This window comes from Benincasa hispida, chromosome 6 (genome assembly GCF_027475165.1).
Source record: "Benincasa hispida cultivar pf3 chromosome 6, pf3_genome.v1.1, whole genome shotgun sequence".
NCBI classification, from domain to species: Eukaryota; Viridiplantae; Streptophyta; class Magnoliopsida; order Cucurbitales; family Cucurbitaceae; genus Benincasa; species Benincasa hispida.
In genome coordinates, this window is record NC_143483.1 from 51,902,197 (window position 1) to 51,974,285 (window position 72,089).

The 72,089-nt window shown below is 31.6% G+C and overlaps 4 protein-coding genes across 10 annotated transcripts; 3 read left to right on the plus strand and 1 right to left on the minus strand.

The window, feature by feature from the left end:
• Window positions 1-10,391: 10,391 nt before the first annotated feature.
• LOC120080436 (uncharacterized) lies at window positions 10,392-12,188 on the plus strand. The gene has a single exon (XM_090314925.1). The coding sequence runs from the start codon at window positions 10,983-10,985 to the stop codon at window positions 11,880-11,882; it is 900 nt and encodes a 299-aa protein (XP_090171051.1). The 5' UTR covers window positions 10,392-10,982; the 3' UTR covers window positions 11,883-12,188.
• Window positions 12,189-18,121: 5,933 nt separating this feature from the next.
• Window positions 18,122-32,892, plus strand: LOC120079837 (Protein prenylyltransferase superfamily protein). The gene is made up of 9 exons (XM_039034263.2): window positions 18,122-18,644; window positions 20,096-20,160; window positions 20,302-20,350; window positions 28,113-28,207; window positions 28,400-28,485; window positions 28,599-28,658; window positions 28,762-28,843; window positions 31,807-31,920; window positions 32,465-32,892. The coding sequence occupies exons 1-9, from the start codon at window positions 18,458-18,460 to the stop codon at window positions 32,633-32,635; spliced, it is 909 nt and encodes a 302-aa protein (XP_038890191.1). The 5' UTR covers window positions 18,122-18,457; the 3' UTR covers window positions 32,636-32,892.
• A 15,336-nt stretch (window positions 32,893-48,228) lies between these two features.
• On the plus strand, window positions 48,229-54,919 carry NEK2 (NIMA-related kinase 2). 7 transcript variants are annotated; one of them, XM_039034684.2, is made up of 15 exons: window positions 48,229-48,792; window positions 49,285-49,396; window positions 49,553-49,619; window positions 50,125-50,190; window positions 50,406-50,452; window positions 50,544-50,589; window positions 50,684-50,764; window positions 51,388-51,430; window positions 51,547-51,596; window positions 51,762-51,843; window positions 51,925-51,974; window positions 52,892-52,965; window positions 53,049-53,100; window positions 53,381-53,794; window positions 53,886-54,919. In XM_039034684.2, the coding sequence occupies exons 2-15, from the start codon at window positions 49,311-49,313 to the stop codon at window positions 54,549-54,551; spliced, it is 1,824 nt and encodes a 607-aa protein (XP_038890612.1). In that variant the 5' UTR covers window positions 48,229-48,792; window positions 49,285-49,310; the 3' UTR covers window positions 54,552-54,919. The 7 variants fall into 7 exon arrangements, with proteins under 7 accessions (XP_038890612.1, XP_038890613.1, XP_038890614.1 ...); XM_039034685.2 differs by having other exon boundaries at window positions 48,314-48,792; window positions 49,311-49,396; XM_039034686.2 differs by having other exon boundaries at window positions 48,326-48,792; window positions 53,889-54,919.
• Window positions 54,920-54,964: 45 nt separating this feature from the next.
• Window positions 54,965-57,399, minus strand: LOC120080123 (protein IQ-DOMAIN 19-like). The gene is made up of 3 exons (XM_039034687.2): window positions 56,884-57,399; window positions 55,788-56,015; window positions 54,965-55,681 (listed from the first exon to the last, which is right to left on the minus strand). The coding sequence occupies exons 1-3, from the start codon at window positions 57,196-57,198 to the stop codon at window positions 55,097-55,099; spliced, it is 1,128 nt and encodes a 375-aa protein (XP_038890615.2). The 5' UTR covers window positions 57,199-57,399; the 3' UTR covers window positions 54,965-55,096.
• Window positions 57,400-72,089: the final 14,690 nt, after the last annotated feature.

The window sequence follows — 72,089 nt, forward strand, 5'->3', positions numbered from 1 at the left end:
AAAATTTAAATAGTCTATCGCTTTTGGAGTTCTTCTTTTTTAGGGACAATTGCAAATATAGATATTAGACCCAAAATATTAGCATATATAACATAATATAAAAAAAATTGCAAATATGACCAAATTTAAATGGTCTATCAGTAATAGACCATATCACTAGTAAGAGTCTATCAATGATAGAAATCTATCGTTGATAGACTTGTCTATATTTGCAATTTTTTTAAAATGATGTTATACACTCGGTTATTATTCCTAAAAATGCTACCAATTGCAATTACTTTTTTTTAATCCATGTTTGAAAGTTTTATCGGGCTATTCCAAATATAATTCAAGCGGTTAAATAATATGCTATCAACTAAGATGTTAAAAATTTGAATTCTATCATCCCATATAGTATTTGAACTACAAAGGATCTTTTTAATAATTCATATGTATATGTATATACGTATGTACTTAAGAAAATGTGCTCACTATTTGATGTTAGAAAAGACACCATGTGAATATATTTACAAAATTTATAAAGAATATGGCGATAAAAATTAAAAATAATAAATCATAACCTAAGATAAAGTAGTGAGTGACTAAATTTAAAAATACAAAAGCACGTGGACTAAAAATGGGATAAAATCCAAAGTAGAGAGACAAATATGATATTTTATCCAAAAAAAAATTATTACCAAATTGGAAAAATCAACCTTAAAGTATGGTGGTAGTTACAATTATACCCTCAAACTTTCAATTATAAAAATGGAGTCCTTAAACTTGTACAAGTGATAAAATTTCACTTTTAAACTTACGTAATTGTAGAAATTATATATAAGTTTGAGAGTTTAAATTTTACCATTTGGGGTCCAATTTTTTAAGTCTTATAAGTTTTAGAGTTCAATTTTAATATTACGTAAATCTAAAGGCTTAAATTTTACCATTGAAAGTTTAAAGGTGTCATTGCAACTAACCCTGTTCTAAGAATTTTATAATTTGTTCAAAAAATTATTAAAATATTTATAGGTGGGCTCCATATTGAAATTTGAAAGAACTCTACTTGTGGAAGCTAAAAGTGTAAAAGGTAGACAAGCAAAAGAAGTTACTAGCAACCACAATGTTTCATATTTAAAGAGATATACCCTTCATATTTCAAACTATTGAAAATCAAATTAGCTTGAGATATAAGCAAAGGTTTATATTGGAAGACATATGACCCAAAAATGTGGGACAGTTAGACAAATAGAACAATTAAAAGGAAAGATATGTACCAAAGATATGGTAGAATTTGAATAAATCATCTATTCAAAACATGAACTATTATCATCTTCAACAAGTCAAGTTTATGTTCTTGAAAATAATAATTCAAATGGATAATATTAGTAAAATGCTAGGTCATGTCATGAGAATGATGATGATTTTATAAGTAACATTGCGTTAGGTTTAAATACCGGAGGTACAAGCCAAGACATCTAAGAAATTAAAATATTTTGATTGAGTTAATTGATTTTATGAGTTTGGTCAACTAGTGTTGGATTATTAGTTGTTTTATTTTAGAGCTTGGAGTTTAGGGTTTATTTTTATATAAGTTAAAATGTATTTAAATGTGATATTGTAGTGTGGCCAGTAGAGCAAATAAGCAACATGATATATTCCTAAAATCTAAATATTAATTGTCTCCCACTCTTAATTATTTTTATAATTGTATTAGGTTTCAACAATAAATAATTGTACATGATCGAACATATATCGATAAGGCAACTCGACAAAATGATAAGTATTTACTAACAGTCGAATATGAGGATCTAAGTTCAAAATGTATCAGCTAACTAGTAAACCATTTGAATTGATCTAAGGACACATTTATTGATTCGTAATGAAAATTGTCGCAATTGTAATATGTTTACATTCATTATCAATTGTAATGAACCTCGGTTGCAAAGAGAATGAGATTCTTTTGTTTGTGTTCGCTATATACCAATGCAATCATAATAAAAAATCTATATGTGATGTTTACTTCCATAGAGAAACGTAATGAGTAGGGTAAGTAATAAAAAGTTAGAAAAAAAAAAAAGAGTGTGGGTCACATGAAATAATCAAAGGTAATAAGATTGATGACCCTTCCTTCTATTACATTTGTTGATTACGGATTTCATAATGGGACCCATATTTCATTAGATTACAAAACAATAGTAGACAACAATAAACGTAATTAAATGTGATCCACTTTTCAAATTACCATTGATAGATTATGTTTACAAGAAAGTAAATATGGCTTAAATATGATAGATGAGTTGTTATGTGATAGGTAGAAACATATTATATATATGATGTACACACGAGTTTATAATGTATTTTCAAAAGAATTATAATTAAATTTTACTATTTTTTATCGCTATTATTTATAGATATTTTAAATTAATTAATAGACATAAATGATAAATACTGAAAGTAAGTATATAGTGAAAAATGAAGATTAAAAGTGTAAATAAAGCAAATTTTAAATTTCAACGATAAAACTGCAAAATTTTGAAACAGTAAAATTAAATTAAAATCATATTCAAAACTTAGGAACTATAAATATAACATTTTAAAGCATGGGAACTAAAAAAATGTATTTTTTTTTTTTCAAAAAAGAAATAAAAAATAAAACAAATTTTAGAACATAATTAGCAAATTCGGCTGTCATATGAAACGTGAAAAGTGGGCTTCTTTTATAAGAGCTGGCCCATCAGGACGAAGTCCACGTAGGCCTTTCGTTAACGCACGCCAACTAATTTCGGACAAACCGCACGTGATCACCACGTCTCTTTAATCTCTTCAATTAACCAACAAATCTCACACTTTTTTTCCATCTCTTTCCCCACTCTCTCTCGTGCGTGTTGCTTTCACTCGCCAATCCTTGGATTCTTAATTATTGGTCAGTGTTACTCACGCGCCTCTGTGTTGGTTTATTTTTTATTTAATTCATTCTCTGTTGCCAGCTGGAAAAGGAATATTTTGAGTCCGTCCCTGAATGTAAAGCCAAAACATTTCTATTTCCGTTTAAATAATTTCCCTTAATTGTTTTTAAATTTTACCCCAAAAAGAACCCTTATTTTTCCAATTTTTTATTTGTTATAACTATTAGTTGCTTCCTTTCTATTTTGATTTTTATAGTTTAAAAAATTGTCCTTTAATCCTTTAAATTTTTAAGAACGGTCTTAAATGAAAATTAAATCTTTATCTTGATCTCTCACCTCCGAATCTTATTCTATTTTGGTTTTTAAACTTTTAAAAACAATTGTTTAATCTCTGAATTTTTTTTAAAAAATATTTATTTTAGTCAATTCTATTGAGATTTTGTTAACTCTCTAATGAAATTGCATTTAGCATGTGTTGAACAAGGTGGAGGTGAACTAAAATGCTAACAACCAATGCGTCAAAATATTGAACAGCGAAAATCTTTAATACAATATGACTTTTGAGTTTTATATAAAATTATTTTACCACTTAATTCAAAATTAAAATCCTATATTTTTTTAGCATAACTAACTTATTTAACAATCTAATAATCTAAAAATACAAGGAATCTCATCATTTTGTTTAAGAATTAACATAATTTTAATTGCAAAGACCAAATTAAGAATTTTTTAAACGTTCGAGTATACGTTTTTAAAAGTTTAAAGACCATAATAAAACAAGTTTAAAGTCGAGGATCAAAATAAGATTTAACAAAGAGAAGTTATATTTAAATTTTTAAAGGAAAGAATCGGTGTTAGTTTTCTCTTCTTGTTGTTTAATATATCTATAATTTTAAATGTAGATGATTCTTTAATATGATTTCTCTTGTATCTTCTATTTTTCAAAATTAATTAGAGGTAAAAAAATAAGTATAAATATTGAAATGCATAGTTTTTTTCAGGAAAAAAAAAAAAAACCAAGAGAATTTTTTTTTCTATTTTTCAGTAAAATATATGTTTGAGACTTGGATACAAAATTCATGGATGAAAGGGTTTAAATCCTATTGCAATTATACTCTTTTATGGATCAAATTTTAGAGATTATATACCTAGAGAAAAAAAGAAAATTTTCGATCAATTTAAACATGATTCAAATAGATCGAAACTATTTGTTTAAAAAAAAATAGTATAAATGTATCCTTATCATCTCAGTTTTAATCATAATTTTTATATATATAATATAAACTTTTTAAAACTAACTCAAATTTAACTCAACTGTTAAAAGTCATATACTCTCAACTAAAAAATCAAATATTTAAATCCTCCACATCCGATGTTCCATCGATTGTTATAATAAAAAAGATTTTTTTTTTTTTTTTTTTTTTAAAAAAAAAAGGACCATTAATTCATTTGCAAGCAATAATTGGTGTTTTAATTTAGCAAAAAAGAAAAGAAAAGAAAAAAGCTCTTTTTATAATTTTATAACTTTTAGTTTACATTGATTTTAAGGTTAATTGTTTGTACTTTTAAAATTTATTATTACCAATTTTTTTCTATTTATAATTTACCTAATGTCTTTACCATTGATTATAACCATCAAATATAACATATCCACACAAGACTACACACTTCAAAAACCATTCAAATTCATGTCTTTTAATCAATAGCCTCTTAAGAGACTCTCATATCATTAATTATAACAAAATTATATATCATATGTTTGACTTTCCACTTCCATATATCGCTTTTTATATTTTGAAATAATTGTTTTCTTAATTATTCAGGAGTAATTATTTTAAATGAAAAAATTGCTGAAAATATTTTTAAATATAGCAAAATTTTATTGTTTATAAGTAATAAACCGCGATAAATCTCTATCACCGAATAATAAACCGCGATAGACTTCTATCCCTTAGTGATAAAAGTCTATCGAATCTATCGTAGTCAAACACTAATAGACAATGTCATTTGCTATATTTGTAAATAGTTTTGCTCATTTTTATATCGTAAATGTGCTCATAACCCATTTTAATTGTTTAATAAATATTGAAAGTGCTTTTGTTAACTCTTGTACTTTCTAAGCATGGTTGAGTGAATAAATACACATTTTAAATTTAAAGATCATTAGTTTAATTTCCTATTTTCTACAATGGTTGAGTTAAAAAAAACCATAATAGACACAAATAGCAGTTTACCACAGTTTATCATAGTTTATTATAAATATACAATGAAAATTTGTTATATATATAAATATTTTTGTTCATTTTCCTATATTTAAAAATAGTCCGTGATTTTTAACTAATCAAAATTGATTTTAAAATTTGAACTTTTACAAACGTCAAAGCTGGTTATAGAAAAATATAAAATAATTTAGAATCTATTTTTTTTTCCAACAATCATTTGAAATGTGCTTTTAGTTGTTAACTAAAAATGATAGATACAAATAGTAGTCTATTGCACTATTACAGATAAACTATGATATTTTATTATTATTTATAAATATTTTCAGCAGTTTTGTCTTTATAAATATATCCTAAAAATCACTTCCAAACAAATTTTCAGAAAAAAAAAAAAAAAAAAGAAATACTTCCAAACATATCTTATTTTCGAAGGATCCAATAATTAAAGATATGAGAACTAAATTAAAATAGGAGAAGTAGAGGATCTTACTGACAAAAGTGGAACATTATAAAAATATGAGGAGTAAATTGAAAATAATAATAAAACACGAGGACTAGAATTGCAATTAAAATATTTTTATTTATTTTAATAATAGAGTGAGCATTGTATTTATTAAGGAATTGATACAATGTAATGTGTTAATGAAACGCATGCATTGTGATTCATATGTTGACCGAATAAATGTGGCTTCGTGCCTTCCAATTACACGCCCCCACTTATTCCCAAAAAAACATGGTCCCTCCTCTCCCTTTCTCTATTTTACGTTTTCCTTTTCTTTTTTTTTTATTATCTTCTTTTTTTAAAATAAATATTTTTTTGCATATATTTATTCTATTTTATCTCCTATTATGATGACTAAATATATATTTTAGTCCTTAACGTTAATCTTATTTATTTTTTTAAAGCTTCTGTTTAGTTTGATTTCTGTTCAATTTTAGTTCAACGTATCTTCAATTATCTAAATTCAGTATATATATAAATATATATAATTAATATAAAAGTTTGTTAGGTGACAACGTATGATTTAATATTTGAGTGGACTAATTAAGTAGGTGCATCCAATTATTTTTTCTTTCATAATAAATCTTAGTTAAATTTAATAAAAAATCAAAATTAAATAATAATAATAATAATTTTCATAAGATATTACCATATTTCAAAATTTTATATAGAAAACGGTAACAATTCTCTTTTGTTGTTGTTGAGTAAATGAACTTAAACTTATGGAGATTTTTTAGAATTATTAATAATTACATTTGGACATTGAAATTTAAAAGATTAAAATTAACTTAAGGTTTGGTAGATATTGTTTTTAGATTTTAGTTTTTGAAAACTAAGCATGTAATTTTTTTATTTTTTTTTTATCTATTTCTTACTAATGTTTTCCAAAACTAAATTATTTTTTTTAAAAAAAAAGTAGTTTATAAAAGTCCGTGTTTGATTTTTAGAATTTGACTAAAAATTTAAACTTTTATATTTAAGAAATATGTAAATTATTATAAGAAATTGAAATAAAATATAATTAATTTTAAAAAATAAAAAATAAATAATGAGATGGTTACCGTAAAAAAAAAAAAAAAAAAAAAAGTTTAACCTCTCGTTGTCAATTGAGGTTAAAAGAACTAGTTGACATCAAAACTTATATGACATAATACTTTTTAAAATTTAAAAGGGAAAGAAAATCAAATAGAATAAAACTCAAAATTTCTACATATTTTCTGGTGGGCAGTTTATAAAGTTTTCACTGTTATGACATCTTATTCTAAAATTTTCTCACTTATTGAGTCTTATAATTTTTTCATAACTCATTGAAACATCGATCATCAATATAAATTTATTTATCGAAAGTTGGTTCGATCATATCAATTTTGCGTCAATCAAAAATCAAATCAAACTAATCAATTTTATAAAAAGAGATTCAAATTGATGACTATTAAAGAACAAAACAAATGCATTGATTTGTTATTTGATTCGATTTATTATTGGTTTGGTTTTCGATTTTTTATATTTTTTCCAAATTTTTATTTTTATTCCTATTTTTGTTCTAAATGACATTTTGCTATTTTCAAATTAAAATTGAGTCTATTTTTTTCCTTTTGTTTTTTTAGATTGAAATTGGATATTTTAATTTTTCTTCCACATTCCTAATTGGTTTTTTTTTCCTAAACAACAATTATATATGCACCATAATAATTAAATTACTAATAGGTATCTAATGTGGAGATTATTTGTAAGGGTATATATATATATGTGCTTGATTCAGTGATCCAGTTTTGCTTGATTTCTTCAATCAAATTCCGATATGAATCATTGTTTTCTTTTAATAACCAATATATCTAATTTTATATTAAAAAATAAACCAAACTAGTGAATCAGTTCTTTTTTTTTTTTTTTTGCACTCCCAAATGAAAAGAGATTAATACGAAACTTTCACCAACAAAAACTAAATTGAAAAACATAACTCTTAGGTCCCGTTTGATAATTCGTTTTTTATTTTTGTTTTTAAAAATTAAACCTATTTTTTTTTCATTTCTTACAATGATTTGCATTTTTTAATACAATGGTTGAATTCTTGACAAAAAACAAAAAAACAAAAAAACAAGTTTTTAAAAACTACTTTTTATAGTTTTCAAATTTTTGTTTGATTTTTCAAACAATTGATAAAAAGTAGATAATTAAAAAAAAAAAACATTTAGAAGAGAAATAATGCCTATAAACTTAATTTAAAAAAAAAAAACAAAAAATAAAAAAAGGGCTCTTAGAGATTAAAATATACAAACTAAGCCTAATAATATTATGTGTTTGAAAATCTTATTTATTTATGTTTATGTCTTTGAAAACTGACTAGTATTCAACCATACAAAAAACAAACGAGTTTAATTTTTTATAAGTAATGTATTAAAAAAAGGCCAAATTCGTTCTCAATCTAAGACGGAAAGAATTTCTAGACACTATTAAACTTAAAAAAGAAAAAGGAAAAAAAAAAAAAAAGGAAAAAGAATTTGGATGAAAATTTGTTCAACTTTGATGAAGAGTGAAGACCTTTAACTTAAAAAATTAAAAAATAATTAAAAAAAAAATTCTTCGGTTTGAGTCTTTATCGACGACATTAGATATTTTTTTGTAGGGTTCATTTTAAGATATTAAATGATGATAAAATAGTTAAAGAGTCTTTATCATAAATTTTCTAGATATTTATGTATACATTAATTTAAGGAACTGATGGAATGATTATATTTTAAGTTAATTTATGCATAAGCACAAATAGTAAAAGCTTGCTATCACGAGCTTAACTTAACGGTTAAACCATTTTTACTTTCTAAAAACGATTGTGTATTAGATTTTTCACCCTATATTTAATAATTTTAAAAAGATAGAAGTAAATAACAATTTGGTTAGCTCGTTAAAATGACTGAATTCAGGGTCAATATCTTATCCAATTGGATATTTTTTTAAAAAAAAAAAAAAAAAAAATCCATTTTTTGGTCAAGAAAAATTTATATTATTTATTTTAATTTCTAAATTTTCATTATTGTTGGATAACAATTTTGGTTGAATTCATAATTATGGTTTTTACGAGAAATACTTAAATTCATAATCAAATTCTAAAACTAAAAATAAAATTTTAAAAGCGGACGACAGACCCACTCACGATCTACTAAAGGGCAAGTAGCTTGATTGGTTTTTTTTTTTTTTTAATTTCAAAATTGGACTAGAAGTCTAACAAATCATAAAAATTTATGGATATAAATTGATAAAATTTGTTCAAATTTGAGGCTTAAATTGTAAACTAATAACTAGTAATTATATCGATTAAATCTCTAAAGGTTGAATCTATTTAAAACCAATTCCAAATCACCTCAACAAAATATTATTCTTTTTCTAAAATCTCATTGAAATAACAATGATATCACTACATAATTATTTTTTAAAACGTTAAGAAAAATAGAGAATAGAAGATAAATGAAAAAAAAAAAAGTCTGATGAATGAAACCTGCTATATTTATTTGATTGTAGCATTTTCCTATAACATTACAATAATCCTTACATTGAAAGAAGTTAATTCATCTTCGTCTCAGAGAATTATGCTTTAATAATTTCGTAACAAAAACCTAATAAAATATCTAAATTGATTAAACAAATTAGTTTTTTAATTCAAACACCTTCCACTTAAAAAGTTAAAATGTCGATTCATTTTCAAAGAATAACTTTATAAAAAACTCGAACGTTGATGAACAAAAGATCAAAAGTTTGAACGTTTACGAATCAAAATAGGATTAAAAAAAATAATTTAATTGTCTTTTTATTAGTTTATAGGATAAGATTTGATAATAGTGGAAGTGATTTTACATAACATAGGATATATAGAAAGAAAGGTAAGGGAATTTGCAACCTTGAACGTCTCTTTCTTTGTGTCTGTCTCAAAGGAAAAAAAGAAAAAGAAAAAGAAAAAGAAAAAAAAAGGGTTTCTTCATATCATGTGGATATGCCAGCTAAAAGGAAGGCTTTAGAGAGAGAGAGAAAAAAAACAATCCATGAGAGAGAAACTCATTTCTTTTACTTTTTTACCCCACAGTGCCAGTAGACTGGTCTCCAATAGACCAACATTTTTTTGACCTCCATTGTAATTATACTCTCTTTTCTTTTCTTTCCTCTTCTTCGGGTCGACATTGACGATTGAGTCTCCCGTTGTCCGAAGGTTTTGTTATTTTCCTACTAGTTTCCTTCTACGAAAGACCTATTTATGCTATGTCGTAAAAATAAAGATTTAAATTAGTAAGACTTCTTTAGATAACTATTTAGTTTTAAATTTTATATTTTTTAAAGTTAAATCTATAAACATCATTTTTTTCATATAATTTTAGTTTTTATAACATAGTGTTTTTAAAAAGATTGAATTAGTTAATTGTATTAGGTCTTAAAATAAACAAAAAAAATATTGACTAAATTGTTATAAAACTGAAAATATATAGATTAAATTGTTAAAAGTATAAAAACTAAATTACTACTTTGATGAAAGTTTCATGACCAAAAATTATTAATGGTTCACACCACTCTAGAAAAGGGACAATTTAGAAAGATTAAGTAAATCATAAAGCACTATAATGGGAAGGGAAAAAAAAACTATTCTGACCAAATTAAGGGACTACATTACAATAGCAATTTAATGTAAAAAGAAAAAAAAAACTATTGATTCAATATTGAGTATTTTCTGGGTGCTAAAGTGAGTGTAAGGTACTATTTACCGTTAAATTTAACCCCTTTGATTTGTACTCAGATTATTCCTTGTTCGTTCACTCCATTTTTTTGGCGCTTTTCCCCTTTTTTCTTCTTCTTTCTCCTTCTTTTTCTTTTGTTGATTTGTCTGAAGAAGAAGGAGGTGTGTTAATGTGTATTAGAGATTGACAGTGAAGCGAGTCTACTTTTTCTTTGTCTGCTTCTCTTCTCTGTCGCTTTTTCTTCATTATTTTTTACATCCCACATTCCGCAATTTTGTCTTTAATTTCAAACGTAACCCCCCAATTTCCCCATTCGTTATCGCTTGTTTGCTTTAAAGCAAAATCCATCCTCTTCAACCTCTAATCTCCGTGGGTTTTTGCTTAGACCCTTTTGAAATCCTTCCATTTCACCATGGCGGACGAACCCCAACTAGCAGATTTTCAAGCTTTTCTCTCAGATGGGGTTTCGTTTTCTTCAGTTTTCTTTCTGATTTGTTCGTTCGGGAGTGGATTTTGAAGCATTTCTGAGATGGGTTTTGTTGTTTGTCTTTGATCATCGCTGATTTAAACCCATTTGCCTTCTCTCTGTCTCACATTCCTCTGTTGCTTCTCTTTCTATTTTCTTAGTCGTTTTAGTTTGAAGCTCCTAACTCGGAAAATGAGGGATTTCCCATCTTGTTTTGGAGAAAATGGTGTACAAGTTGCTGATTTCTCTTCTTCAAATAATGGTAAGACTGCTCAAAACCTTGTCACTTGTGTTTATCAATGTCGATTACGAGGGCGTTCTTGTCTGATTAGTGTTACTTGGAGTAAAAATCTGATGGGTCAAGGGCTAAGTGTTGGCATTGATGATTCTTCAAATCATTGTCTCTGTAAGGTTGATATTAAGCCATGGTTGTTCTCTAAAAGAAGAGGGTCTAAAAGTTTAGAAGCTTATTCTTGTAAAATTGACATTTATTGGGACCTTTCTTCTGCAAAATTTGTATCTGGGCCTGAACCTCTGGAGGGTTATTATGTGGGAATTGTAGTGGATAAGCAAATGGTTCTTCTTCTTGGGGATTTAAGAAAAGAAGCTTTCAAAAAGTCCAATTCCTCCCCTGTGCCTTCTTCTGCTGTCTTCATTTCCAAGAAGGAGCACATTTTTGGGAAGAAGGTATTCTGTTCCAAAGCTCAGTTTTGTGACAATGGTCAGATTCATGATATTGCTATCGAGTGTGATACAAATGGCATCAGCGAACCGTGCCTGATTCTACGAGTCGATTCGAAGATGGTGTTGCAGGTGAAGAGGCTGCAATGGAAGTTCCGAGGGAATCACACCATCTTGGTTGAAGGGCTTGCAGTGGAAGTGTTTTGGGATGTTCATAGTTGGCTGTTTAGTTCATCACCAGGAAATGCTGTTTTTATGTTCAAAACATGTTTGTCTGCTGAAAAGTTGTGGGGAAATCAACCAGTTTGTGATCCTAATGCCTTGTCCTGGTCTTTCTCTCAGAGATTTTCAGACAGCAAATCACAAGGTCTTGGTTTCTCACTGATGTTATATGCCTGGAAGAATGAATAGAGTGGTTTGCAGATTATTCTTTTCTAATTTTTAACAAGAAAAAGAAACTCTTAGCGAGTGAGAGATTTTTATTATCCCTTTCCGCTTCGAATACATTCAATCCGATAAATGATCGTCAATTGTCTCCTCTTCCCTTTTCCCACCTTCTTGAGTAAACTGAGGCATTTGATTATATGAGAGAGGATTTTGTTATAGTTGGTTGTACATTCTTTCATCCAGTGTTTTATGCTTTGTTTGAACTTTATATTATTGTTGTCAAGTACATATCTAATATATGATCACTTATTTTAGCTTCTTGCTATTGAATTTGATCTTCCCAAATCATTACTTCTTAGATTTTCTCGGTCGATATAACCCAAGTCCCCCTTGATCACTCATAAACTTTGTTTCCACAGTTGAAATTTTAGAAAAGGAAAACAACCAGCTTCAACATTCAACTTTCTGTGCTAACATCGTTTGCTTTGCTGCTTTCAACGATTTCTTGGGCTTTTTCTTTTCTTTCTTTTGTTGTAGGAGCTTCTGCTGGCGCAGATAAGCAAGGACTTGCAGTTTGGTTAGTCATGCCAACTGTTGTAATTTATGCTTGCTTGTTCAGTGTGTTTAGGTTCACAACTTTTATAGCCATGGATGACCTCCAGAAATCCATGATTTTGTTGAAAGGTTGTACTTTCTCTGGAAAGTCCATCACCACACAAATCATCACATCGAATACGGTTTTTCGTGGATTGCTCGATGTAACTTTCTATAACTTTAGACTTGATCCTTTTGCCAGTTCTTTGGGTTCTCTTCGTCCACAAGTCTCAGGTAAGGCTTAAATCCATAAGTTAAATGTTCTTTTTGCTGTTTACATTACATTGTTGACGTTATTCTCAAACCTATGGAAGTTGTTTCTAAAAATTGTTTTATGATTTTATAATAGTTCAGTGAGAACTTGTTTTGTAGAAGAGTAGAAGTGTTTTCCTAGTTTCTATAAATATTTTCTTCAATTTTCTTGCGAAGTTGTTCTTTCCTCGAAATCACAAGTATGTTAATAGTTAATAACATTAACATACATTGCAGCCTTCCATGATGAAGCTGCCATCCGTTTCCGCTTGTGACCCATCTTTTCAACTGCCAGCTTGCTGGCATATTTTAAGCTCGTCGATTGAAGTTTCCACATTGTTAAGTACTTGGGCAATTCATCCTTCCTTGTAAGTATTTTACGCATAGTATTATTACTCTTGTGAAGAAATTATGCTCTAACAGCAGTTCAAACTTTTTAAGTTTACCAGCGATCACTTAATATAGTATCGGAGCAAGAACTCTCGGCTTCAAACCTCTAGGACATCGTGATTAGTCCACACATGTAGGAGAGGTTGAAAGATATGCTCATAAGATCTTTGTTTAGTGGTAGTCTAACACATTCTACTGATTCTTTTTCCCTGCACTTTGGTGTTAAGGGGTTTTTTTGGTTGCTACACCAACACGGTTTCACCCAGTTTAGGATAAACAGCTCTAAACTCTATTTTAAAACAACCATTATACTTGTTGAAACCTGCAAGCTCGGGTTTCTCGTTTGATTCGAATGGGGTCGAATGTTCAAGGGTACATTGTATCTATGAGTGGTAATGGAATACCGGATATCTTTAGCTGAACGATTCAAAAACTTGAAGCATTCCATAATTTACAATGTTATTTCTATGTTGTTTCAGGTTTTTGATATATTTGAAATGCCTCGGGATGGTTAGTCGAGATGCACGTAAACTGACCTGAACACTCACGTATATATATTTGAAATGCTCAATTATGTAGTAAATTATTGTTATCATCGTGTTTTTGTTTGCCTTATGGGAATTTGAGTTCAGGATTCAGGCAAAGCAGTGGTGTAACTGTCTGATAGCAACAACTTACTGAGACTTGTTATGGGTTGAAGCAAAAATATTTTTAGAAGAGAGACAATGGAAGCTAAAGTTTGAGTAGAATACATCATATAAAATGGATTAAATAATAAGTTTAGTCCCTGAATTTTAAGGTCGTTGTTTGTGTCTATTTGGTCTCTGAACTTTCAAATGTGTCTAACAAGTTAGAAGGCTTTCAGTTTTGTGTCCACTATGTTTGGGAACCGTCAATTTTATGTCTAATAAGTCTTTAAAAAAATTAAATAAAACTAATTGATCTATTAGATATAAATTTATAATGGAACCCTAGGTTTACGATTTTATATCTAGTGGATCCATGAATTTTATAATTTGGAAGTTCATGATTAAATTTAATTTAACCTAAAAATTTCAATTATAATGAAGGGAAGGAACAAGAAATCTTATTTTACAGTTAGACTAACTTAAATAAATCTCTCTCATATAATATTTATGAGGATGTGTTTATGGTAAAGGAGTTATATATAGAACAATTATTATTTAGATGCGTTTGTAGTGAAAAAAAAAATGGTTATTCAATCTTTAAAGATTGTTTTAGAACTTTTCCATAAATATCAAATAAATGTCTATATCATTAGCATTTATAGTAGCTTTCCAACTCATATTTGTATGGACATATCAACATTTCAATAGGTCAATAAAATTGACATTGACATATGTGTTGGAAAAAACCTCTCATTTCTACTCAAGAAAAAGAAAGGCAATAAAATTGAAAACACAATAATTTATGTGGAAAATTCTCAATTCGGAGTTATGTGAAAAATTCGTATAACCACATCGAACAATTCTCTCTCGATCCCAATTACAATAACACTTTCTCAAAGATTTTATAATAATCACACTCTTTTCCCACTCTCAAACTAAGTAATGCGTAAAAGTGAATTTAACTAGAGTTGATACACTTAAGCTTAGAGTACTTCTAACCAGGACAATTGAAAACCAAAGGCATAGACTCGCTTGAAGCCTATGACTTTCCTAAGTCTTTTCAACGAAGGACAAACCTATGACTTTTCTAAATTTTTTCAATATAGGACAAACTCATCACTTTTTAAAATCTTTTAGATGTTGAACAATGCGCTTCTAATATTTTGTCAAAAATCCAACCAGATGAGAGGAGTTGACATTTCATTATATGATAAAGAAATAATATAAATAAAAAATATCAATAAAATTTCACTAATATGAAAATAATATTAATTACAAGAATTTGTAACTAAATTTCAAAAGGGTGTGATGTGTGTTAATGTAATTTTTTTTTAATGAATTTCTTGAATTTTATAATTTTTTATAGAAATATTCATTTTCTCCCTATCTTTTCTTAAAAAATTGAGATTGTGATCTAAACATTTTTTTTTATCAACATTGACATTTAGAAACTCTCTCGAACCTAAGTCAAGCATGAATGATGTGCTTTTCCCAAGGTGCGTTCATGCTGTAAATCGAATTCATTACAAATTTTATATGGATTCATGCTGTAAAATAAAAATAAAATAAAATAAAGTTTACATAATATACCCTTCAATTTTAGAACATTTTATTTATCTCTAATATATTAAAAGGGGTTATATGAGAAAAATCTTTCTCTCCTTATTTTGCCCTTCAATTTTTGTTAAATGCCCATTATACCTTTTTCATTAATTATTCGTGTTTTTCTCTCTCTCTCTTTTTTTTTTTTTAGATTATTGTTTTCAACAAATTAGCCTCCTACGGCATCACATGAGTGGAAGAGTATAGAGAGAAGCGAAGGAAAATGTTTTGAGCATAGCTCAACTACCATTTATAATTAAAAACAATTTTATTTGTATTCTTTAGAGCTTTTGTTGATATTTTTAACTTTTCTTTTCCAATTTTATACTGTTCAGACAAATATAATAACTAGAAAAAAATTATATCACTTTGTCTTGAGAATATGTAATTTAATTTTAATTTCGCATAATAACTAAATATTTTTTTAAATAAATAATAATCACTTCTTTTCATATCGACTATAGAATTCTCTTAATGTATCCCTTCACATAAAAGCTAAAATTTGAATAAACACATCCCTTACAAATGGTACACAACTTTTCACATACTAATTATATATTTTTAAAGAATAAATACAAGCTTTCCTGTTTTCTTTGGTCCCATCTCCATTTAAGACTGTCATGATATAAAGAATTGCAGAATGATAATTGAAGTTTTCATTATTCGTAAAAAAATATTAGATCGTGTCAAAGTGAAACCTAGATAAATTATTATCCATTAACCATGATATTTAAATTTTGACATGATTTTTATCTTCATATTTAAATTTTGAATTATTATATCCATTAACCATTATGAAGTTTAAATTTTAGTACAACATTGATTATTAGATTTATTTCCAACATTAACGAATATTTAGGTTATTCTCAAATTTAAATTTTGATTTCGTAGGAAATTTAGCTTCGTTTTCTTTATTTTTTAAGGAGACAAATGAGATAAATTAAAATAAGCAAAAATAAAATAAGAATTAGGTCGATAGACAAGGAATGGAAGTGGGTTTGAATGAGGAAAATGGGAGAAGACCGAAGGTGAAAGTAAATGATAAGGTTTAAAAGGGTGTATTATTAACAATGACAATTATTTTGGATTTAGAAATATAGCAGTTGAATTCAATCAAAGAGCGACAACACTTTTTAATTTTCAATTTGCAGGGAATTATATAAAGTGTTATTTTAAAATTTAATGTTGAGCATGTAGTTTTTGTTAGTACTTGAAAGTTTATATTGTTATTATTTCATTAGTTTCAATTAAATCTTGATTAGATTTCTATAGTTTCAACTTATTTAAAATCTTATATATCTTATTTATTTGTTGGAACCAAAATTTTTACATGTATTTAATATGTTTATTCATTATATTAGGAGAATTACCCATAAAAACTATCCCATGAACAACATATCAATTTTGATACTCAAGAGATTCAAAACAAAGGTATTAGTATCATATGTATCTCTAAGCTTGAATTACACAAACATGCCAACAAAACCAATATTCATCAAAGATATTATTCTTGAATTAATTGACGATTTATATTGTTATTCCATCACCTTTTAATTTCATGTAAAAAATTTACAGCTTATACTACTCCCATCAAAAGTATATTGACTCAAAATTTATGTCACCATCAAAATTTACGTCCCAAGTGTTCCAAATATCTTCAAATAGTGCAACTTATATTTATTGCGAATTAATATAAAATAATATATATATATATATATATATATATATAGTTTTGACTATCAACCATTTTATTATTTTTAATCTTTATGTTAGATATTTATTACTTAACTTAATAAAATTTATATTAGTTTGTTATTGAATTTCACTAATAAATATCATATTCTAAAGATCTTTAGACACGTATTTTATCGCTTGTGTACTTAAATTTTGGGAAGACTAATTTTAACTTTTGAGTTTTGAAATTTGTTAAAAAAAACTCTCGAGCTTTGAAATTGATTAAAACTATATTTTAAGTTAAAATAATTATAGAAGATCAAGATTTGGTTTACCATTTATTTCATTTAAAAAATATGGTTTAAAAAAATTATTTATACAATCAATTTTCACAATTCAACCGACCATATCAATTCATGTGAATGATAGTAAACAATGCCACATATACCTTCCAAAATTTTCGCATTAGTCATCTAACCAATTTTCATCTTATTTTAACCAAGACAAAAATATCCGTCAATATGTCAATATATCCGTAAATCGAAGGGTTTGATATCGGTATTAAATATCCATAAAAATCTTCGTCTTTTTATCAATACTTGTTAAAGAAAAAAAAATGCCATTTATATTAGTCCAACATGAACAAAAATGCTAATAACAATATCCATAACTTAGTTTGGAAGTAAACTCAACTTAATTATGAATCTAAATAAATTTTAAAATTGTAATTTACAAAAACATTTGTCGATTATAATATTTTGTCAAGATATTCGTTGATACTATAAAATTGACAAATTGATATCAATATCGACATTAATATTTTAATCTTTGATTTAAAAAAACACTTTACAAGTGTATTTTTTTAAAAATGAATTTGAAAGTTGGAAAAAATTTCAAAATTTCAAAATTAGAAGTATAATTGAAAATTACTTCAAAGTTGAAAGATATTTGGTATAATTTAACTAAAAAGAAAAATGCTTTCAAAATGAACCTATCTCAACCCTAATGATCAAGTACTCATTTCCTCAAAGTTTGAAAATAAAACTTCAAATCTACGTACTTAGATCTCATATTGGAATTAGCTAATCCAATTGGCAAAAGCAAAAGCAAAAGCAACAAAAAGGGTATAATAAAAAGAAATTGAAAAAAAGAACATGAACATGATGAGATGGAAAATCCACCAAATTGAACAAATATACGGACACCCTTTGATGAGACCCACAAAACCAAAATCCAAAAAACCCAAAACCCAAAAGAAAAAATCGAATCCGACCCGTTTTCCAGAAGTGCGATCCAAGTCAAATTCTTCTCTCTTCTCTCTCTCTTCACTCAATCGCCGCTACTAGATCCAAAGAGCCGGCCGGCGACGGAACTGGGCCGAGACCGTGGGTGCTTTAACTCCAATTTCTTTGTAATTCTCAATCCGAATTTCTCGGCCACTCTCTGAATTTCGCGAAGATGGTGAGTAAAGCAGAGGAGGCCGAGTTGAACAGACTCGAAACCCAGGTCGATAATGGTGGTGGAGGAGCTTGGGAGTATCTTTGCCTCGTTAGGAAGCTCAAGGTTCGCCGTTCTCATAAGGTCTTAAACTATGGATTATTGATCTTGAATGATTCCAGAAAGCGATCCGGTCTTGGCCAAGAAGGTGAGTTTTAGTCTGTTTGTTGATTCTTCGATCTGGGTTTGAATGATCTTTTGAAGTTTCGCTTGCTTTGTAATGTTTGGATTTTGGATGAATCAATTTGGTTTGAATCATTGTCAAGTAGATTTGACTTAATTGAGGCCTTTTCATATAATTAAGCTTTGCACTGCCATGCATGCTTTGTTTATTTGAGTTTGAATTCAGTGGTGGAGCTTTTTGCATTATGCACTGTGATTTTGGTTTGGATTTCTGTATCATGATTACTGCTTAATTGCTGATTGTAATATAAAAATTAGCAGGACAAAAGATAGCAACAGCTTTAAAGAAAAGAGCAACTGTAAATTTATGCATTTCTCATTAAATCTTTGGATGAGTAACTGTGTTTTATGGTTGAATAGTTTATTAGAAGAAACCTTATATGTGAGTTTTTCTTCATCATGTTCTTCAAATTTTTGGCTCTCACACCTTATGGCTGATGTACGTGGGGTAGTTGGTCCAGGGAGGAAAATTGTCAGAATTAGCCCCCAAAAGTTTCCATCTTTCACAACTAGTACCCTTTTTGAAAATTTGTTGAATAGTTTTTCTAGATCCATCTCGGCCGAGATCGACTACAGTGATTTCGATAAAAAGTTCATCTTTTCATTCATTTCGAAAGTTTTGGGCTTTTCGATGAAATCTCACTGTTAATCTTGCCTGAGATTCTATATATTTGAGTTTTCTCGGTAAAATCTCCCACATATTAACACCAAGATTCTATATTTCCCAAATCTTTTTTTTTTTTTTTTTTGACAAAATTTGATCTTTCCCAAAATTTAAAAATTAGTGCAATCACCTGAGATCCATCTCGAAAAATTTGGAAATTTAGATCATTGTGGAACCAGAAATTGGGTGAAAGATTTGAAAATTATGTAAGTTTTGGTAAAGATAATCGAAATTGGAGAAAATTTCAAAATATATAAGATTTGGTATAAGATTTGAAAAAATTAGTAGAATGTTGGTATTGATCGTGGGCGAGATTTCACCGAGAAAGTCCAAAAGAATCGATAAGATGAAAAAGTTAATTTTTTATCGAAATCTTGGTGGTTGATCTCGATCGAGATGATCGAAAAAAACTATTTCAACGAATTTTCTAAAAGGGTTCTAGTTCTGAAAAATAGAAACATTTAAAGGTTCTTTATGACAATTTTCCCGTTCAGGGAGCAAATAGAACTTATTTTACATATGCATTTTCACTTATGTATTGTGGAAAAATTATAGAGCTCCAGGAATTATTTTCTTAAAGGTAGGAAAAGACATGAACTTCTTTTGAAACAAAAGTGAGACCACCTTCTCTCTCTTACCCCCCTTTTGTTACTTTCGTATTGTATGGTAGAAGATCTGTTATTAAAGATCTTTCTTTCTCATCGATTCAAAATTTTTGGAAACATGTTCTAATTATATATTGCTTGGTGTAGAATGGACCCTGTACGAACAGGTAGCTATTGCAGCACTGGACTGCCAAGCTATAGATGTTGCGAAGGTGCAATTTACACTTCTTTGGTTACTACTCCAATTGCAGATTGGTTGAGCTCATTTTAGTCTAGTCATTTGATGACTCTTGGTTTTGAGAATTTCTCGCCTTGGACTGATGTAATGCCTTACACTCTGCAATATTTTGTAGGATTGCATAGAGGTTCTTCAGAAGAAATTTCCACAGAGTAAAAGAGTTGGTACGTTAAAAATAAATTATCATTTCTTTCCCACACTTGTATTATTGTATGATTTTGTAATTGAGGTTGACCCTCTATTTGTCTTCATTTCTGATAATTAAACTTCCCATAACATATGAAAATACTATTCAGGTTCGTCTTAAGGCTTCTTCCTCTCTGCAAGCATTTTGTAGATTATTCTATTCAAGATCTTTGTTGGAATTTGAATGCTTTTTGTTAAAAGATAGAAAATAAAGAACACTAGATTTACGTAAAAAACCCTAGAACAGGGAGAAAAACCACAATAGAGAGTCTCTTTTTATTATTTTTAACACACAATGAAAGTTACAATAGAAGTCATATTTATAGGCTCTCGCAAGCCCTAAAATAAAAAAGGAAATAAACCTAGGGTAAAGTAAAATACTAAAATACCCTTGAGGCTATAAACTATCAACAAAACCCCTTATTTCCAACACTCCCCCTCAAGTTGAGGCATAGATGTCAATCAGACCCAACTTACTAACACATGAGTCAAAACTTTGCCTGAGTAACCCTTTGGCGAGAACATCAGCAACTTGTTGACTAGATGGAATAGATGGAATATAGATATTGCCATTGTCCAGTTTCCCTTTTATAAAGTGTCTGTCAATCCCCACATATTTCGTTCTATCATGTTGTATAGGATTATTGGCTATGCTTATAGCCGCTTTATTATCACAATAAAGCTTCATAGGTAGAAACTGTCTTGGTGTAGATCAGACAGAACTTTCTTCAACCAGATTTCTTCATAGATTCTCAAACTCATAGCTTTGTATTTAGCTTCAGCACTGCTTCTAGCAACAACACTTTTCTTCTTACTTCTCCAAGTAACTAGGTTACCCCACACAAAAGTTCAATACCTAGAGGTATACTTTCTGTCAATAACTGATCTTGCCCAATTAGAGTCGGTATAAGCTTCAATGCATTTCCTGTCAATTTTTCTGAACATCAGACCTTTACCTGATGAGCTTTTCAAATATCTCAGAATCCGATTCACAGCTTCCATATGTTTTTTGTTGGGTGCCTGCATAAACTGACTAACATTGACAACATAGGAAATATCTAGTCTAGTGTGAGACAAGTAAATCAGCTTTCCCACTAGACGCTGATACCTCTCTTTATCAACAGGAACTTTGTCAGCAGAATCTCCCAGTTTCACATTGAATTCAATAGGAGTGTCAGCAGGTCTACATCCAGTCATACCTGTTTCTTTTAACAGGTCAAAGGTGTATTTTCGTTGTGAGACAGAGATCCCTTCCCTTGATCTTGCCACCTTCACTCCAAGGGAAAACTCTAGATTCCTTAGATCTTTGATCTTAAACTCATCAGCCATTTTCTTTTTCAATCTAATGTTCTCAGCATCATCATCTCTTGACAAGATAATATCATCAAAACAACAATTTTCCCAGATACTAATCTTTTTGTAAACAACGTGTGATCAGAGTGTCCCTGAGTGAAACCTTGGGACTTAACAAAGGTAGTAAACCTGTCGAACCACACTCTTGGGGATTGTTTAAAAAAGAACCCAGACTGTGTTTAACTTCGCTATAGGGGTGAAAGTCTCAGAATAATCTTTCCCATAAGTTTGAGTAAACCTTTTTGCTACAAGTCTGGCCTTATACTTATCTAGAGTTCCATCTGATTTATACTTCAGAATGAATACCCACTTGCACCCAACTGTTTTATGCCCTTTAGGAAAAGCAACAAGGTCCCACATATTATTCTTTTCAAGAGCTCTCATTTCTTCCACGACTGCAGTCTTCCACTCAGGAATTTCCATTGCTATATGTAAGTTTTTCGATATTGTTACTGTATCAAGGCTGGTAGTGAACGCACTCAGGAATTTCCATTGCTATATGTAAGTTTTTCGATATTGTTACTGTATCAAGGCTGGTAGTGAACGCCCTGAACTCAGAAGACAGATTACTGTAAGACATACAACTATACATGGGGTACTTGGTGCAGGATCTGGTGCCCTTTCTCAATGCCATGGGCATGTCAAGTCAAGGATATCATAATCCTCTGATTTGTCTGATTCCTCATCTTTAATGGGATTTTGATTACATTTTCCAACATGATGAAGAATTTCAGCCTCTCGTGTTTCTGTCGAAGTCTCATCACTACTTGCAACCTTGTTATTCTTTGGAACTAGCATATCATTCCCGTCATTCTCAGCCAAATCAACAATATCATCCTCAACACACAAGTTAGTATTATCAGGGCCAGTAGTACCTTGAGCTTGCATTGGTTCATATTCATGCACCGGAGTCGGCGGAGCAATAGGGGACACCATTTCCTTTCTAAGATTCTTCTTATAGTAGGTTATCCAAGGAACTTGTTTAGTGGGTACGGTGTCATGGACACTCAAGATGGGTTTAGGAAGGAGTTCAGGAAGGTCAATAGGGATTGAAGATGCGGACCAATTAGTCTCTTCACTAGTACTCTCCCCCTAAAGATGACTAACAGGAAAAAAAAGTTTATCCTCAAGGAACGTTACATCCATGGAGATGAAGCATTTTCGGGAAGAAGAGTGGAAGCATTTATAACCTCGTTGGTGGTGAAGGGGATACCTAATGAAGACACATTTCTGAGCACGAGGGATAAACTTAGTTTGGTTTGGGGTATGACTATGGACAAAGGCAGTGCACCTAAAAACTCGAAAAGGAATATCATGAATAAGCCACGTGGTAGGGTATGACTCCTTGAGACATTCAAGAGGGGTTTGGAGTTGGAGGACACATAAAGACATTTGATTAATAAGATGAACTGCAGTCAGAATTGCATCCCCCCCATAAGTAAGATGGAAGTGAAGTAGGCAGCATGAGAGACCGTGCAACCTCAAGAAGGTGACGATTTTCCTTTCAACCACCCTATTCTGTTGAGGTGTATAGGCACACGAGCTTTGGTGGACAATGCCTTTAGAATACAGAAAATCACGAAGAGTATTATTAAAGAACTCACGACCATTATCACTACAAAGAATAGCAATTTTGGTGTTGAACCGAGTCTCAACAATAGTGTAAAATTGTTGAAATACCGATGAAACCTCAAATTTATCAGTGATGAGAAAAACCCATGTAAGACGGGTATGATCATCAATAAAGGTCACAAACCACCGTTTCCCCGAAGAGGTGGTAATACTCGAGGGACCCTAAACATCACTATGAATAAGGGTGAAGGGTTGAGAAGGTTTGTAAGGTTGAGATGGAAAGGTGACCCTATGCTGTTTTGCACGAATGCACACATCACAAGATAGAGAAGAGATATCAACTTTATTGAATAAATGAGGAAATAAATATTTCATATATTTGAAATTTGGATGACCAAGGCGAAAATGCCACAACATACAATCTTTTTCTGAAGTTGAAAAATAAGAAGACAACAAACTAGTCCTATAACAAGACCTAAAGGAAGCATCATCATCAAAGAAATAGAGTCCCCTATTGTGTCGGGCAGCCAATCGTCTTCCCCGAGTTCAAGTCCTAAAAGAAAACATTATCTAGTGAGAAGGCAACATGACAATTCAAATCTCTAGTTATCTTACTAATAGATAGTAAATTGTTAGATATTTTGGGTACATGCAGCACATTCTGTAAAGTTAAACCATCAAAAGGAGAAATATGACCCTTGCCCACAATAGGAGCAAAGGACCCATCTGCGATCCGAATCTTTTCATTACTAGCACTCAAAAGATATGATAGAAAATTATTAGAAGATCCAGTCAAATGATCTGTAGCTCCTGAATCAATTATCCATGGTTTCTTACCATCAATGCTGAGGAGATTTAAGGATTGAGAGGTACCTGATTGAGCAACAGCCCCAAAGGAAGAGACACCAAGGTCATTTTGGCATTTCACCTGAGGTTGTGACTGGGGGGCTCTTGCAGATTCATTCATAAGAGCCCCACTAGGATTGGGCCTGTCATTTGGAGGACGTTTTCTGCCATTCGGTGGTTATCATGTAACTTCCAACACTAATCTTTCATATGCCAGGGTTTCTTGCAATGTTCACACACCGGGGTCTGTTTCCCATTTTGCTTGTCACTATCAGAACCAAATAATTTTGCATTAAAAGAAGCAAAGTCAGTAGCAGATATAGTCGTGATGTTCATAGCACTGGCTCTGTTTTCCTCTAGACGAACCTCAAAGAATACTTCCATAAGAGAAGGTATAGGCCTCCGTCCCAGTATTTGACCTCGTACTGCATCAAACTTGGAGTTCAAACCAGCTAGGAAATCATAGACACGATCGACTTCCTCAATCTTGGAATACTGAATACCTTCACAAGGGCAATCCCAAATAATTTCACGACACAGGTCCATTTCCTGCCAGATTAAGGACAATTTGTTAAAGTATCAAGTGACATCCATCGTCCCCTGTTTGCGTTCGTGAGCATGTTTACGCAGAGTGTAAAGACGAGACACATTCTGCCTCTTAGAATATAATTTCTGAACTGCATCCTAGATATCTCGAGCAGTTGTAGCATACAACAACAATTTCCCTATTTGAGGTTCCATATTATTAATCAACAGTGATCGAAACAGGGAGTCTTCTCCTTTCCAAATGCACTCCTGAGGATCCTTTGGCCTAAGTCTTGGTATCTCACCAGTTAGATACCCAAACTTGTGATGCCCCTCAAGAGTCATTTTAATGGATTGAGACCAGGAGAAATAATTTTGGTCATTCAACTTTTTTTCTGCAATTAACCCTATAGAATTTTCCATAGATCTAGAAAAATAGTTTGCAGTAATTAAAGCAGGGAAAGAGGTTATCAGATTCTTTGAATACATCGGTAGATCGGAAGGAATATCATAATTCACTATACTAGAATTTAAGTTTGTGGAAATGCCTAGGGCTAGCTCAAGAGCAGTGATTTGTTGTTGAAAACTTGCCTGAAGATTTGCCAACTGTTGTTGAGCTATTATCGGAGATAAACCAATCAAACCTTGATGTTCATAACTATGCGGCTCATGATGAGGAAGGCCCGACGACTGCAGATAGGTTGCTTGCGGCTAAAAGGGAAAGGAGCCAGGGATTCTCGGTGTTGCCGTGGCAGGGGATTTACCTCTGTGGTAGGCGGACAACTCACCAATCTTGGCTTCAAGGTGTAGGTTTCAGCTACTGGCAATGAGGCTGGAGGGATAGGCAGCGGTAGCTCCCGATAACAAGGGAGGAGCGCCAACGACATTGTGAAAAAGGGCTGACGCTAGGGTTTCCATCAAAGGGTTGTGCTAGCGCTAGAGTTGGACGGATATCAAGGACTAAAGATACCGATTAACCGCGGCTTGGACAGCAGTATCAGCGGTGGCGGCAGTGGTCAGAGGCCCCATCGGCAGCTGCGGTGGAAGTGGGGCTGGTGCAGAACTAAGATTATCTTGCATCGGGTGGTTTTCATCGATGACGGCTAGGGTTTCGTCACCACGCTCTGATACCATGTTAAAAGATGAAAAATAGAGAACATTAGGTTTACGTGGAAAACCCTAGGACAGGGAGAAAAAACCAAGATATAGAGTCTTTTTTTTATTATTATTATTTTTAACACATAATTAAAGTTACAATAGAAGTCATATTTATAGGCTCTAGCAAGTCCTAAAATAAAAAAGGAAATAAACCTAAGGTAAAGTAAAATACTAAAATACTCTTAGGGCTATAAACTATCAACAAAACCCCTTAATTCTAACACTTTTATATTTTCTGCTTAATTTCTCTTGTATTGTCTCTTGTTTTGTTTGCTCTCTTTTTTGGTTTCATCGTAATTTGAGTATTAGTCTCTTGTCATTATTTAAATAAAAAGTTTTTTTTAAAAAAAAAATTATAATAAATAAACAAATATACAAACCTATGGTGACCCTAATGGTGGAGCGAAGGTGATTGAGCTGCTGAGCCATGGATTGAAAACCACTCGAGTGGCTGGCCAATTCACCTTTGATAAATATGCCACAATGTGGCAACTTCTTTTTTATTACCCAATGTTGTAGGGTCAAGTAAAGTTCTATAGCTTTGCATCAGTGAACTGAGAGAGGTTATGTATTTTTTAGGTTTAAATTCTTAATTGCAGCAAGTTCAATAGGATGACGTATTTGAAATTAAAAAACTTGTAAAAAAGGGAGAAAGGTTGTTCATCTGCGCCCTTAAAACCATGTTAAGGCAATGAATGGAATTCAAGACAATAATGAATTAGGTCCTTATGCTTTTAAGTCTTATCATCTGAAAAAACCACTTTCGCTGGTTATACCTCATACTGGATAATATAATTAAGCTACGGATGTTATATATACCATTTATATATGTGACTTTAAGGGGATGATTTCTCTCTATTCATTTTGTCCTCTTCTATTTTTGAATCATTTATTATAATTGCTGTCTTTTTCAGTTCATTCATGGTTAGATGTATGGCTGATCTATGGTATATGTTATCTTAGTTCTGTGATTCATATTCTAATTTCATGGTTTACCTCCTTGTTATATTTATCATTCCCTTCATCACTCATCATTCCATTTGTACACAAGTTTATTAAATCCAATAATATATAAAGCATGGGCATGAGCTTGTGATAAGAACACAACGTGGTTGTGATGACATGTCATTTTGTAAAGAAATGGGACATATAGACGCATCAAGGCTTGCTTACCAAAATACATATTTTGCAGGGGCTCTTAGGTTGAAAAGTTCCATTTTGAAGCTGGAATAGTAAAATTCATACGCTTGAAGATGTAATGTCTTAGAAGGGTTTATAAAAGAAATTTCAACCCAAATTAGCTTATTTCTAAAATTTTTAATATTTCATGGTGAAAAAAATTGTAAAATTGACATGCTCATTCAAAATCACTGGATTTACTAGACCATCTTGCTTATCATTTAAAGTTCATTAGTGTTTCTAAAATGTTTTGAGTCACATCCATTGTCTTGTTGATTATCACTAGGCTACTGTTAGAAGCTGTTGGAACTTAAAGGCTGGTGTTTTGTCTTTAAAGCTGAATTGAGAAGGAACTAAAGGATGGATTGGTGGATGGATGGGTTTAGTTTAGCGATGGATGTGCTGGAAATTTTCAATTTGAGGCAAGGGAGGGATGTATAGTGGTGGCTTTAGGAGCAACCTGGCTATTTTCATCTAATTTCTTTATTCTACTTCTAGGATCCTGTAGTAGTAGTAGTAGCTTTGGGATCCATCCTTAACTGGGTGTTATGCAAGTCTATTTGAAGGGGAAATGTTCAACTCCTAAGAAGGTATAGGTTTTTCTTTTGGTGTCTAAGTTTGGATGGCATAAATACTTGGTGAAAAAATTCAGAAGAAATCTGACGAGTGATGTGGAACCTTTCCGCAGTCTGGTGTGTCACGCGCAAGAGGAATGGGGAATAAACCAATCACTTATTCTTGTTTTGTTGTATTGGAGTCAAATCATGGGGACCCCTTCGACTATTATCTTTTTCCTGACTGAACTGCTTGTCCTCGTGGAAAATGATTTCACTTAACGTACCATTGTGTTTCCAAATTCCAAGGGAATTTTTTGGTAGACACTCTACAATTGCATTTCATAGGATCTAACTACAATCTGTGGCAGTAATTATATTTGCAACTTTACGAATTCCTGGAACTCAGTATCCAGTCTCAACCGGCTTTTCTCATCATGAATGGAATTTCTGTTGATTAGCATCAGCCACTTGCATATTGTTGAAACGATAAGATTCTGGGTATATGAATATTATAAGCACTTTGATGGATTATGGGGTTGCCTTGTCACAGGGAGGCTAGAGGCTATGTTGCTTGAAGCAAAGGGATTGTGGGCTGAGGCAGAAAAAGCTTACGCTAGTCTTCTAGAAGAAAATCCATGTGACCAAGTAATTATTTTAGCTGTTCTTTGTGAAGTGATATTTATATATTTTTAATTTTTCTATTATATTTTCACGAGCAATTTTGATTTAATGGTGGTATTCTATTATGAGTTTAATCACTTGATATATATGGTAAACTAAACATATAATTATATAAGCCTTTCGGATATTTTATTTTCCTTCCTTACACTTGAACAGATAGTACATAAAAGGAGGGTTGCTCTGGCTAAAGCACAAGGCAATATTGCTGGGGCTATTGAAGGGCTTAACAAATATCTTGAAACGTGAGCAGATTTTTGCATGCCTCTTATTTGAAAAGCTTAAAAAGGTGTCTTTCAGATTTTTTACTACTCTACCAAAGTCATGGCTGGATTTTTTTTTCCTCCCTTTATCATAGATTTATGGCTGATCATGATGCCTGGAGAGAACTGGCTGAACTATATATCTCTCTCCAAATGTGAGTAATTTCCCTTTTCAAGTTCCTTTCTATCAATCAGTACTTGTCCAAATTGTCTTAGAGTTCCTTATTGAGAAGTTTGTATTTTGTATCTGTATCTTAGGTACAAGCAAGCAGTTTTTTGCTATGAGGAGCTTATACTATCTCAGCCCACAGTTCCTCTGTTTCACTTAGCTTATGCAGATGTAAGTGGCTCTTTAACCTTGATGGCTCATATCTTCCATTTCTTTAATTGTAATATTTTTGGGGAGTTTATTGTGGGAAAGCATGTTGGAAGAGCCTATATTTGGGAAAGGTATATAAAGTTTGCAAATACTTTGTTAGAGTTTCATGTTGGAGTTGGCTGCTTGGGTCCGTTGTGAGATCACATGATTGCCAAATTATGCCTTTCTCCTCCTGCCATCTCATTTGTCAAAAGCTGACTTTCTCTAACATCTATGATAACCATGTTATTCTCCTGAGTCATTTCTTCTCCACCATGCTATCTTTAGTTCCTAGGTAGATTTCTTGCTTTGAGGAGTTTTTGCTGCACAATAAAGCATTTTTAGGTAGTACCTCGTTGATTGTTGCAAGATGCTTTTGTTTTCTTGTGCTAATTGATTGTTTTTATAAGAACAACTTTCATTGCAAAAAAGGAAGGAAAGAAAGAAAGAATACATGGACATACAAAAATCAGGCCCACAAAAAAGGGGGACTCCCTGTATAAGAAGGAAATCAACTAATTGATAATCACTTATTAAGATAAGATGCAATAACTAATTGAGCTTTGTTTAAATAATTTTTTTGTCCAGAATTTGAGAGTAACCTGATGGGGAACACGGAATAGTCTCCCCTTATATGGTTTGTAGTGTATTTTTATCGATTTATTTTGCGTTTAATTTTAATAAGCTTTTATTCCGACAAAAGAAAGTACAAAATGAGGGGGGCTAAAAGAAATACCCAATCGAAGTAATAAACCATTTATTTTGTAGTACAATAGGAGTAGGGGGATTCAAGCAGAGACCTCTTGGTCGCTAACACGTCCATATGTCAGTTGAGCTATACTAGCTTATTTTTTATACAATAGCTACTCGTTTGTAATGAAAGGATAATTACGAAACACTGGGGGGGGGGAGGGGAGGACAGCTAGAGAGAGACATGGAAGTGAATTAACACTCCAAACATCTCATAGGACCTCTCAGCATCTCTTAAGATTTTCTTGTTTCTTTCAAGTGATGCATTCCACAAATAGTAAAATAGTGAGAAAGTTGTTTCCCCAAGAACCTGACGGCTAAGAGAAACCTCCAAGAAGTATTCCTTTGGGGACATCTGATAAATAGAAACCTCCAAAAAGCACATAATCTAGATCCTTCGTTGCTGCTTATACGATGCACGCCATTGGGCCCAGAACAATGTAATCTTTGACAGATTCCATGGTGCTTATCCTCCCCCAGGTGGACACCAACCAAGGTAAAATCTTCATTTTCTTTGGAATTGTAGCCTTCAAGAGTGGGATTAGGTGGGGGATGTGCGGGTTGGGATGAAACATTTAACAGGCAAAACTGAAAGGAAGATGAGGCTAAAAGTCCAAGTGTTCATCGATATTTGGGGAAAGGCAAACTCATTGTAATACCAAAAGAAGTGTAGACAAATCTTAGAAGTTATAACTCACAATCACAAATAGGTCTTCTAAAATGGAAATAGAAATATTGGATAAACTCTTCTGTTGAAATTGAGAAATAGTGAGGAAATAAGATTGTAAATTTATCCAAAAACCTTCCTAAAACAAATCCAATGCCACCAAGAATTTCATGATGTTTCTAAAGCTAGGGAGACAATGAAAAGTGGCTCAGATGCACCTGGAGACACCACAGTCGTGACCTACCTTGCAGACTGAGCCATATTTGCTCACAATAACGAAAAGAGTCAGACAAAAATGTGATTGCTAGTAGTCCATAACCAAGACAGCCAACTTCCCAATACTCCTTGCCTTAACTCCTTGGACATGGACACGATCCTCATGTCTGCTAGGCCACCTCGCAGAAGGTTTCTCATGGGTCTTTCCAGAGTTTTGGACACAGAGAATTTTAAAGAAAGGAAGAAAATATATAGAATTCCCACTAAAGAATGATTGGACAAGTTAACCTTCCATTGCTAGAGAATAAGGGTCTTAGGATATGATCCAACAGAAGTGTTAAACAAGTCAGAAGGTGAGAACCCCTTACAACAGGACAGAAGTGTCATCTTTCCGGCTTGCAAGCCTCACAATTGATACAAACTAGAAGGCATTTCAAAGACTTGAAAGATCTCATCACTGTTAATGTGATTTTTGGGCTTTGTTGTATGCAGCTAAAGTTGCATGTGAATTAGTCAGAGTGCTTTTTTATTTTTATCTTTGTTTCTCTTGTAAATCTGTTGTCTGTAAACCAAAGAGTTTAATGACAAAATCAATGCTTTCACGTTTGGTTTAGAGCACCTTGAAGTTGTGCCATAGCAAGGTAAGTAATTTAGGTATTAGATGGTGTGATAGTGGAGTTGGCCACCTTTTGATATTTACTGACGTTGTAGGCTGTGTGTTTGAATTGTTTGGGTTTGGTACCGTATAGGCCAAAGAAAATGCCTTTTTTTGCAAGTTAATCGAACGAAATTTAAGTTGGACGCCTGATCCAGTTTCATCCTGAGGAGCATCCAAGGAGGTGGCCCTGATATTGAGGATTTGGAATGCTTGGAGATTCTCTCCAAGGTTTTAAGCTCTACATGGAAAATTTGAAAATTGAAACTCATTTTCTCATGGGGTTAGTCTTAGGGTGGGTGAATCATTTTAATGGGGTGGGCCGTAACTGGAGCCCCTACGCCCCAATTATTTGGGGGAAAAAAAAAACACGTGGAGAAAGGAGCTCTCATTTGTTATGGTGTTGCTTATCGATATACCTTGCTCAAACTTGCCTTCTCTAGTTTTGATTTTCATGTTGGAAATTCTAGAAACTGTCCTTGTTTTCGGGCAAAAATGAAGTCTTAGTTAAACTTTGTTGCTTGTTTTGGCCAAAAATGAAGTCTTAGTTAAACTTTGTTGCTTGTTTTGGCCAAAAATGAAGTCTTAGTTAAACTTTGTTTTACCCTTTTCTTTAACTTTGCTTCAAGTAATCACTCGAAACATTCTTGTATACAGGTACTTTACACATTAGGCGGCCTAGAAAACCTTCAGACAGCAAAGAAATACTACGCATCTACTATAGACTTGACTGGGGGCAAAAATACAAGAGCCCTGTTTGGCATTTGCTTGGTAAGCACTCTCTGGCAATCTTCTGCATATAGCAATTTTTTATATTCATTATAACCATCCATTTGATGCACATTTCTCTGTAATGGAGTATATGCTTCGTTTTTCGCTTAATATCTCAATTCATGTGCTTTTTCTATGTGAAGACTTTGTCAGCTTTTATCATAAAACTGAGTTAAATTCTAACAATGAATGTTTCTTGTCCATATAGTTTCACTCATTTCATTGTAGTCATTATTCTCTTTATCGTATCGATTTGGTCCTCTCATTATTTATCTAAAAGATAGCAACAAAACCCGACATGGCGCATCCTAGACGTTGACGCGATACCACTTTAGCTTTTCATACGCATGATACATATAACATATCAAGGTGTCATTCCACAGGGTGCCATGTGAGGATTGAAATGAAATAATGAAAGTCCAAAGAACCAGACCAGAATTATAATTCAACAAAAACAAGAAACAAAAAGTGGTTTGCCTAGAGTTCCTCGCATTCTGTGTTTGTTAGAACTGATTTCTTTTTTTCTTTTTCTTTTGTTAACCAGTGTACATCTGCCATTGCACAACTGACGAGAGGTCGAAACAAGGAAGACAAGGAGGGTCCAGAGCTGCAGTCTTTAGCAGCAACAGCCTTGGAAAAAGATTACAAGCAAAGAGCTCCACAGAAGCTTTGTCTACTTTCTTCTGTATTGAAGGGCTTGAAGGTCTCCCCATAACTTTTCCTCTTTTGGACTCGAGCCTCTCTCTTTCTTTCACTTCCTTTCTTTAGGATGGAGTGGTGGCAGGTGGCTAAATTAGTAATTTAGCAACTGATAGTTGATATTAATTCATTTCCTTGTGATTTTTCCCTAAGAAGATTTTTTTTTTCTGTTTCCACAAAGTCCTAAATATGAGAAATGATGTATTTTTTTTAGCCTAATTCAAGGATGACAGCTACAAATAGATATAAGAAAAACATCTTATTCTTCTTTCACTATAATTTGCAGATGACGAAAGAAAAACAAGATCCTTCTTTCTAGTTATAGAATTATAGAATTCTATATCACATGCTTTTATAATCATTGAAATGTATTGTTGGTAATGTAAGTGGAATAATGAAGCTACCTTTTCTCTTCTTCAATAAAAATAAAATCTTTGGTAAGAATGTACTCAAATTCCATTCTGTATCTTTTGAAAATAGGTCTTTCTTACTCTCATGCTCCTTTCCTCTTTAGGACAGTTTAAAGGGTGTGAGAGAAGATAAGAAATATTAAAGGCAAACTGCAAAAACCATCATGAAGTATTAGTTATAATTATACCTTTATAACTTTCAATTGTATAAATTATACCTTCAAACTTCTAGAAGGATTGAAATTGGATCTTCAAACTCATAATATTAGTAGAAATTGAACCATTAAATGATAGAAATTGAATGCTCAAAACTTACACTGTTACAATTTCTACAATTATGCAAGTTTGAAGGTCTAATTTTAACATTGATATAAGTTTGAGGGTTCAATTTTTACGATGGTAAGTTTGAGGATATAATTATAACTCACATTATGTCTTAGGAATAGTTTTTGTAATTTGTCCAAATACAAATTATTTGGAAACTTCAAATGGAAGAATTTGACCAAAGAAACTGAGGGGGTAAGTTTCACACCTTCTTTTAGTGATAATTTAGACAGTTTTCAGAGGGAAAAGAAGGGAGATTTGGTAAAGAAAATGACAAGTTATCTTTTTAGTTGTTGAGGATGTGTGTGTGTGTGGTTATATATATATTATATATATATATATATTTATATATTTCAAAGTACAATAATCTCCCATTTGATCCAAAATTGACATTTTAACTCTTTGAATATTAAATTGTGGTTTTAAAAAAATATATAAATTCATTCTTTGGATTTCAATATTTGTGTTTTGTTTTCCTATTTTTATGTTTTTTCAAACCTATGTGATATTGTATCATATCAAGAAGTTTATTGGTTAAATCCACAAACAATTTGTCAATTCAAAATTTTGTTACTTCTCAATAATGACAAATTCATGTGGGAGAGGTTCTAATACAAGCTTTAACCCTTTATTTCTGCATTAATATAAGTTATTTTTTTAGTATAACAAATTGAGACATGAAAATTTGAATTTCTAACATCAAAAGAGTAAATATCAATAGCTTTACTGATAAAAATTTACCTCCTCGACCACGAGGTTAGAAGTTTGAATCACTCCATAATTTTAACCAAAATTGTTTTTGATTGAATACTCAACTATTACCATGTCACTTTTTTAATTAAAAAATCAAATATAACTATCCATCATCATAGATTAATGGTTAAAATATTTTTTTTTTCCAAAATCGAAGGTTCTATCGTACGCTTCCACATTTATTGAATTAAAAAAATATAATTGCTATAAGGATCTTTTCATCGTTGCAACATTAACCGCTAAATATAATTATGCAACAAAATTGATGGAAGTTATGGGACAAATTGGGGCAAGATTTGTGTAATTAAAAAGTACCCAAAAAAAAATTGGGGACCCTTTGATAATAATTCATAACACTTTAATTTTTCTTTTAGAACCTTTTAGTTTAGGTCATATGATATCACAAACACGTGAGAAAAATAAGTCAATGGTTAATTATAACTTAAAATTTTGTATTTATAAAATAAAGTTAATTTAATAAATGCAAAAAGGAAACAAAGCGTGTTGATTGATAGGTTATGTTTGACATGTGATTTGTGGATAGCACCATCCATTTTTCTCTTAATTGCTCCCCCACAAACCTTCAATTTTCCATTTTTAAGATTTAGTTTGATAACAACCTTCGATCTATTTGATAATGTTTTATTTTCAAAATTAAATTGATTAAGATATTTTTTTCATCATTATTTTTTCGATATTCTATTTTGAAATTTATGTTTATTAATAAGTTCTTTGTTTTTAACCTTCAATCAATTTTTCAATTTAAAAAAATAAAAAATAAAAGTACCCAATTTAATTTTTTATCTTTTTTTTTTTAACTTTACCTTTCAAGAGTTTGTTGAAAAGGTAAAAACAAATTTTTGGCTTTTAAGATTTCTATTAAATACAACCACAAAAAAAATATCGAAGTTTAAGAATATTTAAAAGATGCAATAAGTTAAATATACAAAACATATATTAGTTAGATATAGAAGTTTAAGAATTAAAATAAATTTGAGCTAATCTAAGTCTAGATTGTGTATCTCTTCCAAAGATAAAGGTAAAATTTTCACCTAAATTATTGAATTTAAAATAGAAAAAAAAAAAAGGAAGAAAACTAATATTGATTTAAACATAATCTAAAACATGTTTTTTTTTTTTTGAAATAATGTTTTGTTTTCTTTACCACTTTAGTTTTGTGATCTTTTATTTACTTCTTCATTGTCCCTACTTTTTTGTTTGGACAGATCACATTCCTTGAATATAGGCTTTCATTTTTCTTTTTCATGATAGAAATATTGCAATCCCCTTTTGGGTGGCAAAAAAAATTGAGTGAGAAAGAGACCCACATTTCCCAAATATAATGGCTATCTAGGACAACAACAAAATATTTCTTACTTACCAAATAAATGTTGATTATATTTGCAATGGCAAAAAAAAAAAAAAAACATTGATGACCCATGACAACAAAAAACAATAATAATAGTAAAATAAAATAATAGCTCAATTAGTTAAACGTCTTTGGATCATCTCTCTTTTATTTATTTACTTATTTTGAAGATAATACAATCAATATAGGGGAAAATAGATATGATTACATCACAAGACACAGACATAATAATCTGTTAAGAGAAAAGAGTAGAAAGAAGGAAAAATGCATGCTCCTCCAATTAGTCGTAAGAGAATGCATCGGAACAGTTTGATAGCGACGAACATGAGAGAAAGAGACAACTCTCATATCACTACTCAATACCTTAGCTTCAGCCTCATCAATGATGAAAGAGACCTCAAAAATTGCGACCTAAGCTCATTTAATTTTAGGTCAGATTCCTTAATATTGTTCCATGTACTCAAGGGCTCATGTCAATTACAAATGTTATTAGTGCATAAGCATAAATCGACTCTTTCTTTCTATATATATATATATATTTATTGCCAAGAAATTTTGTATGTCAAAGCAAGAGAGAGAAAGACCAATAGCTGGCTTTTTGTCATGAAACGCATGAAAACAAACTCATCAACTTCAAGGGGTACACTACACATTATGTCAAACCATTAATGTTCCCTTTTCACAATAATTCAAATAGACGAACGGAATTAAGGGATCATGAGTTCAATCAATTTTGATCAAGTATGTAGGATTTAATATCCTACGAATTTTCTTGACATCCAAATATTATAGAGTCATGTGGATTATCTTGTAAAATTAATCGAGATGCACGTAAGTTGGTCCAGACACTCACATATATTTAAAAAAAATGTTCTTCCAAACTAATTTCTTTAAGGAGAGAAATATGAAAAAAAAAAAAAAATCAATTTTAGATAGGATTAATTATTAAATATGTTAAAGAATATGTCAACGTTGAAACATTCCTAATAATTATCAAACTATTATGTTTTTGTTTCTACGTAGTTTTCAATAATACGTGGAAGGATGATTTACAACTTTTTAATCTTTTAATTAAAGATCACTATGGTTAAATTGACTTTTTGAGTATCAATTTTTATTTTGAAAAATAATGTAGAAACATTTTCTAAAATATAGTCACATTAAATTATAGTTTTCCAAACGTAGAGACAAATAAAATTATGTAACTCAAAATCGAGTCAAAAGTATCCTTAATTAAAAGATCTAAATTCTGAAAGTATTCATTATAAAATGAGAAAAAAAAAAAAAAAAAAGACAAATCTTACTCGATTCTCTATTGATGCACCAAAACGAGTGAAAATTGAAAAATCACAAAAATTAATAAACAAATAAAATTTTGTCCAATCAATTACCTTGAAATAAAAAAAATACATATATTTTTATATGATCGAAATATTCGATTTTAATCGGTTTGAAAATTTTTGTGAGAAGATTGATTGTTTTGATTTTTCGAGCATCTAATTTTAATATGAATTTTAACTTGAAATTGAATTGATCACCTCTAAAATAAGATAATAGGTTTACTTATCTTCGTACATTTTAATTCTTTCTTTTGATTTGACATATGTGATGTGTAATGACTAAAATTGCAAATATATATATATATATATATAGTATGCAAACAATCAAAGTGGAAACAAAATCCATTTTTGTAGAGAGGATTTCTCACATTTTGAATGTATTCTGTACAACAAATAATTTCTTTCCCCTCTTTCACTAAAACAACTGAAATTGTCCCATCAATGGTATCAAGTAGAAGAAAGTTTGATATTAATTTTTCTATCACAATCCTTGACTCAAATTTTAAAAATTATTCATAAAGAAAATATCACATCGACTAATATGCGAATTTATAAGGACTAATCGATACAATGGAACATTTAAAGGTTAAATAAGTTAAATAATTTACAATGAGTTATATAAGATCAAATTATTACTTATTAGTCTAATAAACTCATGTCTTCGATATGTAAATAATAATGTTAATGATGTGAATTTGTGACATTTTATAAAATAAGATATATATATAAAAATAAGTCAAAATATTATTTTTTTGAAATTCATTTCATTTTAGTTTATATACTTTCAAATGATCAAATGTAGTCTCTATATGTTTACTAAAACTTAAAATTAGCTCCCATTGCTAATTTGAAGTTATTTTAATCAAACTTTATAAAATAGTAATAAAAAGTTTCGTTAAAGAAAAAAAGATATTATGTCGATAATATATTTTTAGAAAAATTAAAATAAATACTAATATAAACTTTTTTTTTTCAATATATATATTAACCACAAACCAAAAGATAAATGAATTCTCAAAATACTTGAACATAATTTTTTAAGAAAAAAAAGTATATAACAACAAAAGAAAATTAGACACGAGAAAAGTCCTTAAGTAAAATAGATGACACATTATCTAGAAATCAATCATCCCAAAAAAAAATTTCTTTTAACTCCTATCATGTAAAGAGATACTATAGAAAAAAAATAACGAAGAAACCAAGACTTTCACCGTTGTAAGGGCACGAGCAACCTAAACCTATTTTAACCCATATATATATATATATATATATAATTAATAAGTAAATGGAGAAGAATTTTTGGGAAAGAAGAATAAGGAAAGGAGGGTGGAAGAAAATAAATAAGGCAATCCAGGGTGTGGAACAGCATATCTCAGTCACCAAACATGTCTCTTCCAGTGGGACCCACTCACCCAATAGCTGAGCTGACGAAATACATCCAATCCCAGGCAGCTTGTTTTTTGTCTTCTTCTTTCTCCTAAAATAATATTACCCTTTTCTTTTTCTTTTTTTAGGAAAAAAAAAAACAAGATGAAAAATATTATATTTTTATATTATTAAGTATCGAGTTTAATTTCTATTCGATTCCTAAGTTTTAATATGTTATAAGTCGTAGAATTTTGAATTTTGTTTCAATTTGAACAATATAACTTTACGATTTACATTTTTAACATTGATTTTTTTCACTAAATATTCATTTTCATTATGTGATGTTAATGACTATTACTTAATTTAAACGAATCAAATTAATTTTTAATAATTTTTTTACCATTATTAAAATTAGTTTTTAAAATTCACATCATAATTAAATGAAAGATTCATCTGTAGAATTTGTAGTGCAAATAAAAATTAGACTCAAAGGTTGTTTTTTATTTTCCCCCTAAAAATAAAGTAAAATAATTAAAAATTTAAAACTTAAATATTCTTTTGTAAAATGAGAGCGTCAGAGTCAGAGATATTAAGGCGCGTGACTCAAGCTGGTTGACTGCAGATCAAGGAGAGGTGGTGGGACCCACTCCTCTCATATGAATTATTTGATTAAATTACGAATATACATTTCATTTTTTTATTAAATATTCACATGAAATTTCTAACAAGTCAAATATTTGATTCTTCGCTTTATATATATTAAAAAAAATAGAATTTAAAATTCTAAAAATTTTTAGTAGGCCTTTAACTTTTAATCTTAGGCCTAATAAATTAATAAATCATTGAACTTTTATGTAATTTAATGAGTTTCTAAATTTTAATTTTTTTATTTTATAGGACTTGGTTAAAAGTATATTTAAAAATGATGAATCTATAAACATAAAATTAAAATAGTTATTTCTAATAAATTCATTAAATTTATACCAAAGAAAGTTACAAATTAACGAATTATTGTAATATTTTAAACATTTAAAAGCCTAGTAGGCATAATATTAGTAGTTAAAAAATTTATTAGATACTTTTTAAACCTCATAATCTATTAATAAAAAAACATCAAAATTCAAAAGTTAAATTTATAATTTAACCAAATTATTTTTAGTTTAAATGTCATCTTTATTTATGTATTTCAATATTTATCTATTTTCATATTTGTACTTTTAAAACATCTATGATAATTTTTATATTTCTAGGTTTGGATCTACTACAACACTTTTTACGTCCAAAATGTTTGTTATAGTCTTTGTACTTTCTAAAAATATAAACATTTGAGCTCTCGTTTACAAAATTAGAATAAAAATTATAAACAAACGACTAAAAGCTATTTAATGTAAAATCTTTTTAAGAGCTCAACAAAATATAGAAAAGATGTTCAACCCTCTAATCTTTTTAGTCGATGTTATACACAATGTTAATTATTTTATTTTTATAAGTACTCTGTTTTGTATAAAGCTACCGAAAATATTTTGCATAAATTTATTAAACCTAATAATATATTAAAATTTGTGATTGAAAGTTATTTTCACTTTAAAATAGCAGCCACTAAACAAATATTTTGACAATACAAGGATGAAAATATGTTATACTATGTCTAGAGTAGTACCATTATTTTATGGGACCTTTTTAGATATAAAAAATATATGTTTAATAATATTTATACTTTATAGGAAAAAAAAAAATTTAAAAATATTTTTTAGATTTTTCTATTTATAAGAATTTTCCTTATTTTATTATCCATGGAATATTAAAAAAAAACAATTAGGTGTTGTGTTTGAGACGCTAAGTTGAGATATGATCTCTGAAGTTCATATGTATGTGGAGTTCATATGTTGTTTAGGGTGCAGAGTTATTTTATTTGAGTTCATATGTTCGTATTTGGGGTGTAGAGTTGAATTCATATGTCAAGGGTATCTAACATCGTTTTTTAAACTCTTCACAATATACTTTTATGATTACTATTTTTGTTTTGAAAATTTTTTCTTCAATAATTCTACTATTTTTAACTAACTATGATTTGCAAACCCTTTTTGATTAAATATGAATTGCAATTATTTTATTTTATTTTTTAAAGTTGGTCTTCTTTCTCTTATTTATTTTTTTAATGAACAATAATTAATTAACCACATTTCTTTCATGAATATGGTTAAATAAAATGAGAAGCCAAAGAGAAATCAAAACTTTTGATTCCTAATTTTTCAGCATGAATTTCATCTTCATCATCTTCTTACTCCTTTTCTTCTTCTTCCTATTTTTACTATGTATTTTTCCTCCGTCATGATATTTTTTTTAGTTTAATCTCTCCCCATCATTTTAACAACCAGTGTAATGTCACCACGTTTCTTAAACAGTTCCACTTTTAATTTTTCCAAATTTAGAGGATTGTCAAAGAATAAATATCAAAATTTCACTAATTTTTGCTAGAAAATGTTCCAAAAAACAAATAGGGGATTTTCAAAAATAGAATAATAAGGGAAACTATTTACACAAAATAACAAAATTTTAATCTTGTTTGATAGAGGTTGATAGAGGCTGGTAGAAGTATATCAGTGTCTAACAGTGATAGAACTGATAGAAATGTATCATTGATAGACATTGATAAAAGTCAATTTTTTTTTTGCTATTTCTGTAAATAGACATTTTTTTTTACCTATGAAAATTTTCCAAACAAATATCTATCTTATGGTTTTTTGTTTCTATTTTTGTTTTGTTTTTATTTTTGTTTATCTTTTCTTAACTTTTTGTTTTACCATTCAACTACATACATACTTTTCCAAATTCTTAAAAACTCATTTGATATGTGAATTTAATTTTAAAAAAATATATTTTACAATTTTTACATATAAATATTGCATTTAACGTAAATAAAATACTATTATCTATATAATAAATATCCTTATAGCATACTTTAACAGTCATGGTCAACAATGAGTCAATTCAATTCACGTTGATGAGCCAAATAATCTCTTAAATTTAATCCAAAACCTTTAGATAAGGAAATACATAAATAAATATATATATATTTGTTATTGTCATAGATCCCAATGGTGTTTATATTTGTGCGTGCCATGCTCACTTGATTTTCGTGAAATAAATAATATTAATAATTGTAAATTTAAAAGTAGCTTTGTAAAACTATTTATGTTGTTAGTGATAAGTCGCTAATTTTATATTCTTATTAAAAGAAAAATAGTACGTGGTATGGGTTTCAAAATATGACATCAAATAAGATGGTGCAGCATGGGTTGTTTCTGAGTTTGTATATATTTTTTTAAGTAAATAAGCTAATCTAAATGAATTATGTTGTTTTTACATTTCTTTTTTAGTTATCTATTTATGTAATTGTGCTGTGTTTTTGTTAATCTAAATGTTTTTGAGTGAGGATTTCAAAGCGATTTGAAAGGTTGGATGGGGTAACATCGGTTTAGTTTAATTCCTAAAAATTAAACCGTTAGTAAAACAGTAATTGACATGTATTTATTTATTTGAAGTTGAAGGTTCAAATTTTTATATTCTATAATTTAAAATCATTTTTTATTAAAAAAATTATTTGAAAAACGTGTACTTGTTCATGTGTTGTGCAAGCTGTACGTGCGTATGTATGATTATAATTCTATTATTATTTAAATAAATCGAGCAAAGATTAATGAAAAACCTAATGACCTTTTTAACAAAGGTTCTAAATCCATTCATACAGTTTTAGTAGTAAAAATATCTTTTTGGTTCTTAGATTTTGACTTTAGTTTCTATTTGGTACATAAATTTCAAAATGTTACACTTTTAGTCATTGAGTTTTAAGTTTTATTGTAATTTAGTCATTAGGTTTCAAAATGTTGCAACTTAAAATCCTTGAGATGATTTTGTTTTTTGTTCTGTTTTTGTTTTTGTTTTTGTTTTTTTTTTCATTTTAATTCATAAGTTTCAAGATTTATACTTTTGAACATCGGATTTTTAGTAAGTACCAATTTTTAGTCTTTAAGATTAATATCTTTTGATTAATTTAAAATAATTATGAAACAAAATTTCAGATTTTATTTTGAAATTTTTACTAAACAACCACTTTTAATCTTTGACATTAATGTCTTTTGATTAATTTAAATATGAAAAATAGCGAAGCTTAATTAATCATTATTTTTTAATTCATTTAAATTAATTAATAGATATTAATATACTTAAGACATAAGTATAGTGATGAAACCTATAGACCAAATTGAAACAAAACTCAAATAAGAGTAAAAGTGTAACATTTTGGAATCTAAAGACCAAATAAAAATTAGATCTAAAATTAGGGAACAAAAATATACTTTTTCCATTTTAATACTATATTCTACATTAAAAAAAATTGAAAATGAAAAACTGAATATAGTTTAATAATTAATACATTCATGCAAAAATTTTAAAAGATAAAATATAATGAAGGGGTTCGAAGAAGTCTATCTTTTATGTAACCTTATACACATCTACTCGTGATGTTAAAAGTTTCATTTACTCTATATCATTTGACATGTAAGCTATATACGAGCCAACGTCATAATTGTGTCTTAAAAGTAATATTGATTTATTAAAAATCTATCATCTTGGAAAAATTAATCCATAACACAAACACTTGTAGTTGAAGTTTATATAAATTAAGTGTTTGTTTAGAATACATTTTCAAGTATTTCATTTTAAAAATAAGTCATTTCAAAATAAATTGAAGCGTTTGACAATCACTTAAAATGGTTTTTCGAGTATATTTTAATCTCTTTTTATTAAAAATATTTAAATGAAAATGGGTTTTAAAAAAAATTGAGAATTTAGATTTGAAATGTAAAATTAATAAAAAGAAAAAGGGGAAAAGAGAGAGAAGAGTGTGTGATGGAAATGGAAGAATGAGATAATAAAGGAAATCTTGGACTGAACTATCACATGCAATGTTTCTATACATTTATTACTTTTATATGTCTTTTTCTGCTTTTTATGTCTATTTTTCCCTCTCCCATTCTTGCTTATTCAACATAAATCCTTATTATTATTATTATTATTATTTTTTTTTTGGCAAATCCAAACATGAATTTGGAATATATATATATATTCTTTTTTCTTTTTAAGAAAATCTACTTTATTAGAATTAAACTACTTAGGATAGTTGGATTGAAGATCCGTTGACTTCATTTACTTGGCTAACATTTCTAGGGGCTAAATTACAAAATAAATAAATAAAAGAAAAAAATTCATGAATTCTGTCCTTTATTTAAAAACATTCGACAAATGGTAAAAATTACCCCTAGAATATGATGATACATGATAATTATAATCATACTCTCAAACTTTTAATTGTAAACATCGAGTTGGACCGTCGAATTTGATTACAATTTCTACAATTATATTAGTTTAAGAGTGAAAATTTTAACACTTAAATAAGTTTGAGGATTTATTTTTATAATTGAAAGTTCGAGCGTGTAATTGCAAATAACATCATATTTTTAGGAGTGATTTTTGCCATTTGTCCAAAATATTTTTGTTCTTTTAAAAGTTGTAATATTTATTGTTTGATTTTTCTTAGATATTTCAAAACTACTATTGAAGTAGAATTTGGTGAAAATGTTCGAAGAAAATTGAGATTAAACCCCACTATACCTTTTAAAGTTGTCGCCATTTCAGTTCTCTTTTTTTATATAAGAAAAGTATAATAATTTTGAAATATTTATAAAAAGCGAATTATTATAACAATCGCAAGTTTAACATATTTCCTGTATAGATTGTTGTTCGATTTTTTATAAATAAAACTTAAAAAGAGAGGGAAAAAAAACCGAGAAGTCACATCACAAATACAAACATTAAGATTTAAATCCATACATGAAAAAATAAATAAATAAAGATGCTTTAACTTAGCTTGTGGGTATGTAATTTGAGATGTTAGCTTCAAATAATAGTATAATTTACTACAATCCATTATAATTAAATTCACAAAATAGAGGCAAGGTTAACAAAACTTAAACTACTTTTTTTTTAAAAAAAAAACCATTATCTCAAAATATTTAAATCTTTTATCAAATACTAGTGCTAATACGAGAATTAATTGACATATATTATCTCCTTTGAATTCAAATTTTCATACCTTATTTATCGTAAATAAACTAAAAAACCGAAATACTATTAATTGTCTTGTGGAATCATTCCCTAATCATGTAGTATTGAAATTCTTTTCCCATCTTCCAATTATCTTCTTATACTTAAATGACATAACAAAATAACATATATATAAGGAGAGGTCCCATCTAAAGTTTAAATTCTGCCCCCACACATTTGTACCTTTAAAAAGTGATTAATTAATACACATATTCTTAATATATGAAAAGAAAAAAAAAAAATACTAGAAGGGATATTGTTATAGACTTAGTCTAGAACAAGACATCTGTAACATTTGCTTAATTGATTAATTATAATTTCACACCATTATTTATTTTTGTTACTTCAAGATAACTATAAACAACTTGATTAGTGAAAAATATATCACAAGATTAAGCAAAATTCACACTTTTCAAGCTTAATTATATCTACTATTTCAATTGTCACATGTATATTTAATTGAATTGAATTTTCTTAGGCAAAAAATGAATATAATGGATTATATTCTCAATATCCCTTTACTTTATTATAGAAAAACATCAATTAATTGTCACTCACAAATTTAGCATAAAGTTTTTGGCTTTTGATTGAAAATTTGTTGGAAAATGTGTTCAAATGGTATGTTTTCTTTTGCTAATTATTCTCATCTTTTTTTGTTGCTTTCATGATTCCCTACCTAGATTCTCAAATCACACCCTAAAGAAAAAAATAATAATAAAAAGATTAAATGCAAAATAAATTGAGAAAAAAAAAAGTGAAATTTTTTCTAAAGGGAAATATAAGGAGGAAGAAGAAGAAGAAAAAGCTGACAAATTAACATATTAAATGGCTCACAAGTATTCCATTGCTGCTGTTGTTTTCATAGCACAAACTTGGAAAAAAAAAATTGTCATGATTTTCACTTTGACCCTTCTAATTTTTATCTCTTACTATGAAATGATCACTTTCTTCTATTTCCGCTATAGAAATTTGTTCAAACTTCACCTACTTCTTGAAGTCTCTAACTTGCTTGTCTCCTCTATTCCCTCTCTATTCCCTCTTGTGTGTGGAACTTGGTATCATAATCATTTCTTTAAAATCTTGTCTTTGTAATGTAGTTTGTCATTTGATTTATTATTATTATCATTATTTTTTTTATAAAATAAACTTCATTAAAAGCAATAAATAACCCCACACAAAAAAAAATCCTCATTCAACTAGGATAAACGATATCTCAATAAGCATCACAACTTTCATCCTTTCAAGAAGTAGCTTGGAGATAGAAAAAAAGTTCACAACTAGAGATGTCCAATTTTTCCGTAGAAACAGGACCCGCGAGACCTTTTCCCAAATGGAGCGGGGATTCCTCGATTAGGCCGAAAAGGAATGGGAAAAAAATTTCACGTAAGCTAAATGGGGATGGGTTTTCCATTCCCCATCCCCTCCCGGCTAGCCTCTATTTATTTATTTAGTATAATTATCTAATGTTATATTATTATTATTTTTATATAAATATTACATTTAAATTTTAAGTTTGATTGTTTATTGGTCAAGATAATTAATATGTTTAAATTAAATATTTAAATTTAGATTATATATATGTGAATAATTTGATTTATATTTGTTTATTTCTATCAAAAAGTTGATTAGTTTTTTTAAACTAGAGTCATCTATCTTTAAATTCAAATTATTAGGTAAAACTAACTATAATAAAAATTTAGTGATAAAATTAATTATTTAATTAAAATTTTCTCACATTAATAATTTAAATTAATTGATTTTTTTTTAAAAAAAAAACTAACGAAAAAAAAATCTCTGCGGGGAACCTGATCCCCGTCCTGCCCTGTGGACATCTCTATTCACAACAGTATGTGTCGAAGAATGGGTGACAAAATTACAAGAACGATTACAATAACCAAAAGAAACCTTGCTAAAAAGCTTGACAGGCACAACAATGGTATCTACCACATTCTTTGTTTAGGAGAGATTAGTGTATAGATTGTTTAGGGCCCAAATGATATCAGTTGAGTCAGACACCACCAAGAGAGATTGACACCTCTCTTCTCAATTGGAGAAGGGAATAAAGACCAACCCAAACAACCTCCCTTTCCAAAGGCTTGATAGGCCACCCCTATTAAATCTTGTGATTTGATCTATTTTAGTTTAGGTATTCTTAAATGGTTAATTTTTAGGAAAGATATCAATTCACACTTCTAAACTTTAGAAATTGTATAAATTTAAACTCTATACAAGTGTATCAATTTAAACCTAAATTTTTATCAGAAAGATATCAATTTATACTCCTAAATCTTAGATATTGTATCAATTTAAACTCTTGAACTAATAAGTGTATTAATTTAAACTCTGTTTTTTAAAGTGTATCAATTTACACTTTCCATTACATTCTGTTTAGGAAAACTTAGTGTGAAACTTATAATTGTATCAATTAAACCCTTGAACTTTTATAAATGAATCAATTTAGACATTTAGTTTGAATTTTCATTTGAGAATCATCCATTTTGTAAGACCGTCATTTGAAGAAGTCAACACATGTTTGAGAATGAATGCATGAATGATTTTCAAATGTAATAGTAACAGAAGATTTAAATTGATTGACTTATGACAATAATGAATTTAATTGACTCGAATAATAAATTACACACTATTGGCGGAAGAAAATCTAAAAGATGGTGTAAAGTGATACACTTACAAAAGTTCAAGGTTAATCAATATAATACTCAAAATTTTGGGTATAAATTATTATTTGCCATCATTTTCTATTTAGTAGACTTTAAAAGTTAACTTCCAACCCACAATGAGGGAAATTTTTAAAGATTTCTAAAAAAACTAGGAGAATTAAAATATAGTAAGCTCCTAAATTTAATTTTTCAATTTACTATTAATTTTAAATTAAACTTTAAAAGTTGGGTTAAAGAACCCAAAAAATTTGCTTAACACCTTTTAAGGTTATTTTTTAGTTCAACAACTTTGGAGTGAGGTGGAATCATTAACATTAAATATTATAATTAATATCTTCATCACTATATTTAGATTGAGGATCTATTAAAAGTTTCAATACGAATGAAGAAAAATAGCGATAGAATGCAATGAAATGGAAAATTGGGAATCATAATTCAAATAAGTGAACATCTCCCCCTTAAAAAAAATTTCGTCCTTGAAATTTACCTGATATGTCATTTGAAAAGTTGAGTGGTTTGGGCATATTGGGAGCTAAACAAACTAGATTGGTTTGATTCCAGTTACAATAGAAAATTGGTTTGATCGACTTGGTTTGATTCAGATTCTCACACTCTTAATTTCAATGTTGTGTTTAATAGATTTTTGCATCATCAATTTTGTCTCTAAATGGTAAAAAATACTTATCAATTCAACCAACTCAGTGGATAAGACAAATAATATTATTTAAAACTACGTAGTTTTGATACTAGAGAAGTTTAAAAACCTATAAAGACGTAAAATTGGGATTTTAAAACTTGAATGAACACTTTTAAAATAAAAATATTTATTTGGGAGCGTAAAGATTTACTAAATATATTTTGAAGTTGTAAATATGAATGAAACAAGTTTATAAATTTATTAAGAAGGGATTATTTAAAAATATTCAGTACTATCTTATAATAATTACTCCTATTAAACACACTACTCAAAATATTGAAGTATCAAACTAGTAATTGAACTATTTATTTTCTTTTGCACTGCCAACTTATCTTTTTGTCTCCAAGATACCCACTGGGCCACTTTCTTAGTCTCTTTCTACAATTGTATTGATTGTTTCACCCTCACCCCCATGAGTTCTACTTCTCATCTTTCTCTACATTGCTTCTCTTAGTGTTGATTTTCCCCATCTAAAACTTTAGTTTACACTTTGCTCTCACAAACCACATTATTATTTCACATTGACCCACCATCCCAAAATCTCTCTCCATTAGCTCCCTTTCACTTTGACCCATCATTTCCACCTCTCCCTCGAGAATTTTAGTAATCCCATTAAATACTTATGGCATCTCTCTCTAAATTTGTATATTATTGTCCAATTTCTCTCTCTAAAACAGTGTTAATTTCAGCTTTTCTTAAAGATTTTGTCATCTAGCTTTCTTTAAATCCACACCCACATCCTCATTTCTCTCAACTGAGAGCCAAAAAAGAAAGTAATTTTTTTAATTTTTTGTTGCAGTTGCAGTTTTTCTTTGTCCCCTTTGGAGCTGCTGGTTAAAGTTTCTTACTTTCTTTCTTTCTGAACTTTGAACAAAAATCCCAACAATGGAGAAAGCCCTTCACTATCTTCTTCCTCTTCAGCTGCAGCTTCTGTTTGTCTTCCTTTTGCTTCGAAAACGGTGTCGTTTCTTGTCTCCTTTGTAACTCTCATAACCCTGTTTTTGTTTCTTCTTTCTTCTACCACATTTGCCTCAATCTCTTGGATCCACATTTCTACTTCTACTTTCAGGTACTTCTCTTTCTTTTTCTCTCTCTTTTTCTTGTGGTGTATTGGATCTTTTTGGGGTTTTAACATTGCAATGGAAAATGGGGTTTCTAAATTTTGGGGGTTTTCTTTTTTACTAGAAGATTTGTGTTTGAGATGAAATGAAGTTTTTTTCCTGCTCTCTCTCTCTCTCTCTCCCTTTTTTTGGCTGAATCTTGTAAATTTGGTTGATTGGGGTTAGTGACAATGTGTTATTTTAGCTTTGTTTAAAGATAAGAAGCAGGTGTTATGAAGGTAAATTTGAGTGAAATCCTTATGATTCAATGTGGTCTGTTGGATAATATCTCTGTTTCTTTGCATTTTAGAAGATTCCAGCTTTTTATCCTTTGAAATATTGTTTATGCTTTGAAAAAGCATAAAACAGATTGAGTAGCTTCTTAAAGTAGATTTTGATACTATGGTGAAATTATGCTATTTTTTTTAAAATTATTATTATTATTATTTTTGTTTGCTCAGAGGAAGGGAATTATTAATCTGTCCAGATGGAGCAATATGAAATATTGGAGCAAATAGGAAAGGGATCCTTTGGTTCTGCTCTTCTTGTGAGACATAAACATGAAAAGAAGAAGTAAGAAAATACAGTTCAAGGTTTTTTTTTTTTTTGAATCTTATTTTTATATTGTTCTTGCTAATTTCCTCTGTTTAAAACTTCTACTTTGTGTAACACAGAAGTATTGTAGGTGCATTGCTTTGGTTTTAATTATTTTGACCTTTATGTATTAAGGTATGTGTTGAAAAAGATTCGCCTCGCTCGTCAGACCGATAGGTCCCGTAGATCTGCACACCAAGAGGTTGGTGTTTTTTACTCCGACATTTTTCTCGAGTCTTTAATACCCTGTCTGGTTATGTTGTTAGGTTATAATGCTGTTTCAGTCTGATTTATAACTTGTTTATCTTCTACTACAACCGCGTCGGGGTGCTTTACAATGTGTTTAGATTCTCCGCTACTACCATAATCATCCTTTTGTGCTTCATGACTTGTTTAGATTCTCTTCCACTACCACAACCATTTTGGTTTGTTATATAACTTGCTTAGATTGTCTTCAATTACCTTAACTGTTCCGGTGTGCTTTATTCGGTAAAGCTTGAGGAATGCTTTTATAAAACAACCAGTGACCAAAATGAACATTAGAATTTCTTACGCTTTATGTGGACTTTGGGAAAGTACTTCATTATCTGAGAACTTTTACTGAATCGAGAGCTGAGCATAGATCATCCGTGATTGGTCACATTGCAGATTACGTTAGCAACATTGCTGTCATTTCCAAACTAAAATAATTTCCTTTTTTCTTGTAGATGGAGCTCATTTCTAAACTACGAAATCCATTTATTGTGGAGTATAAAGATTCATGGGTCGAGAAGGTAGATCGAGCCTTAATGTCTATAGGTTATAACTAATGCTGTTTAATGTTGCTAATACACTTGAGACATGTACAGTTTAACAACGTAAATGGTAGATTAAGATGGTTAACAATAAACTTCCCCTTATTATTAAATTATCCTTTCTTACCATTTATCTCTAGTTCATTCTTTGCATCAGTATGGTCTAATTTCGTCTTTTATTTCTTTGTCGACAGGGCTGCTATGTGTGCATTATTATAGGTTATTGCGAAGGAGGGGACATGTAAGTACTTTTCTAGACCTATCTTTATCAGGTTGATCATTTTATTTTGTATTAGTTCTCCATTTAGTCTACATTGATTCAAATTGTACAGGGCTGAAGCGATAAAAAAAGCTAACAGCATTCATTTCCCCGAAGAGGTTGTTAATTTTTTTTTAATTTTATTCTATGAGCATTGTATAACTTCACCGTTTATTCTTTTATATCTTATTTGTCTTTCATTTCCTTCTGCAGAAACTCTGCAAGTGGTTAGTTCAACTTCTGATGGCACTCGATTACTTGCACATGAATCATATCCTTCACCGGGATGTTAAGGTTCGATGTGTGTTTTTTTTTTTTGGCTAATATATAATATAGTCCCTACTGTCTAGTTCAATTTATTGAGATGTGTTATCTTATATTTCTTGTGGTTTCTGGATGTTTATTTAGAAATAGTTAACCTTCTCAAATTCGTCAATAGTGTGTGTTGAAATTTCTTGTGAAATTAGTGCATTTTAGGGTATCATCTATCAGAACTTGAATTTTTTTGAAAAATTAGAGATGAAATTAAAAAAAAGAACTAATATACTAACTGTTTTTGAAGATTAAGCTTATAAACACTACTTTCACTTTTTAGTTTTTATATTTTGTTATCCACTGTTTTAGAAAACAAGCCATATCTTTCTTTTTTTTTTTCTTTTTTTTTTTTTTTAAAGTAGTTATTGTTTTTAGAATTTGACTAGGGATTCTAGTGTTTCTTTAACAAAAGTAAAAATCACAATTGAAAATTGGGAGGGAACATGCATAAATTTTAGAAACAGAAAATTAAAAACGAAAGTGTTATCAAACAGAGCCTAAATTATATATATAGGCCTATTCTTTTATCCCATCTCTGAGAGATTCATGTCAATGCAAATATGTTAAGCTCTTTACTAACTATCAATATTTGATTTGTTCAGTGTTCAAATATATTTTTGACTAAAGATCGAGATATACGCCTTGGTAAGTGAACTCTCCCCCCATTCCTGACCAATATATTTATAATAAAAAAAAAATCAAAATTGCAAGAAAATTGTTGCTTGAACAAAAAATCAATAATGCTTCACATGATGAAACAGGCGACTTTGGACTAGCCAAAATGTTGACGTCAGACGATCTTGCCTCCTCGGTATGTAATTTGACACATCAATTTCTCTTCACCAAAATTCTATTATCAATAAAAACTAAGTGTTCAACTTATTAGTTGTTTTGCTGCTTGCGAAGGTCTAGCCCCTTGTCATTCACTTTTGATACCTTGCTATCGTTCTTTAAAACACTTGGCACAATAATGCAGGTCGTAGGAACTCCGAGCTATATGTGTCCAGAACTTCTTGCTGATATACCTTATGGTTCGAAGTCGGATATTTGGTCTTTAGGTAAGAACCGCTGAACTTGACCATGAACCTTATTTTGTCTTCGTTGACTAGAAATGACTTTGTTTCACATCTGTTTGCCAGGATGCTGTATATATGAGATGACTGCTCTAAAACCTGCATTTAAAGCATTTGTAAGTTTCGAATGCAATTTGTTCTCGTTCAGGAATTTCAAATGCCAATTCCTGATCTTTTAGCACTTGATTGTTGTTTTCATAAACTATGAATTCTCTTACACCTTTTGTTTTTTGAAGTTGTCGAGCTGATGGTTTCTTAATTTTTCCAGATTTGGTGGCTTATTAGATAACTTCATTCCCACTGTAGTTAGTGTGATTTTATTTTATAACTAAGGAATTGGGATCCACTTCTTGCATTATTATGTTCATGGTCCACCTCACTAATTCCTTGGAGGATTTATCCACCCTAAGGATAGCTCGAGGAGACACCAATTATTTAAATGATTGAACTTTCTACCTAGGGGTCTGAGTCCGAAGATGTTAGAGGGTATCTTTGGACATACTAAGTAAGATCATGTAAGGGTCTTAGTTTGGGATATTAGTATGGTATTAGTAAGGTGCATAAGGGTTATTTGTTAGGGAGTTCGTGTTTTTGGTTATAAATAGAAGGTGGAAGATTGAGGGAACATAGGCAATCGTTGAGTGATCTAGGGCTTAGGTTAGCATACTCAAGAGGGGAGATTCCAAGTGCCTTTATACTTGGTAATCTTGTAGTTCTTCATCTCTTATATTTCAATATATTTCAGATCTTATTCTAGTTAGGAGGCATCCCAACGGACCACCACTCGGGGGTGGTTGTTGAAAAAGTTAAGCCAACTATATGCAAACTGCAGTACACACTAAGGCCCATCCTCTTTTTTGATTTTCAGTCGTCTTTTTCCACTTTAAACAAACATTGATTTGTGAGTACAATACTGAAAATAAGTGACTTTTGGATGGCCTTCTTGTAATTGGCTCAATATCTTTTGAAGCTTATTTGTGTTGAATGGTCAGGTTTGCTACCTTTTCTGATTTGGATCATGTCTTTTGGGCAGGATATGCAAGCTCTTATCAATAAAATTAATAAGTCAATAGTGGCCCCTCTTCCAACAAAATACTCTGGTGCATTGTACGTTCTTTCCCCCTTTCTTTTTATAAATCTTGTTGATCTGTGTTAATGTCAATCTAATCTCTTTCCTCTTTGGTTTGCAGTCGAGGTCTCGTCAAAAGCATGCTACGGAAAAACCCGGAACTTCGGCCAAGTGTATGTGTTCCTCCTCTCATACTCTACTCTGATATGAACAAAAGAAAACCATCTAACAGCCTATCTGATCTATCCAATCCTCATATTTCCTTATCCAATCAAAGAATGCCACATGGACTGAAGTGATGGATGATGGTTATGAAAAAAAATTCTGAAGTTTATTTGTCCTACTTTTTAGCCAATAATTTTCCTTATATTCTGTTGTGTGACTTGTGTCATGTATGTAGTTGCTCTCTTTTTTGGGTTTGCCAATAGTGTTTTGAATCATTTTGTTTGGCAGGCCGGGGAGCTACTTGGTCATCCTCATTTGCAGCCTTATATTGTTCAGATTCATCTCAAACTGAATTCTCCGAGACGCAACACATTACCAGCACTCTGGTCCGAACCCAATTATATGAAGAAGACGAGGTTCTCCGAGCCATTGCCCTTTAAGCGACATTCTTTAAGCAATGATCGAGCTATAAATCCTAGTGTTTCTGTAATCGAGTATGATTCTCTCAGCTCAACACAGGATATTCATGATACACAAAACTATCCAAGTCGCAAAACATCCACCGGTGGCACTCGGGGCGGAGTAGCGATTCACAAGACGCCTTCCAAGTCTGCAACTAATTCTAAAACTTCACGGCTTCTACCGAAAGCTTACGCCACTCCGAAAAAATGGGCTGAACCATTGAAAAGCACTAAAAAAGTGGTGAGTTGATGTTGATCTTTAAAATTTGGAATATCTAGCTTATTAATGCCAATTGTGGTACAAAAAACTGAGACTTCATCTTTGTTTACAGCAGCTCCCTGTTTCATCTACTCCCAGTAAATCTCATGTCCGTCGAGCATCGTTCCCATTGCATACAAAAGCTACTACTGATCAAAGCCCTTGCAGACCGACTGTCGGTATTCTTCACCATATCAAGTCCCCAGATGTCTCGGTGAATTCTCCGCGAATTGACAGGATTGCTGAATTCCCTTTAGCATCATATGATGATACCTTTCTTCCTGTTCGCCGCGCTTCTCTGCCATCCATGCATGGATCAACCGGCTCCCTGCAGCACATTGATTGTTCTATAACTAAAGACAAATGTACAATCCAAGTTTGTGACAAGGTTTGTTCAACTCCTGGTTACACTGGCGCATGGCAGGGAATACAATGCAGCTTATTCCAAGATGACCAAGTGGCAAGAAGTGATTCCTCAGATCAGAATGCAACTGCTGGGGCATCAAGCCATACCTCATCAGACCTACGACGACGCCATTTTGATACTTCATCGTTACAACAGAGAGCCGAGGCTTTGGAAGGTCTGCTTGAGTTTAGTGCGAGATTGCTCCAGCAAGAGAGGTATGAAGAGCTTGGGGTGTTGCTGAAGCCATTTGGACCTGAGAAAGTCTCCCCAAGGGAAACTGCTATCTGGTTGAGTAAAAGCTTCAAAGAAAACACTCTCAAGCAGGAAACATGAACCACTCTCGGATGTACGTAACATAACTGCTAGAACTTTTAAGTGTATGATCTAGAGTCACCTCATTCTCTCAAGGTATATTTGACACTTAGGCAGATGCTGAGAAGGAGAAATATATCCTTTCGTTGTAGATTATAATTCTTTTAGACGTAGTGATTAGCGGTTATTTGTCATCCTTAGTTTTAACTCATCAGTAGTAGGTGATATGCTACATTTCTGTTGTAGGAATGTAAATTTACAACAGTTTAGATGGCTAAGATGGTCTCAGTTTTAGTGGCTGTTCTTTAGTTGGAGTACAAATGAACTTCTAATGGAGTACAAATTAGGACTCTGTTTTGGGAATTAAGAGTTCAGAAACAGTTTTTCTTTTCCTTCTTTCAAAACAGTAGTTAAGTGAAATGTCTGCAGTCCTGTTTAATGCTTTCTCGAGGACAAGTGATGTCGTTCTTTTGTAAATACGATGAAGTCAATTGTGATTTTAGTATACAATATCTCATAGAAGTTTGATTGATTTAGATGGAATTGATGAAAAGTAAGCAAGATAATCAAGGTGGGTCGTCCGGAAAACTAAATCTGCTGCTTGTAGAATCGCCATCTCGGTTCTTGGACGGTTTTTTGAACTGATAAAGCTTCATGTACCAAGGATTGTTGTGATTTTCATAACCATTGTGCTTCAGGCTTTGTAAAGAACTTTGGATTTGATCGTTCAAACTCATTCTGTCAGCTGTTCCTATTTGCTTGCTCTTCATTCGTGAGTTTGGAGTCGGACAGGGTCGTTGTTTCGGTTCACTTTGTGATCGGACTTTTGCCCTTGAGGATTCTGTCTTGGCCATATAATTTGGATAGAAGAGATAGTCATCAGGCACAAAGTCTGAATGCCTTGGTTGATCCATGGAATACAAGGCTGTTTCAGCCGTTGGTTTGGACACTAAAATATAGTACTCGGACGTGTCTGGTTCTATGGAGACGGAGTGATTTTTGTGCTGATGCTGCCTCCTCGGGATCGAAAAATTTCGTCTACAATAAGCATTTGGTTCATTCTCTAGCTGTTCAATTTGAGAATGACTTATATGGCCACTCTTGCTCTTATATGGTCTCAAATCTTCATTGACATTCATGTTTAGTCTCTCCTAAATAAGAAAAGCCAAAAACAAATAAACAAAGTGAAACGAGTACTCATAATTTTACCAAGCAAGTCAATAGAAACACTGCTATGAGATGAATCATGAAGTTTACTTTATACGCTTGTTTGAGATTGTCAATGAGATGCTTACGTCGCCTCCTTTCGAGAAGCTCTTCATCCTCCTCGAGCAGCTGGATCCGAGTCGCCCGAGCTCGAACTTGGATTGCCATCAAGGCTTGCAGGCTCTTTAGGGTAGCAGCTGTTTGTTTCCTCACCAGATGGCCTCTCACAAGTGCTTGTATCTTAACCAGTGCTCTTAAAGCATGCAATGCTTTCCTGGCCTAAAGCAACACAAGCAAATCACAACAAATGAAAACAGCACTCTTACATTTTGCGGCCAAGAAAACTTTACAAAAATGGCTGAATTTTCTTCTTCTTTTCTCTCCCTCATTTTATTCAATTAACTGATAAGTAAAAGCTCATACAACATCTTGATTTAGAGTAAGATAGCATAGTTTGTCTCCAACTTTTTATAGAAATGCATATGGTAAATCAAAATGTTACATCAACTTTCAAGTGTGATGACACGTCAATTTTCAATTATAACCAAGAAGGCAGTTAACTTAAAGATTAAACATCAATTATAACTAAGGAGGCAATTAAGGTAAAAGAATAATAGTCTCTTTGGATGGGGAAAAAAAAAAGAATGATTTTAAAATTCTGGGTGATTTTAAATCTTATTTTTACTTTTTTTTTTTCAAAAAAATTAGAATGTCCGGATTTTATAGGATTTCATAGGATTTAGAAGTAAATTACTAATTTAACTTTGTCATATTCTGATTTTCAATTAACACATCATAGTTAAAAGTCGATATTAGTAAAATACTAAAATCTTAAATTTTCTTATATTAGTGAAATACTAAAATTTTAACTTTCTCTTTTTTAGTTATCATCCAAACACAATTTTAAATATATTCATCTCAAATATTTCTCATTCGAGAAGAAATAATTAATTTAAAATCATTATTAGGATTTCAAATTAAAGGATTTAAAACTATTTCTTAAATCTGAGGGTAAATCAAAACACTTATCGTAATTAAAAAAAATTAAAGTAAAAAACTAATAATAAAAACAAAAGTGACCAAAATATATAAAGAAGCACGGAGATTAAATTGACAACTCAAAGATAGGAAACGAAAAATCCATTACCAAATGAGACCGATATGCGGATTGGATAGTGGTAGCAGCAGCATTTTGAACAGTTGATGGTGGCTTCTTCTGTTCTGCAATGGCCAGATGCTTCATAGCTTCAATGGTGTCAATGGAGTTAACAGATTTAGAAAGGTTATGAGTTAAAAGAAGGTTAGTAGTTTTGGTTGATGTCTTTCTAAAACTCCATTTTAGCTTCAAATTTTCAGAGTGATCAGATAAAGAAGAAGAACAAATTTTCTTCTTCTTCTTCTTTTGATTTTCTTCCTTTTTCCCAACAAGAAAATTCAATATCCATTTTCCAGCCTTCCCCATCTTGATGGTTTGGGAAGATCAAAACTTTTCAATTTTCTTTAGAAGCAAAAAAGGAGAAATGGGTTTTTGAAATTGTTTGAAAAAGTTTAAATTTTGATCATCAAATTCAAAAAGGGGTGTGGTGTGGGACTTTTTGTGTTATGATTTGTTGAAACTGTTGACTTCTAAAGCAAAGTTTTTCCCCCTTTTAATCTGACTTTTTTTTTTTGTTCTTTTGATTTGTGTTCTTATATTTTTTGTCCACTTTGCCTATGGCCTGCAAAAGTTTATTTATTTATTTGTTTATTTATTTATTTCCTTCTATGGTTTAGCCATTTGCCACTGTCATGAAGATTATTTGATGGGAAGATACCTTTCATATTGGTAGAAAACTAGTGATTCAATAATGGTCTAAATCCTATTTTTCATTTGTATTTTTAATTTTTCAACTCTAGTTTCTAAGCTTTATATATAAATTTAAGCTAAATATATTACATAATCTTTAACCTTTTAATTTTAGATAATTTAAAAATTTATCTAACAAAAATTTGTGATGAAATATACTTTTGATTATGAGGTTCTATTTAGTCCTTCCAATTACAAAAGTGACATATTTGATATTCAAGGTTTGGTCTCTAAAATTTGAATTGATTTTGAATTAGGGTCTGTTTGGATTGACTTGAGAAAAAAATGTTTTTTAAACAATTCATTTTTATTTAAACACTTTTGATAAAAACTGATTAAACTATACTTGAAAAGCTATGTTCCGTGGTTGCTAAACATTCCAATTCTTCTAAAATGACTTATTTTTTAAATTAATATTTGAAAATGTATTCCAAATACATATTTAGTCTCTAAATATAATAAATAAATAAAATATATAAAAATTTCAACTGGTTTAAAAATTATATATATTATATAGATCAAAATCTGGTTAGTTGTTAACTCTACCATAGGTTAACTAATTAATATTTTCCCCTTATTCTTAAGCCCAATTGCCAATTGCCATTATCATGAAGATTTGATGGGGAATCACATTTTTCATGCATATGGATGGAAATATATATATTCATTTATATTTTCAAATATTCAACAATAGTTTACAAGCTTTCTATGTTGAGCTAAATATACTAGATAATGTCTAATCTTTTGTACAATTTAATAGTCCTTATCAATAAAATTCTCAATATTACTCTTAAGGTGTTAAATTTTCAATAAAATCCCTTCAATGAAAAAGTCTAATAAAAATTTGGGTTAAAATACACTTACGTAACTCTTTTAAAGACTATTAGTTGAACCAATTTCAAACTTGAGTGACTAATGAGATATTGTCATAAACTCTTAGAACCCAACGTGTCAATTTTGAAACTTCAATGACCAAATAGAAACTAATTTATTTTTTCTTGGTTCTAACAACATATAAGATTAAAGATATTAGAAGTTTTTGTTGGGGTTGATACCCTAAATCTCGTATGGTTCTATAATTTGTAAACTTTATATGAACAAATTTGTATGTGATTAATAATATTTGATACTATTCACTTTGCCTTTGAAATATGTGATATTTTAGTTGTATTGACCACAAACTAATGAACTAACATCCAAGGTTATCGTTGTAACTTAAATATGTATGTGAAGACATACATGTAGATCATGTTTAAGTGATGACCTAAATGGTATGTAGTATATGGATAAGACTGGGTACTTTATCCTGATAACACTACGAGTATGGCCCATTTTGTAGATGTTACAAATGTTGTAAAGTGCTACAAATGATCTGATCTGATCTGATCCTGATCATTCATGTATTAGACATACGAGCAGAGATATTCTATACAAAGGAATTTGTATAAGACCGGACAATGAAATCTTTAGTCTCATTATATAACACTGTTCATAATAGAAACTTTCATGTCACTATGATGACTATAGGTAACATGACCTTAATCTTGAGTGAGTTGTGAACTCCTACCTAAAGGAAATTAGACATGAAGATTTTCATGAGCAGCGGAACGATCGTTCTAAATTCTATTCGATATTGAGCATACACAATTACAGTACAAGAAAGGGAAACTGACTGGTCATGCACGATACGAAATTACAGTATGCTTTAGACAATCGAGGGATAACAAATACATACATTTGAAGACTCATGTTTCAAACTCTCTCGATCACGAATGCTCGTTCAGTCTCCAAGACAGCAACACACGAACGCTTGAACACAACGACTGCACCACAGCACAATCAACAGCAACCACCACATGAACACCATGAACACACAACGAACGACCTCCAAAACCTCGAACTCAGTTGAGTTGGGTGAGGACACCATCACAATAGCTATCTTGTTATTCTTGGTGTGAGAAACCAGAAGTGTGGGCTCAGTGTGGACTTGGTTAAAGGAAGAGACCAGAGGAATAACAATCGTGTAGACGATTGAGCAAGTGGGAGATGAGAAGTCAATCGTATAGACGAATGCTTAGTCGTTTAGACGAAGGCAACCTATCGTATAGAGAATGCCCCACGATCGTTTAGCTATGACCAGCTGAGCGAACTATCGTGTAGTATCACTCCACGATCGTTTATTCTCTCTTTCAGCTATCGTTTAGTGAAACCAATTCACTTGACAGCAATTCCGTGAGTTTTCTTTCCGAGAATAACAACTCTTCTAAATTTAGGAAAATATTTTTCCTTTTATCTCACGGTTACCATAAAACCACCAATAACCTCCCACTCAATTGGTTATTAGACAAAAAAAAAAAAGATAATTATCCAATAATTAATATTATTATAAATATATATGATAACTAACTTACCATATTATATTTATAACCTATAGTTTTAATATTTCATCTCATGAAACATATAAACCATGACTCTTTTTCTATTTTATGGTACTTAATGTAAATCACATTTACATTAATCCTCCACTTGATATATCTCATACATCACACCGTGTTGGATTTTATGTCTTAAAACTCGTAGTTTGTAAATTAATAAACATATTCTGTTTTGTTTTTCGATAAAGTTGTTATTGAAATTGTAATCTTGAATCCAATAAACTAAGCTCCTGGGACTATTTAATGTAGTTTGAACTTTATGTAGTGACATAAATGTGGATCAAGTTCAAATATATAGCCAAAATGGTCTATAGTATATAAATAAGGTTGGGCGCCTTATTTGGGGACACTATGGATGCGGCCCACTTTGTAGTTAGTACAAACGATGTGATCCTGAATCGTTCATGTAGAGATAAGTGAGTGGGGGCATCCTATGCAATGAGTTTGCTGAACCATGAAATATTCACTTTTTATATTCTAAATGCCGTTTTATGTATAAAACTGACAATTTTGTTAATTGATGACCTAGATAACTTAATCTTAATCCTGAGCTAACTATGAACTCCTGTTCACTCGGAATTATCCTTAGATCTGCATAGGTGAGGGCAACTCATCATCGCTGGCCCAATAAGCCTCCCATTTCAGGGGTAAGATTGGGTGGATAGTTGGGAACATAGGGTGCAAGACGAAATTCACTCCTACTCGTTATAGGAATAGTAGATAGGTTGTTCTCTTTAGTACTGAATCCAGGTCTTGAACAAGGAGCCCCACCCTCTCCTTGGCCTAAGAGGGATTCGGTTTATAGGTTAGACCTTAAACCAATTATTCATTAGAGGATCAGTGGAACTTAAGGAATAAGATGTAGTCTTGGGGGTAAAACGGTTTTCATAATCCAGCCGAGATTATGAACAACCTGTGAAGGATTAGCTTACTAATCATGGTTATATCAAATGGACACAAATATATCTATAGTGAGTGGAGTGCAACTATGGGACTCTAGTGGAATGACACGTTAGTTAACGAATGTTGATTAGCTCCGTTTAAAGAGTTTAGTCAGCTAATCTCGGATCGTTGGAGCCCATGATCTATAGGTCCATTAGGTTCCCCTACTAGCTCATATGGAATAAACTTAGAACAGTATGATAGAATGATTCAAATTATTCGAATTAGGTGAAGAGAGAGAAACCGACAAGTAGATGTGATATAGTGGTCGGATTTTTCATTTTAGAGATACAACTTTAATATTTAAATGTGATTTAAATATGATTTAAATATCAAGAATATGAATACGTTCATATTCGGAAGCTTGGAAATAATGGAAATGGTCAAAGATGTAAAAAGTCAAAGAGTTGCTTTTTGACTTTGAAAAGTCAAACTTTGACCGACCTTATATTCAAATGTGATTTGAATTTCGAGAAAATGAATGTGGATTCATGCTTGGGAGGTCAAAATTAGTCAACACAGAAAAAATCATAAAAAGTCAAAATGTTGATGTTTTGGTCAAAGTTTGACTTTGATCAAATGATTATTTTGCCCTTTGACTAAAGTTAGTGGGAAAATCCAAACTTTTGTTAGATAATTCCACTAACAAAATAGTGTGCTAGGTGTTGGCTTATAGTGGAGACATTAAGCCCACTAAGATAGTGGATTATAAGTGTTGGGTTTTTATGGATTTGTTTCATACAAATGTTTCATAGTTTTTTTTTTTCTATAAAATGAGCTTTTGAATTTGGATTAAAAACTTTTGTCAATCTTGTCAAATTTAGTTTTTCAAAATTGGGCTGAAAAAAGGAAAAACTAAAACCAAAATTCCATCTTCTTTTTCCCTCTTTTTCTCTCTCTCGGTTTTCTTCATCCATCGGGTTCTACAACTCGGTTCTGAGTCCAGAGGATAGTAGGTCAACTTTAGTGGTGGTTCGTTTGTGTTCGGGTTGAGATTCGGCAAGGAAGAGTGGTTTTCGGGAGCTACAAAGGTAATTTTAATTACTGTTTTTCCTTCAATTGCATGCATCTTTTCCTTTAAGTTAAAAGCAATTAGAGTGTAATTAGATCCTTATTCCGCTGCGTATGTCTCGAGTTCCATCACACCGATCATATCATATATAATCAATTTTTCTCTAGTCAATTTGAACATTTCAAATCAACACCAAGAACTGATTCTCAACTTGAATCCATTGAGCTACCAAGGGGACCTTATGAACCTGTAGCTTGAAGCTCCAACGGTTCGTGCATAGCTGACTAAACTCTTTAGCCACGGAATCCACCATCCATTAACTGCGGGCATTCCACTAAAGACCAAAAACTGCACTCTCCTTACTACAGATATATTTTGTGTCCATATCAACCAATCGACACATGTCCTGTAGACTTAAACTCTCCAGATGACCCTCGAACACTGTAGCCGTGAGAGCCTTTGTAAATGGATCAGTAACGTTGTGCTTCGATGCGATCTTCATGACTGTCACATCATCGCGATGCACAATCTCCCTGATCAAATGATATTTCTGTTTGATATACTTGCCTCGACGATGACTCCGAGGTTCCTTCGAATTTGACACAGCCCCATTGTTATCACAATAAAGAGTGATTTGAAAATCTATATTTGGAACAACTTCCAAATCTGTAAGGAATTTCCTCGGTCAAACAGCCTCCTTAGTTACTTCACAAACGACTACTTATTCGTCTTCCATAGTGGAGTCTGCGATGCATCCTTGCTTGATGCTTTGCCATACTACAGCCCCTTCATTCAAAGTAAATACTGACCCTGATGTCGATTTTCGAGAATGTCTATCGGTCTGAAAGTCAGAGTCTGTGTATCCTGTAAAGATCTGATCCTTATCTCCATACACGAACATGTAGTCCTTCATTCTCCGAAGATACTTGAGGATCGTCTTGACTGCCGTTCAGTGATCTAATCCTGGACTGGACTGATAACGACTGACAATCCCTACTGTATAACAAATGTTGGGTCTAGTACACAACATTGCATACATTAAGCTTCCAACAGCTGAAGCATAGGGAATCCGTGTCATCTCCTGAACCTCTTGAGGTGTCTTAGGACATTGATCCTTAGAAAAAACGATTCCATGCCTAAAGGGTAATAAACCCCTCTTAGAATCCTGCAACTTGTACCTGATCAACATTTGATCGATGTACGATGTCTGAGACAAGGCTAACCTCTCGTTCTTATGATCCCGAATGATCTGGATCCCTAGAACATACTACGCTTCACTCAAATCTTTCATTTGGAACTGGGAAGCTAGCCACTTCTTAATGTTAGTCAGAAACCCTACATCATTCCCAATGAGTAGGATATCATCCATATACAGTACCAGAAAAGCTACTGAGCTTTTGATGACTTCTTGTAAACACAAGGTTCACCAACATTCTGATCAAAACCAAACGATTTGACTGCACTGTCAAATCTAATGTTCCACGATCGAGATGCTTGTTTCAGCCCATAAATGGACCTATTAAGCTTGCAAACTCTTTGCTCTTAATCTGGAACTACGAACCCCTCTGGTTGAGCCACGTAGATGGTCTCCTCAAGATTACCATTAAGAAAGGCAGTCTTGACGTCCAATTTCCATATCTCATAATAATAAAATGTGGCTATGGACAGGAGTATCCTGATAGACTTTAACATGAGAACAGGTGAGAAAGTTTCCTCATAATCCACTCCCTTGACCTGGGTATAACCCTCTGCCACGAGTCTAGCCTTAAAAGTTTGCACCTTTCCATCTACACCTCGCTTTCGCTTGTAGATCCACTTACATCTTATAGGTTTTACCCTATCAGGCGGATCCATAAGCTCCCAGACTTGATTGAAGTACATAGACTCCATCTCCTGGTTCATGGCCTTAATCCACTCATCTTTGTCAACCTCCTCCATTGCTTGCTTATAAGTCAATGGATCCTCGACCCCATCATTAAAAATGACGTTCTGAGCTCAGTCAAACCCATGTAGCAATCCGGTGGGTTCATAACCCTCGAACTACGTTGAGACAGTCTCAACTCTTGAGATGGTTTACTAGATGAATCGACCTCAACAACCCTTGTTGATCTGCCAGTTTGTTCAACAACTCTTGTTGAACCCTTAGTATTCTCAGTCTCATTAGAAATCTCACGTAGAACAAGCTTACTTCGTGGTTTATGATCCCTGATATGGTCTTCTTCCAAGAAGATAGAATTTGTAGAACAAACACTTTGTTCTCACTTGGGTCATAGAAGTATCCACCCCTTGTTTCCCTGGGGTAGCCTTCAAAAAGAAAAACTTTCGAACGCAGTTCCAACTTCTTCAGGTTAGTCACAAGCACGTGGACCGGACACCCCTAAATCTTGAAGTGGCGTAAACTACCTTTACGGCCTCTCCACAATATAAAAAAAAAGGTGTTTCAGAAACACTTTTCGAGGGAACGTTTTTCAGAATATAACATGCAGTCTCCACTGCAAAACCCCAAAACGAGTTTGGAAGATGAGCATAACTCATCATAGATCGAACCATGTCCAACAACATTTTACTAAGGTATACCTGGGGTTGAGAGTTGGGACGTGATTCTATATTCTATCATATAGTTCTGGAATTGGAGGTCCATATACTCTCCATCACGATCAGATCGTAGTGTTTTTATCTTCTTACCTAACAAGTTTTCAACTTCAGCCTTATACTCCTTGTACTTGTCAAAGGCTTCAGACTTACATTGCATTAGGTAGAGATACCTGTATCTTGAATAATCATCTATGAAAGAGATGAAATATTCATACCCACCTCGAGCCCTAACACTCATCGGACCACAGAGGTCAGAATGTACAAGCTCCAGTAAAAGATCATTTGGTCATCTTGCCTTTGAGGCATGATTCAAACATCGACAAGAAGTTTTCTTTTAAACTCTTTAGAAGTCAACATTTCACCATCTTAATCCTATTGAGGTTGATATGAGCTAACCTTAGATGCCAAAGATGAGCGTTTTCCTTAGGAGAAACTTTTGGTCTTTTAGCTGTTGTCGCTATACTAAACATTTTAGTATTAAACAAGGCTTTTATGACTAATGGTCTTAGTACATACAAGTTACTTTCCATTGAACCAAAACCAATCTCCATTCCATTCTTGAAAATAAACACTTTACTCTCAGAAAAGGAGACAGTATGATCTTGTTCAATGAGACATGAAATCGAGATTAAGTTCCTCTTGATATGAGGAACTACAAAAACATTATCCAGTAATAGATAATGTTTCTTGTCTAAAAATAACTTTAGCCTGTCTACAACAACAACTGAAACAACCTCACCAGTATCGACTCGAAGAGTCATCTCTCCCAGTGGCAACGTTTGCCAGGATTTAAATCCTTGGTAAGAGGAACTGACGTGATTAGTAGCACCCGAATCAAGGATCCAGGCAGAATCATCATTCTCTACCAAACACGTCTCCAAGACCAATAAATCATATTTACTGCCTTTAGACATCTTCCTCTTTTGGAGAGTAGTGGGATCAGTATCAGAACCTAAATAAGCTCCAAGTTCCATTTCATAGAACACTTCTCTTCTATGAACTTTAACAGAGTCAGCAACACTTGCTTTCTCTTCCTGGAGTTTAACTTGGGAACTGACACTACTGGTGTCTTTGTCATCCATCCCTCTGTGCTTGAAAAGTAAGAACTGACGTTCAAACAAATATTGCAACGAGTCCATGATCTCGCGTGCAATGGCCATGTTCTTAACCATTTTGGCCAAAACATCAGGTATGCTAGCCAAAATGTGAAGTCGGGCCAATGAATTAGCCTTCTTCCACACCTCAAATGCATTACGAACACTTCACGGTGCATCAAGGGTCGGGACTTGAGGACAGTCCTCAACCATGACAAACTCGAGATCGTTTACCACAAAATATGTTTTACAAGACTCTTTCCGCTGTATGTAACCGGTCAAACTAGAGGCATTTAACGGAAAAACAAACATGTTGCTGAAAACAAAAACACATTGACCTACGTTAGGTTTTAAGCAAATATTCGTTGAAAAAAACATACAACATCTAATACGGTTTAGCAAAACTAACATGAACCCCGTTTGGCATCTAGTTTCACAATGACGCTTCAAAGGTTTAGGACAAAAGCTACCGAAAGGTGGTCAATTTATCCCTTCTCTAAATTGAGACATTCTCAACCAACCATTAATACCATAACAACTCTTGCTCCTATAACAACTAGCCATCATTGATTTGGTCAAGAAATCATTAACTTACTTAATAATTTCCCATAAGTGTTACCTGCCATTTTAGGCCTTAGAGTTCCACACCAAGCAACCAATCCGAAGGGAAAAAATTCAATTGGGACAAAAAATAAAGTGACCCATCCATTTCTGGAGTTCACCTTGATATTGACCAACTGCACAAAACCCATCTAAAGGGGGACGCTCCCAGGGCGCCACGAGGGAGTGCAAGAATGATCTCATTACGCGAACCAATGAAGAAGATCGTAAGACGTGTTGACACACACCTTTCACCTACTTACTATAAACATTCTCTCCGTCCACCTTGATATTGACTCATGCAAACACCATCTGAAGGAGGATACTCCCAGGGCACCACGAGGCCAAACATGAATCTCATGGCATAGGGAGAAACGTGAGTGGAATCATTAACATATCGTATACATCTTTTCTTCCCACTGAGTATTTTATAACTTAGGGTTTAGTTTACTTAGAAAAAACACGGCTAAGAATTTTAACTAAGTGACTTTTTAGGTTTGTCCAAGAGTAACATTTACCTTGGATAGTTGAAACAACTTTTGATCATCATCCATTAAACTCTTTAACAGAATCTTTGACCAACTGTCGCATGCTTGCAGAAAATCTATCTAATTCACCTTTCTAGGTAGGTTCCCGATAGGGGTGTTCTGTTTCCGTCAGCTTAAGTATCCCAACCTAGACAGAACCTGCCTTAGACAAAAGGTCCTTTATAGATAGATTCAATATAATTTTAATCTTTTATGCCAATCAATTTAATCCTATTAAACCAATTTAAAAGGATTAAACTAGGTTGCTAATCCTATTAGAACCTTGAACATAGGTCTATCTCAATCCAATTTTAAAACCCTTTTAAAACGTGAGTTCGCCTAAGTCTGCATGCAACTCTTTCTTATCGATTTTAGTTCTAATTTCTATTATAACGCTTATAATAGAAACAACCAAAACCATGCACAACGCAAAGCAAACACATACAAGGCATTCATAACTTTTATAAAATAAGTGTCATGCTCCATGCATTGTTCATTCATTGCTATTTTTATATAGAACTTATACAAATAAGCAACGAGCCAAGCACACATGCTTCCATTCACCCTTATACTATAACGCTTATAATATAAAGATGATGCATAAATATGCTTACTGCATGCATAAATATAACTCTTATATTTCATGATGCATGCGCATGCTTTCTTGTAATTTCATCATGCCATATTATAACACTTATAATATATGATGCATGAATAATTGCACAACCTAAGGTGGGTTTCAAATCTATATGTCATACACTATGCCATATAAACCACATACATCTCATGTATATTAAACAAAAGTTGATGAACCGGGATAATTAGCCTAAAATCCTCAAAACTAAAAGCTAACAATTACAAAAGCAAAGAGTCTCCAGTTCAAACAGGCGAACCGGGTCTTGAACCGTCCGGTCGAAGTTCACATCTCCACTGTTTGTGTACCAAACTTCAAGTGATCGCCTACACAAAAGAGTAAACGCTTTACTCAATCGTTTACCTATTCTTCTAGAGCTAAATGATCATGTACCTTTTACTATGCGATGAAGCATGAGGTACGTGATCGTCAACGCGCAACAAACAACGCAAGCCTTAAACGATTGTCTAAACAACAATGATGCGGTGAAACACAATCGTTTAAATGATCGCTAAGTGAGCGCCAAAGTATCGTATACCGCATGATCGTGTAGCCAATAACTATGCGATGAGGCATGCTAACTACATAATCGTTTAGTGCGTGCGCCTTTTATTAAACGATGAGCATTAAATGCTCCCACTCGATCGTTTACCTCCAACATCCACGCGATCGGGCAACCAACACTACGCGATAAAGCAAACACTTTACCCCATCGTTTAGCCAAATCCCAACGATCGTTTACCTGAGGCTACATGATACGACCAACTCTTGGCCTTCTTCCTCGCTGAGAACTGCATCTTCATGCTTTGAAACTTCATCACAAACGACTCGACAAACTCATACACTTTGAATTACAGACTCGATTGCTTGTTAATTATGCCAAAAAACACACGAGCCCTTACAAATTAACACTTTGTAACTTTAAAAAAAGCTTTACACAGAGGCAATTAACCCGTAAACATTCATCAACACCATCCATAATCGCATTTAACACTTAAATGCAAATGCAGAAAACCCACCACGACTGTAAAAGAAGTTCAAAACAGAAGTGAAATTTGGAATATCATAAAAACCTTGCTCTGATACCATTTGAAGAAAATCAGACATGAGGATTTCCATGAGCAGCGGAATGATCATTCCAAATTCCATTCGATAATGAACATACACAATTACAGTACAAGAAAGGGAAACTGGCTGGTCATGCACAATGCGAAATTACAGCATGCTTTAGACAATCAAGGGATAAGAAATACATATCTTTGAAGACTCATGCTTCAAACTCCCTCGATCACGAACGCTCGCTCAGTTCTCCAAGACAGCAACACACGAAGACTTCGAATACAACGACCGCAATACAACACGATCCACAGCAACCACCACACGAAAACTGCGAACACACAACGAACGTCCTATAAAACCTTGAACTCAGTCGAGTTGAGTGAGGACACCACCACAATGACTACCTTGGTATTCTCGGTGTGAGAATCCAGAAGGCAACCTATCGTATAGAGAATGCCCTGTGATCGTTTAGCTATGACTATTGAGCGAATTATCGTGTAGTATCACTCCACGATCGTTTATTCTCTCTTTCAGCTATCGTTTAGTGAAACCAATTCACTTGACAACAATTCCGTGAGTTTTCTTTCCGAGAATACCAACTCTTCTAAATTTAGGAAAACCTTTTTCTTTTATCTCACGTTTACCATAAAACCACCAATAACCTCCCACTCAATTGGTTATTAGAGAAGAAAAAAAAGATAATTATCCAATAATTAATATTATTATAAATATATATGATAACCAACTTACCATATTATATTTATAACCTATAGTTTTAATATTTCATCTCATGAAACATATAAACCATAGCTCTTTTTCTATTTTATGGTACTTAATGTAAATCATATTTACATTAATCCTCCATTTGATGTATCTCATACATCACACCGATCATATCATATATAATCGAATTTCCTCTTGCCAATTTGAATATTTCAAATCAACACCAAGAAATGATTCTCAACTTGAATCCATTGAGCTACCAAGGGGATCTTATGGACCTGTAGCTTGAAGCTCCAACGGTACGTGAATAACTGACTAAACTCTTTAGCCACGGGATCCACCATCTATTAACTGTCGAAACTCCACTAAAGACCGAAAGCTGCACTCTCCTTACTATAGATATATTTTATGTCCATATCAACCAATCAACAGTGCGATAACCCTTCACAGATCGCTCGTAAGTACAGTTGGGTCAATAACTGTTATGCACCCATAGTTACATCTAACTCCTTAAATACCACTGATCCCCTCTAATGAACATAAGTCATAGTCCTACTATGACTGAGTCCTCTCTTCCAAAGAGAAGTTATGGCCACTATGCTCAAGACTTGAAATTATCCCTTAAGGGATCAATCTATCTACTTACCCCTTCTTCGGGGAAGGAGTGAATTTCATCTTGTGTAACTGAGTTCCCACTCCCAAACCAGAAAAATCCCCAAAAAGATAGGCTTGTTGAGTTGGCAATCTGGCCATTCTCACCCATACTAATCAAAGGACCGCTCTCAAAGGCAGGAGTTCCTAAAACACTCAGGATTAAGGTCATGTCACCTATGGTCGTTTAGGTAAGATGTAAGTCTCAAGTATCAACGGCGTTATATAAAGAGATTAGTTATCTCATGGTCCGATCTTTTATAAACTCTTTGTATAGGACACCCCTGCTCGCATGTCTCCACATGAATGGTCAGAATCTACCATCTGTGGTAGTTCACAACACTTGCAAACATCTACAAAGCGTGCCGTATCCGTAGTGTCACCAGGATCAGGTATCCCTCCTTAATCCTTATACTACAGACCTTTTTAGGTTATCACTTAAGGCATGATCTACTTGTATATCTCATTTACATGTTTAAGTTTATATACAATAACCATGGGGTTTTATTTATTGGATATGAGTAAATGCGAAATAAAATAACTCTTATTTTATTCATAACAATGTGTACAGTTTACAAACTACGAGACTCCAAGAGAATTAGGACACCAATCCCAACACTACCTATGAGGGCGGTCCTTTGATTTGTATGGGTGAGAGTGGCCAGATCGCCAACTCAACAAGCCTACCATTTTGGGGATTTTTCTGATTGAGGAGCTGGGAACTCAGCTACACAAAATGGTATTCACTTCTTCCCCGAAGTAGGGGTAAGTAGATAAATTTCTCTCTTAAAGGCTGATTCTGAGTCTTGAACAATGTGGCGTTACACCCTCTCCTAGTCTGAGAGAGGTTTAGCCATAGTAGGACTATGATCTATTATTCATTAGAGGGATTAGTGGTACTTAAGAAGTTAGATGTAACTACAGGGGCAAAATGGTAATTTGGCCCAGCTGTACTTACGAGCAATTTGTGGAGGGTCATCGTATTATTGATTGGTTATATCCAATAAACACATAAATATATCTGTAGTATGAGGAGTACAGTTATTGGCCTTTAGTGGAGTTCCCGACAGTTAACGAATGGTGGATAATGTAGTTAAAGAGTTTAATTAATTATTCACGTACTGTTGGAGCTTCAAGCTACAGATCCATAAGGTTGCCTTGGTAGCTTAAAAGGATTTAGTTGAGAATCAGTTTTTGGGTTAATTTGAATTATTCGAATTAATAAGAAGGAATTTAATTGTATATGATATGATTGTCATAATGTATTTGATACATTATAGTTTAATTGGAGGAAATAAATATTTGAATGAGATTCAAATATATTTTCTATGAATGAGATTCATAGTTGTTAATTTTAATACGAATATGATTTATATTAAATGTCATAAAATAGAGAGAAGGAACTATAGTTTATGTTGTATCTAATATTAAAACTATAAGTTATAAATATAATTTGATAAGTTGGTTATCATATTTATTTATATTATTTATTATTTTGAATAATAATCCATTTTTTCTCTCTAACCACCTTAGTGGGTGGTTAGTTGGTTTTTTATGGCAAAAGGAATAAAAAGAAATTAGGTTTTTTTTTCTCTACATGAAAAAAGAGAGAGTCTATACGATAAACATTTTACACTATATGATCGAGAAGCTTTTATATACGATATAGAGTTTCTTCAATCTTCTTCCTCCTCCAAACTCATAATCCCTCCTTACCAAAATAGTCAGAGCCCATAAATCATGGGTTCTCACCCCGAGCATACTGAAGGTTCCAAGTGGTGTTGTCTTCTATTTTGGTTCGTGAAATTCTTGAAGAAAGTCTACAAGTTTGCTGATGTGTTCGAGTTGGTGATAGTTCAAGGGATTTACAAGAAGAAGTGTTCTTCAAAGGTGTAATCTCTTAAACCATATTTCTTGTTTAAAAAACATGCTGTAATTTAACTTAGAATGCATAATCTATATGTTTACTATAAAATCATGTTTTCAATCTAAATAGAATTTGGACGATCCACTTCCGCTCATGGATCTCTTTAAAATGAGTTCCTTCAATTAGTATTAGAGCTAGGTTGTAGTTCTGATTCTAAATTCCATTTCTATATTGAAATCATTTACAGTTTTGGTGGGTTTTAAGTTCTGCATTGCATTTAAATGTGAATGTATGTGGATGGTTGTTGATGGATTTTTTAGGGTAGTAATCTCTGTTTATGGCTTTGTGTTTAAATTACCAAAAGTTAA

Excerpts from the sequence above, each read along its gene's own strand:
- LOC120079837 (XM_039034263.2), top strand. The coding sequence starts at position 18,458 with ATGGTGAGTAAAGCAGAGGAGGCCGAGTTGAACAGACTCGAAACCCAG. Across the intron at positions 20,161-20,301 it reads AAGCTATAGATGTTGCGAAG|GATTGCATAGAGGTTCTTCA; the intron begins GTGCAATTTACA and ends AATATTTTGTAG. Across the intron at positions 28,659-28,761 it reads CTATATATCTCTCTCCAAAT|GTACAAGCAAGCAGTTTTTT; the intron begins GTGAGTAATTTC and ends TCTGTATCTTAG.
- LOC120080123 (XM_039034687.2), bottom strand. The coding sequence starts at position 57,198 with ATGGGGAAGGCTGGAAAATGGATATTGAATTTTCTTGTTGGGAAAAAG. Across the intron at positions 56,016-56,883 it reads CCGCATATCGGTCTCATTTG|GCCAGGAAAGCATTGCATGC; the intron begins GTAATGGATTTT and ends GTGTTGCTTTAG. Across the intron at positions 55,682-55,787 it reads ATCTCAAACAAGCGTATAAA|GAGAGACTAAACATGAATGT; the intron begins GTAAACTTCATG and ends TTTCTTATTTAG.
- NEK2 (XM_090314270.1), top strand. Across the intron at positions 52,966-53,048 it reads ACAAAATACTCTGGTGCATT|TCGAGGTCTCGTCAAAAGCA; the intron begins GTACGTTCTTTC and ends TTTGGTTTGCAG. Across the intron at positions 53,795-53,885 it reads TGAAAAGCACTAAAAAAGTG|CAGCTCCCTGTTTCATCTAC; the intron begins GTGAGTTGATGT and ends CTTTGTTTACAG.
- LOC120080436 (XM_090314925.1), top strand. The coding sequence starts at position 10,983 with ATGAGGGATTTCCCATCTTGTTTTGGAGAAAATGGTGTACAAGTTGCT.